This window comes from Malania oleifera, chromosome 5 (genome assembly GCF_029873635.1).
Source record: "Malania oleifera isolate guangnan ecotype guangnan chromosome 5, ASM2987363v1, whole genome shotgun sequence".
Classification (NCBI taxonomy): Eukaryota; Viridiplantae; Streptophyta; class Magnoliopsida; order Santalales; family Ximeniaceae; genus Malania; species Malania oleifera.
In genome coordinates this window covers 81,473,371-81,544,830 of record NC_080421.1, presented here as the reverse complement: position 1 = coordinate 81,544,830, position 71,460 = coordinate 81,473,371, and the positions used below count along the sequence as shown (strand labels likewise).

At 36.6% G+C, this 71,460-nt stretch overlaps 2 protein-coding genes across 3 annotated transcripts; one reads left to right on the top strand and one right to left on the bottom strand.

Moving 5' to 3' along the window:
• Positions 1 to 23,995: 23,995 nt before the first annotated feature.
• On the bottom strand, positions 23,996 to 24,901 carry LOC131156021 (uncharacterized). The gene is made up of 2 exons (XM_058109474.1): positions 24,732 to 24,901; positions 23,996 to 24,581 (listed from the first exon to the last, which is right to left on the bottom strand). Exons 1-2 carry the CDS (start codon positions 24,899 to 24,901, stop codon positions 23,996 to 23,998), a joined length of 756 nt encoding a protein of 251 aa, XP_057965457.1.
• Positions 24,902 to 30,700: 5,799 nt separating this feature from the next.
• LOC131155419 (uncharacterized) lies at positions 30,701 to 44,971 on the top strand. Of its 2 annotated transcripts, none has more exons than XM_058108542.1 (9): positions 30,701 to 31,332; positions 32,032 to 32,181; positions 39,122 to 39,280; positions 39,651 to 39,776; positions 39,898 to 39,975; positions 41,746 to 41,862; positions 42,773 to 43,054; positions 43,235 to 43,737; positions 44,182 to 44,971. In XM_058108542.1, exons 1-9 carry the CDS (start codon positions 30,813 to 30,815, stop codon positions 44,785 to 44,787), a joined length of 2,541 nt encoding a protein of 846 aa, XP_057964525.1. In that variant the 5' UTR covers positions 30,701 to 30,812; the 3' UTR covers positions 44,788 to 44,971. The 2 variants fall into 2 exon arrangements, with proteins under 2 accessions (XP_057964525.1, XP_057964524.1); XM_058108541.1 differs by having other exon boundaries at positions 42,764 to 43,054.
• The last annotated feature ends 26,489 nt before the right edge of the window (positions 44,972 to 71,460 follow it).

The window sequence follows — 71,460 nt, the reverse complement described above, 5'->3', positions numbered from 1 at the left end:
TTAATTAAATAAACTGTCCGTGTTTCGATCGATTGGGATTTTTGGGACATTTCTAATTAAGTTAAATTTCCCTGTATTTGAATCAAATCATTTTGTTTTTTTTTTGGCATATTTTGGAAGGTTAATAAATTGCAAAGGATATGATCATATTCCAGGTTTTTTTCTATAATTATTGGGATTAAATTTTAAAATGAGGACATCTCATACCTGCGTTATAATAAATTTACCAATTATATATTTGAAAATTCTGGCATGCAATTGATGAAACTCTCCTTAATACATAACGTGTGGTATTAGATGTACATTATATTTTACTGCATAATGGAATCTGAGTAATTTGTGGTATGTCTTTGGAAAAAACAAGTGATTTATATTGATTTACTGAAATACTGAAATTGTGGGAATGGTGAAACTTTTGAAAATGACAGTTGAATGCAAGATTGACTTGATGGCTAGTGCGGGTTTTGATTAACAGTTTTTAACCGAAGGTTTGATATGCTGGGCTGAATGCTGGTTCTCGTCCTCGTCCGAATCGGTCAGTACTGGTTACTAACAGGGAAATTCGACACAGGGAAGAAAAAGAAAACCGGTAGAGGTCGCATGGAAAATATCGTAGAATCTCGGGGAGAGAGGGCGCCTATGAGGAGGAAGCTGAAGACAACAGAGAGCGAAAAGGGACGAAAAGAAGGGGGAAAGAACTCTGCAGATTCAAGGCAGGACCGAGCAGGTCCAAAAGATTGGGTCGAGGAGTATTGAACGATCTAGCATAAGAACACACTGCAACATTGGGAAGAGGACGACAATGGGTCATAAAGGCGTATCTCCAAACAAAAGTTGAAATGGACTCCGTGTAAAGTATCAAAGTAGGAAAACTCCGAGATATTCAAAGTGAAGATCGTGAAGTCGCATCCGATGACCCTTCGTAAAGGAATCCTCCTTGTCTTACCATACCTCGGGGGTCATTAACGGGAGCAACCGTTATCTTTAGGAAATGTTGGGCCGATTCTTCACTGGTTTCGATGATCTGAAAGCCAACACGCTACACTCTGGGAATTTTCTCTTCTTCTGCTGAAGTTCTCTCCCATTTTGTTCGTAGGCCCCCTTGACACCATCTCCCCCCCCCCAAATTTCAGGGTAAGTGGTTATCTTAGAATTTTAATATTTGGTATTTTTGGAGTTTTAGAAAAGTAATATTTGGAGAAATATTGAATTTCTGTTAGGGGAAATATCATTTTTAGGGTGTTGAGTTAAGAACCCTGCGAGTGCAGGACTAGTTATTTTTGGGACTTTCCAGTAGTCAGGTAAGAGAATAAACTAAAGCGGTAATTTTTCCATGAAAATTATTATTATTTAATAGCAGATTAATTTTCAGTAAACGTGTACTATGTATGAGTATATTTAGGAAAATTGCTATTGAACAGGAATATGTTTTAATGTATGATGTTAGAAAATGAAATGTTATAAGAGATTTCATGATTTTATTCAGTTTCTGTGGCATGAATATTATTTCACGAATATTGTATTATGTTAAGTCAGATTTACAGTAAAGGCATGTTTATAGTTATTTTCAAAAAAATCACAGATATTATAGGAAATTATGATTTTAGCACTTATGATAAACAGTACACATATTCAATTCAATATTAATGTAATGCTCGGCGCAAGGCTGTGATTGATAGCCAGCGCAAGGCTGTAATTATGCATGTTATCTGGCACAAGGTCGTGATTATTACGATATGTCAGAACTTAGAAAAATGCTATCAATCTAGTTTCACATTAAACTGGTATATGTATATGTTCTAAATGTTATCAAAACCTGGATGGTATTTTAGATCAGTATTCAGGGCTCGGTACCGTAGCTATTTAGTTCAGTTTAGACTTGTGCTACCGCCCCTGCCAGTAGAGGGGGGTGGGAGATGGATAGTCAATGTTGCTTCAGTGTAGAGTTATAGACGTTCCCCTGGTAGTCTGGACCAGGGTGGGGCGGGCCCATCGTACTTATAGACATATTTGACTTGGCAGAGGTTGGTCAGCTATTGTGAGGTCCCACCTTCGGGCTGTACAACCCGTCATGGGGGGGTAATATATGACATCAGCTAGCTATCCATCCTGACTATATTTCAATACTATCAGTTATAGTAGATGATTTTATAATAATAGAAAATCAGTATGATTTAATATGTTTATGATTATACATTTATTTCTTAGTTATTATATTACCAATTTTTACTAGGCATGTATCACGTACTGTTTATTTGCTATAATACGGAAATATTAATGTTGTCACACAACTGTATTTAATTTATTTCCTTTACTGAGAGGTGTCGCACCCAAGTTTAAAATATTTTAGGAAACCCAGACAGACAGGCGGACTGAGCTCCGCACCATTAGGGGCAATTTATGCTACCCTACTAGGAGGGTGAGTTTTGAACTAGGATCGAGTGGTTTTTGATGTATGATCCTAGTTTTATCTTTTAGTGTCTATAGGGTTTGTATATATATTTACATAAATATTGTGGTTTGTGAATAGCTCTGGTATTGTAGTTATGGATGAATTTTATATTTTCCACTGCTTAGGCATCCGCTGTGTATGACAAGTGTGTCCCTTATACCCAAGGGTTCAGATTGACTTCACTATATCTTCAGTTAATGGTATGAGAGTGTTTAATGTGATTAATTATGTAGTAAATTAAGCAGGGCATTATAGTTTGGTATCAGAGCCTAGGTTGCTAGGTTCTGTAGACTCTAGAATGCAGCGGAAACAATACGAAAGTATAGAATAAAGGAATTGTGGTCTCGTTTTTTTGTCTAGATACAAGACTTCCGTGATGATTTATGTGTCTTTTCTAGAGTGACGATTTCAAGAAAGCCATGGTGAAGTACTATCAGGTTGGGTATCTAGGTTGCAAGATTGAACCTTGAATTAAGATCAAGAATGATAAACTAGCTAAGGATAGGAATACTAGTTAGATGATTTATGTCAGGTATGCTGTGGTAATAGGGTCCTAAGTTATGTTTATTATCTTTTCAAGATGGACCCTGGGAGTGGTAGCACCCATGGTGGTGGTAATGTTGGGCCCTTAGGTGTAGCTAGCGGCGACTTAGACATAGTACTGCCCAGCATGGCTCAACAAGTCATGGTTGAAATTGTTAGGAATTCTAGGGAGTAGGGAGGTCCATCTGCAAGCCACAGTAGTTTGATTGAGAAGTTTATCAAGATGAATCCTTCAACTTTCTCAAGAGGAACTGATCCTGCGGTCGTTGAGAACTAGGTGCAGGAAATTGAAAAGGTGTTGGTGGTACTCCAGTGTATGGAGTAGCAGAGGGTGTTGTTTGCTACATCTAAAATGACAGGAGAGGGCAAAAGATGGTTGACGATAGTGAAGCTCCAGGAGCAGTAGAGGACAGTGCCTATAGAGATGACAAGGGATCGATTTAAGGAGGTATTTTTCGACATATACTTTCTAGCCTCGTCCAGAGAAGCTAAGATATAGGAGTTTTTGAACCTAAAGCAGGGACAACAGATAGTGCAGTAGTACGCAGTAAGGTTTATTGAATTATCTTGCTTTTCCCCGTACATTATTTCGAATGAGACGAAGAAGGTTAGATAGTTTGAAAGAGGCCTGAGGCGGGAATTACATAAGCAAGTATCAATACTGAAATTGCAAGATTTTGCCAAGCTGGTAGACAGAGCAGCTATGGTAGAAGCCATAGAGCGGTTGAAGGCTGAAGAGCAGAAATAGAGAAAGAGATTCATGTCTTCTGGTTCCCAGTCGGCATTCGTGGAAGAGAGGTGGTGATTACAGGGATTGGAGGCGGGAGTCAGAGAGTCATGGGTTTCAAGGTATGTAGTCATTCCCAACTTGTCATACTTGTGGGAAGAGGCACCTGAGGGAGTGTCATGCTGGGTGAGGTATCTACTACCGATGTGGGGAGCCAAGGAACATGATGAGAAATTGTTAAGCTTGGATTGGACCTACTCCTGAAAATTAGGAATAGCTTCCTAAGAGGGGGGGTGAATTGGGTTTTTAAAACTTTCTCTTTAGTTCTTTTAAAATCCTTAACTTCTTTTGTGATTTAACCAATTCTTTGACTTGTTTATTTATTTTGTCAATCAATCAAGAACAATCAATCAACAACACAATTAAACACCTATAAACATTCAATCTTCAACCACAATTTGAAAGTAAAAACAATCAAACAATTAATCACAATTTCCAAACCAATACAACGAATTTGATCGCCAAATATAAATTTACTTCAGCACTATAATATTGATGGAAACATTCAAGATTAGTATATGTAACTTTCAGCTTTTATGTTGTGTTCAGCCCTGTAGTAAATATGAGTTTGAACAAAGCCCTGTATACATGGAATTTCTTCTTCAATATAAAAACCAATTACTCTTTCCAAACTTCATAATTCAAATAAACTCTTAAGTTAATTTATCTTTGGGATGTTTAGCCAAGTAACGTACTCCCATATGGTTTCTGCAAAGAATGGTTCAACCAACGTACTCCCTTTCGGTTTCCGCAACCCAAATAAAAATCAAACTTTAAGGTTTGCTTGATTTCCAAATATACGTAGTTTATATGATTTTCAATTTAAACCATCCACGCAATTTAAATAGTTACTAAAAACAAAGAATAGGGAAAGAGAGAGTGAGACCGGGATTTTTACGAGGTACAGCTTCAACACAGCCTATGTCCTCGCCCTTGGCAAAATCACCAAAGGATTCATTAAACTTGTTCCTTTAACGGGTGGAACAAACCTTTACAACACTCCATTAGTAAGGCTAGAGCCTGCCTTCTCCAAATGATGTTCCCACGTCCGATCACTCCTTACATAGGCTAGGGCCTGCCGAGCCCGCCTCTCTAAGCAATATCCCCTTGCTTAGCCAACGACCCAAACAACCATTAGAATCATCAATCTACAAGAAATAATTCAAATAGATGTGTACACATAATGCTCACACAAAGAGCTGATTAGTACACTTTAAAAACTAATACACTTCAAAATCAAAATATCAAAAGATTGAAGTAAGAAGCTCTATGTAAATATCACCGGATTACTTCTCTTTGATGAGGATCAAAAACTTAAATCAGATTCTTCAAAGAAGTTGTAAAAGCTCAAAGATTTCTCAGAAATTTTGCAGCAATTCAGAGCTTTTAAAACAAATAGCAAGAGCTTTAAGTAAAAGAGATCTTGAAAGAATTTTCAATGCTTGGTTGATTTGTTTCTCATAAACCATGTATATGTAGGCTTCAAAAACACTTTCATTCGTGCTTCCCAAGTTTACTTGGCGTGCCCCCAAAGTTTCCAAAAATATTAGGGCACAAGTCAATTAGATTTGAAAAAGAGAAGTTTAGAAAATCTGCCCGTTGCCGTACTTCGGTTGCCTGAAGTGCAACCTTGGTAGACTGAGGCACGTTCAGTAGCCTGAAGACACAAGGTCAGGTGCCTGAAGGTACACTGTCTTGTTTATTTGCTTCAATAAAATATTTGGTTGCCGGAGGATTTATCCTTAGTCGCCTGGACAGTATAAAAACACTTTCCTTCTTTCTTTTTCAAAGATATTTATTTTCTTTGCTTTCTTACTTTTGAAAAATATTTTCTAGGGTATTAAAATAAAGTTTCTAAGTCCATATTTATCCCCTAATGAGTTTCATTTCATTCACAATGACATTTTTAACTTTGAAGTACTTATATGAAGATTTCTTAATAATATGAACATTTCTTGTTCTTTGAAACTTCATGATCATCTTGAAGCTTTAGGTTCATTTCATCTTCAGATGTCTTCGTGCTTCCAGGTTTGATCACTTCTTGACACACCATACATCTTTAAGCTTGATAGTGATCTTTTGAAGCTTTGTTGAGTTTGGCTTTTTCAGATTCCTGAAAACATCATTACTTGAACACATAATGTCATTAACCTTTTCTTCATTTGTTATCATCAAAACAAGAGGTGAAAGCCTTATTAGGCTAACAGTCCCCCCCTTTTTGATGATGACAAATAAGGAGCATAAATTTATAAAAACTTGTAAAACGCTCCCCTTTACAATAAGCATAGATTCAAGTAATATATCCCAACTTGTATTTGCATAGTTTATTTATGTAGTCAATTTTCATATTACATTTTTCAACATTCAGCTCAATATTTCATTCAACTCAAATATTCAATTCATATTCAATATTTCATTCAGGTCAAGTATTCAATTTAGCTCAAATATTTTTGCTCTCTCTAAACTATCTCTCCCCTTTTGACATTATACAAAAAAGGGTACACAATTTTAATACAAAGAACAAAGAACTATATAGATATGCATCTAGAGAACCAAGTGATAAATCATAACACCCCCCCCCCCCCGGCGACAATTAGCATACTCAAGAATTTCTTTTAAGTCATAAGTTCAGGAGTTTCAAAGTTTGCAGATCTATCTTTAACAGTTGAACTTATAATACATCAGACTGATAACAAAGCATTTCTAAGATTCAGGGTTGCAGAGCTAGAAACAAATACATAGAAAGACTCATAGTCTTTTCTTACACATACTTCCCTTTTACATCAACAAAAAACAAAGTACATTCAGAATTTAAGCATGTGTAGCATACAAAGTAGCAAAAATGCCATCAAAAGTCTATGTATCAGAGTTAGTGTCACTATCTTTAGCAATTCCTTTTCCTTTGGCTTGTTGTGAGCCTTCTTCTTCTTTTTCTTCATCGTCTTCCTTTTCCTCATCATTACCAGCTTCCTCTTCTTCATATTCTTCAGCTGATGAATCATCACTACGGGGTATGGAGCTAGTGTCCATAGGATCACCATGTGAGGAGCTACCTCGAATCATCTCAATGTGCATAAGACGCTGATCTAAAGAGGAATAGTTATCCTGTAGATTTTTAAGACCTTCGCACATATCTTGGCTAAAAGAGGTGAATTCATTATAGAACGGTGTGAACCATGAGGGAGCTTTAGAGGCTAAACTCTCTGGCTGGCCCTGAGGTGAAGGAGGAGGTGCAGCAGCTGCTCTCCGTTATCTCCCTCCTTTTAAGAACCACTCATTATTTCGTTTCTCATATCCCATTTGTTTGAGAGTGGTTAAGGTGAAGAGTTAATATCTGGTCCTTTTTATGAAAAAGTCCGATGAAGATGTGATATTCTAATTTGCAAAGATCATATTAAGCGCTCCCCCATATGGAAGAGTTACTCGTTTTGCATCCATCTTTGCCCACATCCACTTCATAATGAGACTAGCCAAGTCAAGCTTCTTCCCTTTTAATAGACACCACAACACAAAACAATCGATATATGAGAGATGATCATAAGATCCAGCTTGTGGCAAAATATTATTTGTGATGATCTTCTGAAGGATTTGGGCTTTCAAATTTAGCTGCTTATAAAGTGGAGGATGTCCAAAGTAGAGAGGTTCATTTTCCATAATTAGTGGTAAAAACTCTTCTGGTGTAAACCCTTGTTGAAGAATCCAAGATTGAGCAAATGCAAGACATTCCAACTCTCCTGGAGTAATTTGAAGAATGAAAGCCAACGATTGAGGGGTGAGGATTATTTTCCTACCCTTGACTTCAGTTGATAAGCTATCCTCTCCTTAAACTAAATTAGCATAAAATATTTTGAAAAAATTTGGAAAAAATCCTTTAGCTTGGTAAACTTTGAAGTTCTTCCATCCTATGTTCTGAAACAACGACAGAATATCCGAAAATTCTGAGTTGAAGAATTGAACATCAAGGACCTTACCGAATATGGGATTTATGGATTGAATATGAGTTCGATAAACATGCTTTGCATAAGAGGAAACCAGCCATCGATCGATATTAGGATCATCTTTACCAGAAGATAAGCCACGATTTTCCTTTTGCTTAGTTCGTTGCATTGTGAGGTTTCTTTTAGCAGCAGATGGTTTCTTTCAAACCCTAGAGTATGTATGATCGAACTTAGGAGCTTGAAATCTAAGGTTTTAGCGCTGGGAATTGAAGGGAGTTTGGTGTTGGGTGAGTGATAGGCCTTGGTTCAGGAGCCTAGAGTTTAGAAGAAATAGGGTTTCGTGCGTTTAAAATATGAGGACTCCGCGACTTCAGGTGCCTAAGGAATAAGTATAGGTGCCTGAAGAATTTTTTGGGCGAAATTTCAATAGGCAGTAGTTGTTCGGTCGCCTGAGGTCTGGAGCTCAGGCGCCTAAGGTACATGTAGGAGCTTGAGGTTATCTACTCAGTCAACCAAAGTGCTTCAACTTCTGAATTTTTCTTATTTCTTTGTTTTGAACCTTTCTAAATTATTTCCCTTATTGTATAATGGTTTAAGTTTCTCTTTTTATTGATGTATACCTATCTTTTATCAGCACTTATGTTATAAGATTTTAGAGTTTCCTTTTTGTTTCATTTAATCATCCAACCTTTATGGATCCTTCTTTCTCTCTATTTTATTTTTGGTACCCATATCTTCTTGGTTCCTTTTGATTTGTCAAGGGCCGTTTCTTTTATTTTCCACACCTATTTAGTCTTCACACTCTTTCTCTTAAATGGGCATTCAAACTTGATATGCCCCTTTTTCTTACATTGATAGCAAATTGTATTCGTGTAGGCTTTGTAAGATGTGGTAGCATAGTCTTTGGATTCTTTTGAAAAAAATCCCATATACATATTCTTTTTCCTTTTATTTTCAACTCCACTGAACCCAATGCCTTCTTTGTTCAATGACATTCTTTATGAGCCAATCATCTTATCAAGGTTTTCTTTCCCTTTTGTAAAGTTGTAAATAATTTTATCCTTATCTTTGATTTGATTCTTGAGATCTTTTAACTCTATGTCTTTCTTGTTATCAACCTTCTTTAATGATTTCTCTAATTCTAAAGATAATTTTCTGATTCTATCCTCTAATTCAGAAATATACATATCTTTCTCATATACCGTTGAGGATAAGGATCGAAGGTCTTCTATCATTCTTTCATTCTTGCTTTCTAATTCTTTGATTTTCAAGTCTTTTTCCTTTTCAGCATGATATTTGGATTCCTTTTCACTGCTTGAGTTGTATTTTAAGGCATTGAAGGCTATTGAATCTTGGGTTTTGGCTTTTACATTCTTTTCATTCATAGCCATTTCATATGTAAGTAGAGAACCTATAAGCTCATCTAAGGAAGTGGTTTTCAGATTTCTTCCCTCAGTTACGGTAGTGGCTTTCGGTTCCCATTTTGGTGATAGCCTTCTAAAATTTTTTCTTATCATCTCATGAGTAGTGTAAGTTTTTCCTAAGGCATTTAGAGAATTGATTATGTGGGTAAACCTGGTATACATGCTAGATATGGATTCATCCGAGTTCATTCTAAATGCTTCATATTCACTTGTAAGCATATCAACCCTATTATCCCTAACATCCATAGTTCCTTCATATGTTACTTCTAGCTTATCCCATATTTCCTTAGCTAATTTACAAGCCATTACTCTATTAAATTCATTGGCATCTAAAGCACAATATAAAGCATTCATAGCACTGGAGTTTATTTGCAACATTTTATAATCTCTTTCAGTCATGTCTTTCTTTTCCTTAGGTATTTGTTTTCCATCTACTAATGTGGCAGGAATTAGATCACCATTCGTGAAAACCTTCCAAGCTTTCCAATCCATGGTTTGAAGGTATATTTGCATTCTCTTTTTCCAAAATGTATAGTTTTGTCCACAAAAGATTGGTGGCCTAATTCAAGATTGTCCCTCTCCAAAGGGAGCTACGCCTAAGTTAGCCATTTAGATCTTTTTATAGCTTCTAGTTAAGAGTTTCTATAGCCCCTATCTGATACCAATTGAAAATTAGGAATAACTTCCCAAGAGGGGGGAGGGTGAATCGGGTTTTTAAAACTTTTTCTTTAGTTCTTTTAAAATCCTTAACTTCTTTTGTGATTTAACCAATTCTTTGACTTGTTTATTTATTTCATCAATCAATCAAGAACAATCAATCAACAACACAATTAAACACAATTAAACATTTAATCTTCAACCACACTTTGAAAGTAAAAACAATCAAATAATTAATCACAATTTCCAAACCAACACAACCAATTTGATCGCTAAATATAAATTCACTTCAGCACTATAAGATTGATGGAAGCATTCAAGATTAGTATATGTTACTTTCAGCTTTTATGTTGTGTTCAGCCCTATAGTAAATATGAGTTTGAACAAAGCCCTGTATACATGAAATTTCTTCTTCAATATAAAAACCAATTACTCTTTCCAAACTTCATAATTCAAATAAACTCTTAAGTTAATTTATCTTTGGGATGTTTAGTTAAGTAACGTACTCCCATATGGTTTCCGCAAAGAATGGCTCAACCAATGTACTCCCTTTCGGTTTCCGCAAACCAAATCAAAATCAAACTTTAAAGTTTGCTTGATTTCTAAATATACGTAGTTTATATGATTTTAAATTTAAACCATCCACACAATTTAAATAGGTACTAAAAACAAAGAATAGGGAAAGAAAGAGTGAGATCAGGATTTTTACGAGGTTTGACTTCAACATAGCCTACGTCCTAGCCCTTGGAAAAACCACCAAAGGATTCACTAAACTTGTTCCTTTAAAGAGCGGAACAAACATTTACAACACTCCTTGAGTAAGTCTAGAGCCCGCCTTCTCCAAACGATATTCCCTCGTCCGGTCACTCCTTACATAGGCTAGAGCCCACCTCTTTAAGCAATATCCCCTTACTTAGCCAACGATCCAAACAACCCTTGGAATCATCAATCTATAAGAAATAATTCAAATAGATGCGTACAAATAATGCTCACACAAAGAGCTGATTAGTACACTTTAGAAACTAATATACTTCAAAATCAAAATATCAAAATAATGAAGTAAGAAGCTCTATGTAAATATCACCGAGTTACTTCTCTTTGATGAGGATCAAAAACTTAAATCAGATTCTTCAGAGAAGTTGTAAAAGCTCAGAGATTTCTCAGAAATTTCGCACCAATTCAGAGCTTTTAAAACAAATAGCAAGAGTTTTGAGTAAAAGAGATCTTGAAAGAATTTTCAATGCTTGGTTGATTTGTTTCTCATAAACCATGTATATGTAGGCTTCAAAAACACTTTCATGCGTGCTCCCCAAGTTTACTTGGAGTGCCCCCAAAGTTTCCAAAAATATTAGGGCGCAAGTCAATTAGATTTGAAAAAGAGAAGTTTAAAAAATCTGCCCGTTGCCGTACTTCGGTTGCTTGAAGTGCAACCTCAGTAGACTAAGGTACGTTTAGTAGCCTGAAGACACAGGGTCAGGCGCCTGAAGGTACACTGTCTTGTTTATTTTCTTCAATAAAATCTTCAGTTGCCAGAAGATTTATCCTCAGTCGCCTGGACAGTATAAAAATACTTTCCTTCTTTCTTTTTCAAAGATATTTAGTTTCTTTGCTTTCTTACTTTTGAAAAACATTTTCCAGGGTATTAAAATAAAGTCTCTAAGTCCATATTTATCCCCTAATGAGCTTCATTTCATTCACAATGACATTTTTAACTTTGAAGTACTTACATGAAGATTTCCTAACAATATGAACATTTCCTGTTCTTTGAAACTTCATGATTATCTTGAAGCTTTAGGTTCATTTCTTCTTCAGATGTCTTCGTGCTTCCCGGTTTGATCACTTCTTAACACACCATACACCTTTTAAGCTTGATAGTGATCTTTTGAAGCTTCGTTGAGTTTGGCTTTTTCAGATTTGTGAAAACATCATTACTTGAACACATAATGTCATTAACCTTTTCTTCATTTGTCATCATCAAAACAAGAGGTGAAAGACTTATTAGGCTAATAGCTCCCACTCCTAGAGCTACTCAAGGATGTTATCAGGTGCCTCGTGGAGGTTAGTAAAGGAATACGACTCCAGCCAGAGTTTACGCCTTGACGCTGAGTGATGCTGAGATAGCCAGCGACATGGTGACAGGTATGGTTAGCATGCTTTCATTTAAAGTTATTGTATTATTTGATTCAGGGGCCACACACTCTTTCGTTTCTATGGAGTGTATTAAATTATGTGGGGTAGAAATGCAGTTATTAGACACTGAACTGTTAGTAATTACACTGATCGAGTCAGTAGTGAGGTGTAGTAGGGTGCTCCGAGGCTGTCCAGTTGATATTCAGGGGAATGTTTTGTTTGCTGATTTGATAATGCTAGACGTGCATGGGTTTGATGTAATATTTGGCATGGATTGATTAGTAGCTAACTTTGCCAGTATGGATTGTTGGTTGAAATAAGTGATTTTCATACCTCCAGAAAGACCAGAATTCAGGTTCATAGGGTCGAAAGTGCAATCCCCGCCTCAGTTAGTATTAGCCATCCAAGCAAGGAAACTGCTTCTGAGCGGTTGTCGGGGATTTGTGGCCTTTATTAAAGAAATGTTAGGGAATGAATTGAAACTTGCTAATACACCAGTGGTGAAGGAGATTTTAGATGTCTTTCCAGACGAGTTACCTGGTTTGTCTCTTGATCGTGAGGTGGATTTCCCTATCGATCTACTGCAGGGACAACGCCGATCTCTAAAGCTCCTTATAGAATGGTGCTAGCAAAATTGGGAGGACTTAAATATCAGTTGCTAGATTTGTTGGATAAGGGATTTATACGACCTAGTGTATCTCCATGGGGAGCTCTAGTATTATATGTAAAGAAGAAATACGAGACCATGAGGATGTGTATAGATTATAGGGAAGTTAATAAGGTAACAATCAAGAATAAGTATCCTCTACCCCGTATAGATGATTTATTTGACCAACTCCAGGGTACATGGATTTACTCCAAGATTGAACTCAGATTAAATTATCATCAAGTAAAGATAAGGGCAAAGGATGTATCGAAGACAGCCTTTCGAACTAGGTATGTGCATTATGAGTTTCTTGTTATACCTTTTGGTTTAATGAATGCTCCCGCAATATTCATGGATTTGATGAATGAAATCTTCCACTAATATTTAGACCAATTTGTTGTGGTTTTCATTGATGATATATTGGTCCATTCGAGGAGTTATGGGGAGCATGAGGCATATTTGAGATAGGTTCTTCAGATGCTTAGGGAGAAGAAGTTATATGCCAAGCTTAGAAAGTGTGAGTTATGGCTCGAGAAGGTTGCTTTTTTGGGGCTTATTATCTCAGGGGATGGAATTTTTGTGAAATCCCAAAAAATTTGAGGCAAAGGTGAATTAGGCTAGACCGAGGTACGTCTAGGAAATCAAGAATTTCTTAAGGCTGGTTGGTTATTACCTTCATTTTTTTAGGGATTCTCAGCGTTATTAGGGCCTCTGATGTGGTTAACTAGGAAGAATGTCAGGTTTGAATGGGATGACAGTTATGAGCAGAGCTTTCAGGAACTGAAGTAAAGGCTTGTCACGACATTGGTGTTGATCATACCATCAAGGAATAAGGGTTATGTTATCTAAGGTGATGCGTCCTTGAAAGGGCTCGATTGTGTATTGATACAACATGGTAGGGTTGTAGCTTATGCTTCTAGGCAATTGAAAGAATATGAAAAGAATTACCCTACCCATGATCTAGAATTGGCTACAGTAGTACATGCATAAAAGATTTGGAGGCATCACCTGTATGGTGAGAGGTGCGAGATATTCTCCGACCACAAAATTTTAAAGTACTCTTTCACTTAGAAAGAACTGAATATGAGACAGAGAAGATGGTTGGAGCTCATTAAGGATTTTTATTGTACTATTAGTTACCACCCAAGGAAAGCAAACGTGGTAGCTGATGTGCTGAGCAAAAAATCTGTGCAACCAGTATTGGTAAATATGGAGGTTCAGCACCCGATCTTGATGGATCTGGAGAGACTTGGTATAGAATTGATAGGTAGTGATCCTCAGGTATTCATTGTCAACTTAGTTGTGCAACTTACGTTACAGGAAAGGATAAAAGTTGCTCAGGAAGAGGATCCAGAATTAGTAGAAGTAATAGCCAGAGTACAGGATGGTCAGGAAGAGGAGTTTAGTATTTGAAATGACGCAGTTTTATGGTTCTATTCTAGATTATACGTTCCTACAAATGCTGATATTAGGAGGACAATTCTAGAGGAGGCTCATAGATCTTTATACACAGTTCATCCTGGTAGCACGAAAATGTATAGAGATCTGCGAGAGTTTTACTAGTGGTGTGGCATGAAGAAGGAGATTGCCGAATATGTAGCTCAGTGTTTGACGTGTCAGCAGGTTAAGGCTGAGTGGCAGTGGAAGTGGGATCACATATCTATGGATTTTGTTTCAGGTTTGCCATCAGCATTACATGGTCAGAATGCAATCTGGGTGATCGTGGATCATTTGACAAAGACTGTCCATTTCCTTCCCATTAAGATCAACTACTCCATGGAAAGATTGACGGAGATTTATATTCAAGAGATAGTCCACTCTCATGGTGTGCTAGTGTCTATAGTGTTAGATCAAGACCCGCATTTTACGTCACGATTTTGGAGGAGCTTGTAGGAAGCTCTGGGGTCTCAGTTATCTTTTTGCATGACATTCCATCCTCAGACGGATGGACAAACTGAGAGGACAATCCAGATATTGGAAGATATGCTTTGAGTGTGCATGCTAGATTTTGGGGGTAGTTGGACTCAATTTATGCCACTGGTGGAATTTGCATATAACAATAGCTATCAGGTCAGTATTGCATGACACCATTTGAGGCGCTCTATGGAAGAAGATGTCATTCTCCTTTATATTGGGACGAGATGGGTGAATGGCGAGTTGTGGGGCCAGAGTTAGTACAATAGGTGTATGATAAGATTTAGCTCATTAGAGATAGGATCAGTGCAACTTAGAGCCTGAAGAAGAGTGACTCACTCTAAAAATGAGCAAATTGGAAACTATCCCAAGTATAGGAGTTACGTCGTGTAATATTCAGCCCAAGGGCTAGATCGTCTCCTCAGGGAATGCGTTTTAATCTCAAGTTTTACATGTTTCCAATCGAAATTTAAAAGTTACTAAACTCAGTTTAGATTTGAGATTTTCAAGATTGTTTGAGATTCTTTTGACAAATTGAACGAACACACAAATTAAACCCTAATCCTAGCATGCACTGAATTAAATAACAAGAGCAGAAACCATATGTTAACAACCAAACAAGAATTGGAACATGCGTTAAACTTCGAAATAGAAACTAAAGACGGTAACTTTAACACATAACTAAAACATGCAATAATGGAGAATCAATCAAACACATACACGAACGATAAAAATTGAACCTTTAACAAAATCAAGAGCTTGAACCAAAATCACAATTTAAGCACAACCAAGAACTCAGACATAAATTAAGATTTAACAACCTAAACTAAATTGAACACAATAAAAATGAAAACTTTAATAAGACTTGACCTTCAATCAAAAATTAAATGCAAATGCGAACTTAATGAAAATTTAAGCTTAGACAACTCAAATGATAACAGAACACGAAAAAAATATGAGCTTTAATAAAATGGACCCTAAACTAAATCGAGCTTCGAAAAAAAAAAAATTTGAAAAGAACAACTATTTTAATTTTCTAAGGACAAATTTTTTTTTCTTTTTGTATTTTATTCTTTTATTCTTATTTTTAGAACCAAACAGGACTTAAGCAAGTAATGAAATACTGAACTACTATTAAATCTACCACTAAAATTACTAGAGAAGATAAATAAATAAATGCTGCAATGATAATAAAATACTCTAAGTAACATTTAAAATTTAAACTTTTAAATAACTTTAATAAATTAAAAAAATAATACTATCCAACTTAACAATAAAAGAAAAAAAAGAAAAGAAAAGAGAGAGAGAGAGAGAGAGAGAGAGAGAGCCATCGGATGGCTGCTGTGGAGCAGAAGTTGCTCTAGTGTCTGTTGCTATTAGATGGCTCACGGCAGCAGCTGGGGTGGTTGCAGTGCCCTGGAGGATGGCTGGTGTGTGGTCGGATCAGCTGAAGCAGGTGGTGGCGGTTGGCAGCAGGGGTGATTGCTATGTTGTAGTAGTTGGAGTGTTCGGGGAATACTAGCAGCAGCAGCAGGAACTAGGAGATGAATAGGTGTGGCAGTTTGGTCTTGGGGTGGAGCTAGTCTCGGGTTTATGGGCTAGCAGCAGAGAGAAATAACAACAGCTTTTGGAGGGAGAGAAGAGAAGCAGCGGAGGAACAGGAAACTGAGAGAGGAGGGGAAGATAGGGGAGAACAAGAGGGAAAATGAGAAATTGAGGGTAGGGAAGAGAGCAGAAAATTAAGGGAGACAAGGGAAAGAGAGGTAAAGCCGAAAGAGAGACTGAAATAGGGGGAGAGAAAAGGAGAGAAAGAGAGAGAGAGAGAGAGAGAGAGAGAGAGAGAGAGAGAGAGAGAGAGAGAGAGAGAGAGAAAGAGAGAGAGAGAGAGAGAGAGAGAGACCAGGGAGAAGGGTGCTCGGGGGTGCGCTATGGCCGACAAGGAAAAAAAAAAGAAAGAAAGTAAGCTTCCAACTAGACTCTTGAAGTAATTGGGGTCAACATCTCCTTGCTCATTCTTTCTCAATTCCAATCCCGTTTCAATTGGAGTTGTCTCAAGATTGCATTTGTCCATCCCAAACTTCTCCAATACTTCTTTTGTATAATGGCTCTGGGAGATGAAGATTTTCTTCTTGCTTTGCATGACTTCTATGCTAAGAAAATGAGCTATCGAGCCAATATCCGTCATTTCAAATTCTTTGACCATGTTCCTCTTAAAATCGGCAAACATCTCTGGATTGTTTCCAGTGAACATCATATCATCAACATATAGGCAGGCTATCAGCATGTTTTCATCTGTCTCCATCTTCACATATAGCGCATGCTCGTAGGGACACTTCTTAAATCCATTCTTTTAGAAATAGTCATCAATCCCCATGTTCCATGCACGAGGTGCCTGCTTCAAGCCATAAAGTGCTTTGTTCAGTTTGTACACTTTATCTTCTTTGCCCTTTTCACATATCCAGGTGGCTGATCAATATAGATCTCTTCTTCCAAAAACCCATGCAAAAATGTTAATTTCACATCCATCTAGTAAATCTTCCATCCATTTTGTACTAATAGTGAAATTAGTAATCTGATAGTTTCAAGCCTGGCAACCGGAGTAAAGATTTCTCCATAATCAATCCCTTCTTTCTGCCTGTCGTCCTTGGCAACAAGTCTTGTTTTTTATCTCCAGACTTCTCCTTGAGCATTCTTCTTGGTCTTGTAGACTCATTTCACACCACTAGTTTTGTAGCCCTTCAAGAGATTTGTTAGCCCCCAAGTCTTATTCTTCTCAATGGATTGAATCTCCTTATCCATCTCTTTTCCCCTAATTCTTCTTTGTTAGCCTCCTCAAAGCTAACCAGGTTGCTAGTCAACAATAGACAATATAGAGTAACATACTCTTCTATAGGTTCTATAGCTTCACACAGATCAGCTAGATTATGGGCTCTTCTAGGCCTCATGTCTGAGATTTCACACTCAATTGGTGATGGAGCTTCATTCCTTTGTGGTGAACCATGTGGAGGTGTCTGCAACTCGAGAACTTGTGACTCAATAACCACTTCTCTTGTCTATGTGGGTTCTTCTCCTTCAAGTGTCAATTCCGCATCTTTGGAAGATTCACCTTGCTCCCACTTTTAGGATTCATTTTCTTCAAAAATGACATCCCTATTAGCTTTCTTGTTGATGGGAATTTATAGTCGATATCCCATGGTTCTATCGCCATATCCAACAAGGATATATTTTTCTCTTTTATCTTCCAACTTTGTCTTTCTTGCCTCTGGGATCTTGGCATAGGCTGTGGAGCCAAATACTCCAAGATGACTCACGCTAGGCTTGTGAATACTCCAGGCTTCATGTGGTGTCTTTGTATCAAGACTCTTTGTAGGACACCAGTTAAGTAGATAGACTGCACATGATACTGCTTCTATCCAAAAACCCTTGAGCACATTCTTATCCATTAACATGCTCCTGGCTATGTTGAGGATCGTGCGGTTCTTCCACTCAGCAACACCGTTCAATTGAGGAGTGTAGGTCGGTGTGAATTGTTCATAAATCCCTTATTGCCTGAGGAATTCTAGGAAAGTTTCATCCTTATACTCTCCTCCTTGGTCTGATTGAAGTGACTTGATGCAATAGCCACTTTGTTTCTCGATAAGAGCTTTGAACTGTTTGAACTTATCAAACACCTCTGACTTCCTTTTCAAGAAGTAGACCCAAGTCTTCCTACTCTAATCGTTAATGAAGGTGAGGAAGTATTGGTTTTGTCCATTTGAAAATGGCCTCAATGGACCACACACATCTGTGTGAACTAGCTAAAGCGACATAGTAGATCTCCAGTCAGCATGCTTTCTAAAGTTATTTTGATGTTGTTTGCTCTGAACACAGCTTCCACATATCACATTTGTGTGGTCGATGTTGTGTATGTAATGACCTGCTTAATTTCTATACAATTTTTTTCCATAATATAATAAAACCAACATAACAAATTCAGCAGATCATAATCGACCTATACCCATGGGTATCAGGGATACAATAGAACACAATACAGAAGCCTAAGCAGCAGGAAAACATATAATCAAATACATCCCGTAATATAATTAAATACAAAAACCAGAGTTTACTATATCCATAATTCAAATCCCAAAGCATCCACAAACCAGTCATAGGGTCGTTTCCTATGAAATCTAATCGACCCTACCAAAAAGACTTACCCTTTGAAAAGGGCATATCAAGTGAAACTATCTTAGCGGAGCTTTATCCACTCTCCTATTTGGGGCTCCTGAAATGTTAAGATAATTTTAGGCGAGGCACCTCTCGGTAAGGGAAATAAACTAATACCAGTGTGTGGCAACATGAGTATTTCCGTGTTATATGTAAAATCATACATAAATATATTTAGTAAAACTAACTGTATCATAACTGGAAAACATGCATAATCATAACATAGAAGAATATACTGAGTTTCCATAACATAATCCATCTTTTACAATGATAATAATATGAAAACAACCCTGGTAGGTTAGCTAGCTAATGTCATGTATAACCCCCACATGGCTGGGTTGTGTGGCCCGAATGCAGGACCTGACAATGGCTGGCCGACCACTGCCAAGTAAAAGTAAATGTCTGTAAGTATGATGGGTCTATCAGACTAGTCCGTACACCAAGGCGCCAACACTTTAATAACCACATCGATTATCCATCCTCACCTTGCCCCGTACGACAACGATAACACAAATATCATGACAATCGTGACCACATAACTACGGTACCGTGTCTAGTGTAAGCCTAAACCAAGCCAACCAGGTTCTGAAAACATATATCATATTCCAAAATGTGATACATCATTATTCCATAGTAAGAATTATCGCCTCACTATCATCATATCACATTTTTATACAAAGTGAAAAATCATCGGCCTGTACGTCAACATTTCATATTTTATCAATCACGGCTCGTACGTCGCATCACATAACAAATAAGAGGCTCAGCCCGTACGCTGGCTCAATCACATCAATAGCTCGGACCATACACTGAAATATCATATCAATAACTCGGCCTGTACGCCGGCATATCATATAGAAATATTCTCGGCCCGTACGTCGGTTTTTCCATTGTAAAACTCTACATTTTCTAAAAAAAAAGAGCATTTCACAATAAATCTTACTCATGCCACATAGAATGGGCATTAGGTATATTTAAACATATCATCATTTATCATAGTATTTCCCAACATAAAATATACATTTATATTCATTTTCCTAAAACCAAATATTGTAAAATTATACATACGTTTTCATAAAATTACTAGCTTAGTTTATCCCCTTACCTGATTCCTGAAAAAACCCCTTAAATGATCCACTCAGCATCCTCTGCGTTCCCTGGTCAACACCCTAAAAAAAGCATCTCCCAGAACTAAACTTCAGTATTTCTACGCGTACTATGCTTTCTACAACTCTCGAAAATTCAAATACTGAGTAGAAAGCCTTACCCTAGATTTGGGATGGTTTCCAACTCAGCCCCACCGATGATCTACCCCGGCAGATATGCAAAGAACTTTCCCAGGAGTGTCGTGATAGCTTCGGATCGTCGAACTGATGAGAATCCAGCTCGAGATCTTAGAGAGAAGGAATGAGGGATGAAAATATAGAGAGAGAAGGAGTTTCTCGCATAATTTCTGCTGAAAAATCCGATTTTAGCATACTTATAATCTAGACCCAAAAATTCCTGCTATCCCCCTTTAAATTTCCATTTTATTTTTCCCTCTTTATTATTTAAATACTTAAATTCATTGGCTCACTACATTCTCCACTCTTTATAAAAATTTCATCCTCGAAATTTACTATTCATGTAATTCATTATCCCTTGAAACAAAAAGGTCTACTTATTTTATTACTTACCCTCACTTATGACGAAGGAATATCGTGGTTACATTCCAAGTCCTGGGAGATTACATATACAAAATAAAATTTCCCTCAAAACTAAAATACCACTTACTAATTAAACTATTACATGTACTTGCAAAAAGAAATATTACCTAACTACTTACATTTTACCCGGTTAAACCTCTTGAAATAATTGTGGATACTTCTGCTTCATTTGCTCCTCAGACTCCCAACAAGCTTTCTCTATTGCATGATTTCTCCACAAAACTTTTACCAAAGGAATCTTCTTATTACGTAGTTCTTGCTCTTTCCTATCCAGAATTTGTACTAGCACCTCCTCATAAACTAGTGAATCATTGAACTCTAATTCACCATAACTGATCACGTGAAAAGGGTCTGGGACGTATTTCCTCAACATGGAAACGTGGAATACGTCGTGAATCCTGGATAACACAAGTGGCAAAGCTAGCCTGTAGGCAACCGGCCCCACTTTCTTTAGTATCTCAAATGGACCGACGAACCTAGGGCTAAGTTTACCTTTCTTTACAAATCACATAACCCCTTTTAGCGGAGCTATTTTCAAGAACACATGATCACTAGCATCAAATTCCAATTTTCTGCGATTGGTATCAGCATGACTCTTCTGTCGATTCTGAGCTGCATTAATTCTATCTCTGATGAGTCGGACCTTATCATACGTTTGCTGAACTAATTTCGGCCCTACAACTCGCCACTCACCCATCTCATCCCAATATAAAGGAGAATGACATCTCCTATTATACAGTGCCTCAAATGGTGTCGTGCCAGTGCTGCTCTTATAACTGTTATTCTATGCAAATTCTACCAGCAGCATAAATTGAGTCCAACTACCTCCAAAATCCAACACATATGCTCAAAACATATCTTCTAATATCTGAATCATCCTCTCAGTCTACCCGTCTGACTTAGGATGAAATGTTGTGCTAAAGGATAACTAAGACCTCAAGGCTGCCTACAACTTCTTCCAAAAATGTGACGTAAAACGTAGGACTTGGTCTGATACAATAAACACTGGCACACCATGAGAACAGACTATCTCTTGAATATATATCTCTGCCAGTATGTCCATGGAGTAGCTGATCTTGATAGGTAATAAATGGGCGGTCTTGGTCAAACGATCTACAATCACCCAAATTGCATTTTGACCATGTAAAGCATATGACAGCCCTGAAACAAAATCCATGGATATATGATCCCACTTCCATTCTGGGATAAAAAGTGGCTGCAATTGATCTTCCAACCTCTGGTGCTCAACTTTTATCTGGTGACACGTCAGACACTGTGCTACATATTCAGCATTATCCTTTTTCATACCACTCCACCAAAAAGACTCACGGAGATCCCCATACATTTTTGTGCGGCCAGGATGGACTGTGTACAAAGATCGATGAGCCTCCTCTAAGATAGTCTTCCTGATGTTAGCATTAGCAGGAACACATAATCTGGAACAGAACCGTAAAGCCCCGTCATCTGTAATACTAAACTCTTCCCCCTGACCATTTTGTACCCTAACCATCACCTCTGCCAATTCTGGATCATCTTTCTTAGCAGCTTTAATCTTTTCCAGTAGAGTAGGCTACACCACTAAACTAGTGATACCTGCCTGAGAACCATTCTCAACCATTTCTATGCCAAGTTTCTCAAAATCCATCATAATCGGATACTGAATCTCTATAACTTCTAATGTTGGTCCCACAGACTTCCTGCTCAAAGCATTAGTTACCACGTTCGCCTTCCCTAGGTGGTAACTGATAGTGCAGTCAAAATCTTTAATAAGTTCCCACCACCTTCTTTGCCTCATATTCAGTTCCTTCTGAGTGAAAAAAGTACTTTAAGATCTTGTGATCGGAGAAGATTTCACACTGTTCTCCATACAGGCAATGCCTCCAAATTTTCAATGCGTGTACTACTGCAGCCAATTCAAGATCATGGGTAGGGTAGTTCTTCTCATATTCTTTCAACTACCTAAATGCATATGCTACCACCTTACCATGTTGCATCAATACACACTCAAGTCCTTTCAAGGATGCATCACTATAGATAACAGAACCCTTACCCCCAGATGGGATTGTCAACACTAGAGCCGCGATGAGTCTCTGTTTTAACTCCTGCAAACTCTGCTCACAGCTATCATCCCACTCAAATCTGACATTTTTCCTAGTCAGTCGTGTCAGAGGCCCTGATAACGCTGAGAACCCCTCAACAAAACGACAGTAATAACTGGCTAGTCCCAAGACTCTCCTGATCTCCTGGACGTTCTTTAGTCTAATCCAATTCACTACTGCATCAATCTTAATGGGATCCATAGAAATACCATCTCCTGAAATAACATGCCCTAAAAACACAACTTTATTGAGTCAGAATGCACATTTATTAAATTTTGCGTGCAACTTCTTTTCCTGGAGTATCTGTAGAACCAGCCTTAAATGTGTCTTATGCTCCTTATAGCTCATCGAATAAACCAGTACATCATCAATAAAAAAAACCACAAACTGATCTAAATATTGGTGAAAGATCCTATTCATAAAATCCATAAATACCGCAGGAACATTCGTCAAACCAAACGGCATAACAAGGAACTCATAAGGCCGATACCTGGTCCTGAAAGCTGTCTTTGAAATGTCTTCTACTTTCACTTTCACCTAATGATAGCCTGGTCTGAGGTCAATCTTGGAATAAACTCGTGTACCCTGGAGCTGGTTGAATAAATCATTTATACGAGGTAAAGGATACTTGTTCTTGATGGTCACCTTATTAAGCTCTCTATAATCTATACACATCCTCATTAACCCGTCTTTCTTCTTCACAAATAGTACTAGAGCTCCTCAGGGAGATACACTGCATCGTATGAAGCCATTATCAGGCAAATCCTAGAACTAAGTGTTCAATTCAGCCAACTCTACTGGCGTCATTCGATAAGATGCATTAGAAATCAGCATTGTACCTAGAAGTAGATCTATAGGGAAATCTATCTCCCGATCGGGTGGCAAGCCCGGTAACTCATCTAGAAAAATATTTGTAAATTCCTTTACTACTGGCATACTAGCAAGCTTTAAATCATTTTCTTACATTTCCTTCACAAAGGCCACGAATCCCTGGCAATCACTCAGTAGTAGTCTCCTCGCCTGAATAGCTAAAACTAACTGAGGTAGGGATTGAACTCGCGACCCTACAAACTTAAATTTTGGTTTTCCTAGAGGTCTAATTATTACTTCTCGTGAATGGCAATCAATACTTACAAAATTACCTACTATCCAGTCCATGCCGAATATGACATCAAACCAGTGCATGTCCAGTACTATCAAATCAGCATACAAAATCTTCCCTTGGATATCAATTAGAAAGTTTCGGAGCACCCTATTACACCTTACCACTGACCCGGTCAGTGTAGATACCAACAACCTCGTATCTAATAATTGTGTTTCTGCCCCACATAATCTAATGCACTCCAAGGATACAAACGAATGCGTACCCCCAGAATCAAATAATGCAATAACTTTAAAGGAAAGCATGCTAACCATACTTGTCACCATGTCACCGGCTGTCTCAGTATCACCCGACGTCAAAGTAAAAACTTTGGCTGAGCTGTATTCCTCTGCTAGCCTCCACGTGGTGCTTGATAGCCTCCTTGATATGATCTAGGAGCTGAAGCAACATATGGTGGTGTAGGGCAATCACACATTAAATGCCCATGTCTACCGCAGCGATAGTAGACAGCTCGTCCCAGTCGACACTCTCCCCAATGCCTCCTCCCACAAGTCTGACAGACATGAGGATTCTGCATCGCCTGCACCTTATAATCCCCAACCACCTGCCTCTGTCCTCTACCGTAGTTTCCTCTCCTCCACAAACCCTGCCTAAAACCCTGCTGAAAGCCAGATGACACAGATCTCTTCTTCTGTTCTTGCTCCTCTGCGTCCATACGCTCTCTAATCTCAACCAAAGCTCCTCTATCGACCAACTCAGCAAAGTCCTGTATCTTCAGCACTACAACCTGCTTGAATATACCTTGCCTCAAACATCTCTCAATCTGTCTCGCCTTCTTAATTTCATTAGGAACAATATACGGAGAAAATCGTGAGAGCTCTATAAACCGTGCCGCATACTGTTGTACTGACAGCAAATTCTGTTTCAGGTTTAGGAACCTTTTCACTTTAACTTCCCTAACAGTGGCTGGGAAATACCTGTCAAAGAATAAATCTTTAAATTGGTCCCAAGTTATAGCTATCGACATCGTCCTCTGCTGCTCCAGAAGCCTCACAGCAGTCCACCTTCTCTCGGCCTCCCCCGTCAGTTTATAGGTGGCAAAGAAGACCATCTGTTCCTCCACACACTGTAGCACTTCCAAATCTTTCTCAGTCTCTTGCATCCAATTTTCAGCAACTGCAGGATCGACTCCCCCTGAAAATGCTAGAGGATTCATCTTATTAAACTTCTCAATTGTGCAACTATGCCCTGCAAACAGACCTCCCTGCTCTCTAGAGCTCCTAGCGATCTCAGTCATAACCTACTAAGCCACACTACGTAAAACTGTGTCAGAATTAGCCCCGCCTACAGTCGAGGGCCCTGCTCCATCACTACCACGCGCATGGGCACTACCTTCTCCAGGGTCCATCCTAAAAAACAATAAACATGATTTAGATACCTATTCCCATATTTCACTCACCTAACATAGTCCCTTATCTTAATAACCCCATCCTATTTCTAAATCCACTTCTACATTCTAGGAACACAACCCGACTATAGCTTATTGTAGTTTTCCTGAAATCATCACCCTAGGAAAAACACAGAAACTATCACGGAAGTCCTGCCTCTAGACTGTAGAACAACCTTTAAATAATTTTCCTATACTCTGGTAGCGTATCCTGCTGCACTCTAAAGTCTATAGAACCTAGCAACCTAGGCTTTGATACCAAACTATAATGACCTGCTTAATTTCCATACATTTTTTCGATAATATAATAAAACCAACATGACAAATTCAACAGATCATAATTGACCTATACCTGTGGGTAGCAGGGATACAACATAACACAATAGGGAAGCCTAAGCAACACGAAAACATATAATCAAATACATCCTGTAATATCATTAAATACAAAAATCAAAGTTTTCTATATCCATAATACAAATCCCAAAGCATCCACAAACCGGTCATAGGGTCGTTTCCCATAAAATCTAGCTAACCCTATAAACAAGACTTACCCTTTGAAAAGGCCAGATCAGGTGAAACTATCTCAATGGAGCTTTATCCGCTCTCCTATCTAGGGCTCTTGAAATGTTCAGATAATTTAGGGTGAGAAACCTCTCAGTAAGGAAAATAAACTAATACCAGTGTGTGGTAATATGAATATTTCTGTGTTATATGTAAAATGATACATAAATATATTTAGTAAAACTGACTGTATCATAACTGAAAAACATGCATAATCAAAACATAGTAGAATATACTGAGTTTCCATAACATAATCCATCTCTTATAATGATAATAACACGAAAACAACCCTGATTGGTTAGCTGGCTAATGTCATGTATTACCCCCATATGACTGGGTTGTATGGCCTGAAGGCGAGACCTGACAATGGCTAACCGATCACTACCAAGTCAAAGTAAATGTCTGTAAGTACGATGGGTTTGTCATACTGGTCCGTACACCTGGGCGCCAACACTTCAATAACCACATTGACTATCCATCCTCACGCTGCCCCATACGACAGCGATAATACAAATATCACAATAATCGTGACCACATAGCTACGGTACTATGTCTAGTGTAAGCCTAAACCAAGTCAACCAGGTTCTGATAACATATATCATATTCTAAACTGTGATACATTATTATTCCATAGTAATAATTATCAACTCACTATCATCATATCACATTTCATATACAAAGTGAAAAATCATCGGTCCGTCCGCCAAAATTTCATATTTTATCAATCACGGCCCGTACGCTGCATCACATAACAAATAAGAGGCTCGGCCCGTACGCTGGCTTAATAACATTAATAGCTCGGCCCATACACCGGCATATCATATCAATAGCTCGGCCCGTACACTGGCATACCATATGGAAATATTCTCAGCTCGTATGCCCGTTTTTCCATTGTAAAACTCTACATTTTATCAGAAAATAGTATTTCATAATAAATCTTTTTCATGCCATACAGAATGGGTATTAGGTATATTTAAACACATCATCATTTATCACAGTATTTCCCAAGATAAAATATACATATATATTCAGTTTCTTGAAACCAAATATTGTAAAATTATACATACATTTTCATAAAATTACTAGCTTAGTTTATCCCCTTACTTGATTCTTGAAAAAGCCCCTTAAACGATCCACTCAACACCCGCTGGGTTCCCCGGTCAACACCTTGAAAACAACATCTCCCAGAACTAAACATTAGTATTTCTACGCGTACTATGCATTCTACAAGTGTCAAAAAGTCAAATACTGAGTAGAAAGTCTTACCCTGGATTTGGGATGGTTTCCAACTCAGCCCCACTGACTATCTACTTCGGTAGATATGCAGAGAACTTCTCCAGGAGTGTCGTGGTGGCTTCGGATCATCGAACCGCTGAGAATTTCACCCGAGATTTTAGAGAGAAGGAAGGAAGGATGAAAATCTAGAGAGAAGGAGTTTCTCGCGTAATTTCTGCTGAAAAATCTGTTTTTAGCATACTTATACACTAGCCTTCGTCGACAAGCCACATCACCTCGTCGACGAGGTCATGAACACAACTCATCGACAAACTCTCTCCTCGTCGACGAAATTCAGAATCACCAAAATCCTCTCGATATCTTCTTGTCAACGAAGCGCACCTTTGTCAACGAGCCTTATACGCGACGTTGTCGACGAACATGAAGTATGCTCTCCCCCTTTAAATTTCCATTTTCTTTTTCCCTCTTTATTATTTAAATACTTAAATTCTTCGGATCACTACCGGGTAAGCCTGTCACCATCTTCTTGCTTCCCAACTGTTTCAAACTTTCAAAATTCATATGTCCGTACCTAAGATGCCATAGCCAATCTTTGATGATAGCGCTTAAAAAATCTTGGCGTATCATGTTGAATGGCGAGTGGAAACATTCAATTCTTTTCCATTAGTACTCCAGTAACGAGTTTACCTCGAGCGTCTGTTATCACCATCTACTTATCTTTAAGGCTAATTCGGTAGCCCTTCTCCACAACGTGTCTGAGATTAAGTATATTAGTCTTAATGACTGGCACATAGTATAGGTTGGAGATAAAAGCATGGTCTCCATCCTTCCTCTTGATTAAGACATGTCCCCTTCCTGAAATTGGGACTTTAGAAAGATCAAACAAATGATATCTCTCCCTGAACTTTCTCATTAAGTTCATTAAATAGGTTCTTTCTACCAGTCATGATATTGTTGGTTCCAGAATCATGGTACCAAACATTTTAGTTCTGGTGGGTTGAATTGTGTGCCATCAGCATCAACAATTCTCCTTTGGCTTTCTCCTTTTTGCAAAGTTAGCATTTTCATTTACTTCATGATTTTTGGGATTACCTCTGCACTCATTACTGTAGTGTTCATACTTGTGGTTGTTGTAGCACTAAATGTTTCTCATGTCTACATTCGGGAGGTTATTGTATGCCCCTCTTCTTCCTTGTCATGTGCCTCATAGGACATAGTTTTGATAATTGCATCCTTCTCTAGTGGGACCTATTCATCCTCTACCGCCTTCTCTAGATTCAAAATTTTCAAAATTTTTTTCACGAGATCCTCAACCTCGTCCTTTTCCTCGTTATGACGTCCCCCCTTTGTCGTATCTATCTGTAGTGAGAGACAACTTCGTTTGAAGGGCTTGTTCTAGTACTTTATCTTCACTCCTTCTACTGACCTTTTGCTCATGGTCTTGGAGTTAGCCCATAAGTTGTTCTACGGACAAGGTTTCTAGATTTTTTGTTTCTTCCATGATCACAACTATATAATTAAAACTTGGATCCAAAAATCACAACATTTTCTCACAAATTCTCTCGTTGTTAAGAGTCTCTCCATTTCTTCTCAATTGATTGGATACTACCATAACTCATGTATTACAGCGATAGTTTCAGTAGATTTCATTATTGAAGATTCGAAATCACCTCACAATGTTTGAAAATGAATTTTCTTCACTTTATTGCACCTTTGTGTGTTCGATGGAGAGGGTCCCAAACTTCTTTGGATGTTTTGGAGAGGCAATGATTTCCAACGTGGCCTCATCAAGGCCTTGGTAGATTATGGATTTCGCCTTACAATCCTTCTTTTGATCAGCTCGCAAGGTCATTCTTTGACCATCGGACATAGCTGCATCGGCTTCTTTTGATAGGCTTTCTCTATACCCATGTTCAATGATGTCCATGACATCCTGAGCACCAAGAAGGGCTCTCATTTAAATAGACTAGTGGTCATAGTTCTCTCGTGTCAACTTTGGAATAACAGCTTGTGTAGTACCGTTAGCCATTAAATTTAATATATATATATATATATATTGAAAAAAAATCCAGAGTGATAGAGATAGATTTTGGAAAATCTAAAGCCACCAATGTGTTGAGAAGGTCGAAAAACTTTAGGAACCAATTTTGGATTGCAAAGAACTAGTCAAAATAGTATTGAACCAACTAAAAAACAATTTTTGACCGGTTTGACTTAGATCGATTTTTCTTAATGGAGATAAAGTGCGTTAGATATTACCGTTAAAACATGTGGCGGATTCTGCGCGTGTCGCATGTCGGCGACTAGACACAGGTCGGTCAGCCGAGTCGGGTCATCCAAGCGAGCCCGGTTCCGGGTTGTTGGTTGTTGGGCCGGATCGCGGATCGGGTGTTTGGGTCAAATCTCACTAAATGGGTGAAGAAGATGCATGTGGGTGCGTGAGGGGTGTGGCGTCGGTGGTTAGTATCCTCGCTAGTGCATGTGGCATGTATGGAGGACGTTGCTTCGTCTGTGGGCACGTGAGAGCACATGTGGGGGCTCTCGGGCTCTATTTGAAGCGTGGTTTTCACCTCTGGACTCATCTCAATGCGAATTTCACAATGGTATACTCAATTTTGAATTTTAAGCAACTTCAAATCTGGGAGAAAATTTTAATTTCTCTTTGTTCGCTTCTATTTGGCGAATTTTAGCAAACCCGTGCGCTCTGATACCACTAATGGGTGGAGGGGACTCACTCAATCACTAATTGTGATTGAAAGTTAGTGAGAATTACACACAAACACACTCAATTGATTTCAATCTGAAAATATATATATATATATATTATAAAGGAATTCTAAATACACAAACTCTCTTCTCACTGATTATTCACCCTTTCTACACCACAGATTACATTACACACACACGCACACACACACATCTATTTATAGCAATTGCTATATTAGTATAATCAACAATGGTGGGCTGGTTGGTGAAATTGGTGGCCGACTCTCCACTGTAATTCAACAACAGTGGGCTGGCGTTGGTGGAGCTACCGCTGTCAAATTTTGCTGTCATTGTCAAGTTTAGTTTTAATCTTCAACATTTCTTATGTCTTAAATCAATGCCCTTATAGGTTGCTAGCCGTGTAACACCCCAGGCAATCAATTGTCCCCTAATAAACACAAATTGACATTTGAAAACTGTCTGTTAAATTTTAAAAGCAAAAATTTTAATTTAATTTAATTTAAAAACATTATTAAAATTTTTTTAATATATATATATATATATATATATATATATATATATTTGACTATTCAAAATCCTGGTTTTTGCGGGTGCACGTATGCAAATTATGAGTTAGTACAGACCATACTCAAGCCCACTGCTAGAAAGATGCTCATTATAATTTGTAAGTGTGTATATATAAATGAGAGAAGTATCTTTTCCTATTCAATTCCCTTGTTGCAGAAGACCTTCACTAAAGAAATACCTACCAACTCAGTCGAAGCTAAGAAACTAACTTATCAGTTCACTGTCCTTGTAGTACCAGATCTGTATGATTACTTCAATTTCTAATAGGTTCATTCATTCAATCGGAACTAATCCACGCAAAAGGCTGAAGGAAGCTAAATTTATAACACAAGACGAAGCTGACCAGACAAGCGAGCATAGCATCTTCCACTTTTCCCACTCCATACGCAAATTAATGTTCGCCTTTCATAATTAAAAACTGCAAAATTCATATACGAATCAAAAAAAGTGTAAATAAATATTTGAGTATGCAGACAAGAATCAAAAAAGTGTAAAACAGCAATACTGTTCGCGCGGCCGGCTGCCTATAAATTGCATTGGCTGATATAGATTAAGATCCATCAGGAATTGGGATACTTACAGTCTCAAAACCTTCAATACTAAATATTAGTTATCATTTTGTTTATTCTTTGTGACAATTTTTAAATAGTCACTAATAGTCCGCAAGTTGATGGATCCGGCATCCACCTCTTCCGACATGGAGATCACTAAGAAAGAGCTGTTCAAAACCGCCATGGAAGGGAAATGGGATGAAGTGGAGGATATATACAGTAAAAAGCCGACGGCTCGCGGGGAAAAGATCACCCGCACCGGCGACACCGCCCTCCACATAGCGGTGTCGGACGGCCGAGAAGAAATCGTGCAGAAACTGGTGAATTATTCCTCGCCGGATGCCTTGAGTGTGAAGAACAACCTAGGGAACACCGCACTACACTTGGCGGCCACCATGGGCAACGTCGCCATGTGTTTCGGCATCGCAAAGAAAAACCTCAAGCTGGTGGGCGAGCGGAACATCGACAATGAAACGCCGTTCTTCCTGGCAGCCCTCCATGGTAAGAAAGATGCTTTCCTCTGCCTCCATTCCTTAATTGGAGGCGGCGACGAAGGCAAGCGCAGTAGTGGACTCGAGTATTCCAGGAAGGGTGACGGTGATAACATTCTCCACTGCGCCATCGCTGGAGAATACTTTGGTACGTGAAGTTGGGTTAATTACTGCTTTTAGTTCTACTCCCCATTAATTAATTATTAACAGAACTCTAAAAGAGTAATGCTAATATACGTAGGCCGCCCTTACTATCACCAATCCATGAGATAGCAGCAAACTTTGTTTGACAATAGAAATGCTATATCACACGGGCCCCGCACTACACCTTTTGCAATGCTTCAACGTCCCCATTGAATTTAACTTGCATAGATTAAACTATTGCACATACACTTATAAAAAAAAAAAAGAAGAAGAACCATTATATGAATTTTAAATATAAAGAAAATAAATATATCTATTAAAAAATATAATAAAACACATTTAAAAAAATTTTCTATCATTTTTAATTGCTAGACAATAGAATTGTTCTTAGATCACTGAAAAGTTCGTTTAAAAATATATAATAAAAAATTACAGTAATTATTTTGTTTGCTAGAATATTAACCTTATAAATTGCTAATTTTAAAATTTTTATTTTAAATTATTTTTTATTTTCAATCGGATAATATTTTAGGGCGATACCAAATTAATGACCCTATGATTTATGATTTCTCAAAATAGAAAACATGTTTTCTTTTAACAAATATTTTTAATCTGTCTGCATTCATAAGCATGCGTTTTTCAATATTCAACTGATAAGAAGATAACCTATAATATTTTTATTAACAATATGCATGGTTGACAGATTTGGCATTTCAAATAATTCATCTGTATCCGGAGCTTGCTAATTATAACAATGAGCTAGGACTTTCTCCTCTTCATATCTTGGCTTGTAAGCCTTCTGCTTTTAGAAGTGGCAGTCACCTCAGCCGGAGTGACAAAATCATCTATCACTGTAAGAATCTTTCTCTTTAATTAATGATTGAGTTTAAGTTAAGTTTACTATTAGAGCCACAAATACAATTCATTCACACAACTAGCTAGTATGGCATGTGACATGGAATATTAGCAATGTAATTTAGTTTTTTTTTTTTTTTTTTCTTTTTTGTAAAAAAGTTCTTTAATTTCTTGCTTGTGTTCTACCTTAATTTTCTTGTTTTTTTTTTTTTTTTTTTGTCTCATTTCTCTTTTCAAGTATTTGCTTAGTAAAACAAGAAATAAAACCCAATCTTGCAGGACTTGTGACAAAACTCAAATGCATTTTTATAAAAAAGAAAAGCATACAAGAAAAGAGTTCAATTTGTGTTGTCCTAACAAAACGACACAATTGCATTCAATCTACATATGGAACATGTTTTTAGTTCTTTTGATTTGGATTGAGTTTTGTCCAATTTTTAAAAAATTTAAATACCATTTGTCTGCATTTCCAACAAATTTTAATTCAACTGTTTTTTCAAGACAAACTTACAATTTATTTTGTATGAAGCAATGCAATAAAATGAAATAGAATGTGTCATTATAATTTTTTAAATTCACCATATGATTTTTTATTCTATTATACTCCGATCTCATTTCATTCCACTTTATTCCAGCATACTAAATATTAAGTTAGGCTATATATATAGATACACACCCATGATAAATCTTCTATATCCAAAATTTGTGATAGGAATGCTTTCTATTTCTATATATTTAGAAATAATGTTCATATTAACTATTGGTATGTGAGAATGGAATGAAATGGAGGAGAATGCATTTGATTTTCTTCATACTTTCCAATCAATTTTTTATTTCATTCATTTTCTAAAATTAACATAAAGTGTTTGCACATATAATTAGTTGTTATGTTACCATATTAATGTGGAATTTGCTTGCACATGTAGCTGCTTGTTGCTTGCAAGTTAATTTTAGTTCTTAATTTTTATTTTTTTTAAAGTGGCTACATATATCAAACAATTTTGATACCGGCTGTCTTGACACACAATTCAAGCTTCGCACGAGGCACCACCTTTGTCATTATATTAGCAGCATTCTTATCAGTGTGGATCTTCTCAAGTTCAAGTAACTTAGAATCCAAAACATCTCGAATCCAATGATATCTCACATCAATATGCTTTGATTTGCCATGAAAGATTGAATTTTTATTGAGATGAATAGCACTTTGGTTATCACAAAATAACACATACCTCTTCTAAGTGAATCCAAGTTCACGAACCAATTTCTTCATCCACAATAACTCTTTACATGCCTTAGTAGCTGCAATAAACTCAACTTCTATAGTGGACAAAGCATCACATTTCTGCAACCTGGATTGCCAAAACACAGCCCCCCCTGCAAAGGTAATCAAATAACTTGAAGTAGATTTCCTCGAGTCTAAATCTCCAGCTATATCTGAATCTGTATAGCTAATCAGATAGGTTTTTCATAACCAAAATAGAGTTTCAAATCAGTTGTACCACGGAGATACCTCATAATCCATTTCACAACATTTCAATGCTCTCTACCTAGATTATAGAAAAATCTACTAACTACACCAACTACATGAGCTAAATCTGTCCTTATGCAAACCATGACATACATTAAGCTACCAACTACAGATGCATATGGAACACTTTCCATGCCTCTCTTTTCTTCATCATTAGAAGGAGACTGTTTATTACTTAACTTGAAATATGTAGCAAGAGGAGTACTTACCACTTTGGCTTTCTCTATGTGAAACCATTGAAGTACCTTCTCAATATACTTTTCCTGAGATAACCATAACTTCTTAGCACTTCTGTCACGTGAGATCCTTATGCCAAGAATCTGTTTCCATGGTCTCAAGTCTTTCATGAAAAAAGACTTGCTCAACACGTGTTTTAACCTGTCAATTCTAGAAGCATTGTGACCAATAATGAGCATGTCATCAACATAAAGCACAAAATAATGAAATCATCATTAGAGAATTTTTGAACAAATACACAATGGTCTAAAGTCGTCTTCCTGTAGCCGTGTTGTACCATGATAGACTCAAACTTTTTTTACCACTGTCTAGGAGCTTGTTTCAATACAAGCTCTTCTTTAATCTAAAAACATAATTCTCCTTACCTTTCACCACAAAACCCTCAGGTTGGTTTATATAAATTTATTCCTTGAGATTGCCATAGAGGAAAGTAGTTTTCACATCCATCTTCTCAACCTCCCAATCAAGACTAGAAGCTAAGCCCAAAACAACACGGATTGACGACATTTCACTACTGGTGAGAAAATATCCTCAAAATCAATCTCCTTTTTTTGACTGAAGCCTTTGACAACTAATCTATTTTTGTACCGTGGGAGTGAAGAATTCTCTTCCTGTTTTAATCTATAGACCCACTGATTTTTCAAAACTCTCTTACCTTTAGGTAATTTTACCAGCTCAAAAGAGTGGTTGTTATGTAGAGATTTCATTTCATATTCCATTGCACTAAATCATTATTTCTTCTGCTCACTTTCAATGGCTTCTTCATAAAACTCTAGTTCTTCCTCATCTGTTAGAAGAACATACTCATCCATAGGATATCTCATGCAGGGCTGTTGATCTTTGGTAGACATTCTGAGTGACGTTGTAGGTGGTTCAATAGTCGAAGTATCTTCCTCATCAATAGTTTCGTGATCTTCCACCACCTGATCATTCTAAATATCTGTGTTGATTGCCAATCTCAACAGTATCAAGAAAATTTTCAAAATGAATAGGATCCAAGTCAACTGAGCCATCACTATCCTGAAATTGAGATTTTTCTGTCTTGTCAATGTCTTCAATGGTTTGATCCTCTATGAAGACTACATCACAACTTCTCACAAGTTTTTTTTCCATTGGATCATAAAACTTGTAGCCAAACTCATCCTGACCATACCCAATAAAAATTTTATGTCTTACCTTGTCATCTAACTTAGACCTTTCATCTTTAGGCACATGAACAAAGGTTTTGTAGCCAAACACATGTAGATGGTCATAGGAAACATCCTTCCCATACCAGATTCTATTAGGGACATTAGTCTGCAGTGCAATAATAGGAGACAAGTTAATTACATGAACAACAGTATATAATGCCTTATCCCCAAAATGATCTAGGTATTTTTGTTTTTGAAAGCAAACATCTGACTCTCGCTACTAGTGTTATGTTCATCCTTTCTGCCAAACCATTCAACTGAGGACTCTTAGGATGTGTTTTCTGATGTCGGATGCCCTGCTGTCTATAGTACACATCAAATGGACCACAATACTCGCCACTATTATCAGTGTGAATACATTTTATCTTCTTTCTTGTTTTTGTCTCAACGAGAGCCTGGAAATATTTAAACATATAAGCACCTGATCTTTGGATTTCAAAACATAAACGCAAAGTTTTCTTGCATGATCATCAATAAAAGTAACAAAATAAAGTACACCACGAAGTGTCCTTACCTTCATTAGGCAACAAATATATGAATGAATCAACTAAAGTAACTCTGTTTTTATAGAAAGAGGATGACTCTTAAATGAAACCCTTTTTTGCTTCCTAACCAAACTGTGAACACATCTTTTTAGTTTTGCAGCATTTAAGTCTGATAGAAAATTCTTCTTGGCCTAACAGACGAGTCCTTTATTCTTACTTATGTGACTAAGTTGCTTGTGCCATAACTCTAATGTGATATTGTTATCAACTGCATTCACAGAATTCAAGTAAATAGAAGCATTCATAAAATATAAATTAGAAAATTTGTTACCTTAGGCGACAATTAAATTTCCTCTGGTTAGTCTCCATTGTCCATTACCATAGAAGTTACAATATCCATCATCATGAAGTCTTCCAGTAGAGATCAAAAGCATACGAACACTAGGAACATGCCTGACATTATTAAGTACCAATTCTGCTTCATTATTGGTCTTTAAGCAAACAATTCCAATGCCAATTATCAATACCACAACATCGTTTCTCATCTTCAAAACTCCAAAGTCAACAGAAGTATATGAACTGAAGAAATCCTTCCTTAATGTCACAAGAAAAGACCACCCAACTAATTTCATTACAGGCAATACTAATTACATTATCATCATAAGTAAGAACCAAATCATCTCCAACAGTTGTGGCAACAAGATTATTATTGTCCTTATCCTTCTTTTCTTACTTGTCACTGTTACTTTTATTTTCTCTCATCGACTTGTAACAGTACTTCTTGATATGACCATTTTTACCACAATAATGACACTCAAAAATTTTAAATCTTGACCTTGACTTACTTCTATTTTTACTTCTACCCCTTTCATTTTTGTATTTGCTTCTCCCTCAATCTTCTGTAACAAGTACCTAGGTATTATCTGTACCTATTTCCTTCCTTCTGGTCTCTTCATTAAACAAGCTATCTTTAACAAACGATGGGATCAACACACCGTTTGGGGCTAAGTTGCTAAGAGATACTACAAGAGTCTCCCAACTATCTGATAAAAAACTTAATAACAACAAAGTTTGTAGTTCATCATCTAAAATTATCTTCATGTTGGTTAATTAGTTTACCAAATTCTAGAAATTGCTCAAATGCTCAGTAACATATTTTCCTTCTCTAAGCTTCAAATTTACAAGCTTTCTAATTGCAAAAAGCTTTGTTGTGAGTAGTCTTTCTCTCATAAAGACTCTCCAACTTCTTCTAAAGTATTTAGGCATCTGTCTCTTGAGCCACATGATGAAAAACACTATTATCCACCCACTATCTGATTTTTCGAAATGCTTTCCTATGCATTTTCTTTCAGTCAACTTTAGTTTGTTTTTTCGGCTTATTGCTACCCAAGTCAATCAGATCAAATAAATCCTTACAATAAAGAATATCCTCCATCTTTGGTTTCCAAATTGAATAATTTGATGTTATGTAAGCTTGCACAAAGTACCTACGTTGTCTTCCATATTTTATATGAACCAAACTCTGATACCACTTGTTAGGAAAGTAACAAGACAACTAGCACAGCGGATAAATCTTTCCCAAAAATTAAATCTGTAACAAGAAAAAATAACCAACTAACAATAATAAGAAATCACACACCACAATAGGAACACCACAATTTTTAACATGAAAAATCGCTCCAATGTGAAGGGTAAAAACCACGGGGCCTATGAGATCAAATAAAATATCCACTATAATAGAGGCAAAATTTAGAACAGTACAATCACCAAAAAATGCTCACAAACTTAGAGCAAAAAAGATTCTCAAAATAATCGTGATAAAATAAGAATGAGCGAAAGAAGTCACCCGAACGCAGTTACAGTTAGTATTCTAAGGTTGACAAATCCTGAATGTGTTCTCCAAATTTTAGTAAAATTAGATTACAAAAGACCTTCCGATCGTCTAGTTAATGAAGATAATCGTGAGTGTTCTTTCCAACACACACAGCATCAACAATTGTTCCCCCCCTCTCCCCTTTTTTTTTCTTTTGTGGCGCAGCTCACCAAAGGAGAACACACGACTGCCTCCTTTAATCTGCCCTAATGGGCTTTTAGACACATGGGCTTCCTCTTTTTTTTTTTTCTCTTATGTGGGCCCAACAACTAGGTAGAAAGGAATCGAATTTGTCACTTGATTTTTTTCTCTTTCTTCATATTAAAATTTTCATTCCATTTCATTTCTACCTCATTCCATTCTACAAATCATTTGTAAGATTGGTGGATTGTATTTTAACTTAAAATACCACTTTATAATTTAATTCTTTTGTTTACTTAATGATCAATTAATAAGTTTTTTTACACCTAAAAAATATGATTAACTAGTGCTTTAGGAATTTTACGAAAGAAAAATATATTCACTCTCTCAAAGGAATATTTTTGTGTAGTATGCTCATCAAACTGGGAATATAAGATAACATTATTTAAAATAACACAGATATTCTAATTTCTTTGAGCTTTTTATTGGCCCATTAGGCCTAGATTCGACAATAAGAGACAGTCCATTTCTCATACCCTTTCACACTTGCTCCAAAATTAAATCCAAAACCTCTAATATGGATATTTTCAATTACAACCGTTTGGATTTTTTGAAAGGGAAAAAAAAATGGGAGCCCCTAAAAATTTTTTTTAAAAAATTAAGATGTGTTCAATATTGTTTTTTTTTTTTTTTTAAAAAAAAATTACAAATGCATGTAATATTAGAAATCTAGAAGTGCTGGCAATTCTCTGGTACAAGTGTTGCAATATTTTATGTGGGTTCATTAGTGTAATTGGTTGGATGTTATATACATATATGAAAGCAAATAAAAACACATCTACTCACAAATTAATTATATTTGCATTTAACTAGTGCCGAAACTCCCTTGTTCCCGCCGTTGGGGCTTCGAAAAGTGTACAAATTGTTTAGACTCATCATGAGGACCCATTTTGGACCCAAAGAGAAGCTTTTTAAGTTTGACAAACTCTTGTCTTTGAAAAGTTTATCAATGGGTAGGTGACTTTCACCCCTGGATTTGGTATTGCACCATAGTGTCCAAAGTGGCGCACCAATTATCAAATAAATAAATAAATAAATAAACTAGTAACATGCACTATTGTCAAATGTGTTCATTCCTCTACTTGGTCCTCCTTTAAAGGAAAAAAAAAAACCACTTTTTTAACGACAGTATACTAATGTTAAAACACTTAAAAAGAGTTTGATTTATATATATACTTTAAAAAGTCTGACAATATCGTCACACAAAGTTTGTTTACAATTGGCCATTAAAGAAATTGGATTTTCACTTTTTCAAGTAGTATATATATATTACTTCTAGTTGCTTTATTCTTTTATTATATATATATATATATATATATATATGTATATATATATATAGCAAAAAGAGTATAGCAACTAGAAGTAAGTCACTTTCATTATTATAATATTAATTATAATTATATCTACCCATTTTTAATTTTCAGGTATATTAGTTGAAGATCTCAAGGAAACGCCTCCCCCGAATCTGAAAGCTTTGGAAAAGCTAACAAAACCGCCAAAGCCCAGCGGCCCCAGCCTTCCAGATAATTATGAAACGTGCTTTAGCTTTAGTAAATTGCTTTGGCATATAATTAAATATTCAGGTTGGTCAACCGAATATTTTTTTTTACATTATAACACATTGTCCAAATATGCATCAAACAAATCTTATAGAGTTCTCAAATGTCTTAATGCTTCCAATAATGAAGACCATTTAGCCCTTAAATTTTGAATTTTAGTAGATTTAGATGAAATTCAACACAAATTTGCATTACATTTTGTTCACATTTACACAAATCTAAATCTAAGGTCTCTCCCAAACATAATAAGGTAAACGAAATTTTAATTTACTTATTGAAACATTAATTAGTTAATATACGATGTTGAGTCTTTGACCCAACAATTTCATCTTACAAAACCTACTCACATTTGCAAAATTTGATGAAATCATTTACCTGATTGCCAATTTCTTAGGTAAAATTTGCACGGCTGGTGCCCAAAAAAGTGGTGAAGAGCCAAAGAACCCCAAGAGTCAAAAGAACTACTCAACATGGAACAACTGCATCCAACTATTACAAAATGCCATTAGAGTATCATCTGGTAAGTGAAAGAAACCATTTCTTCATCTTATTGCATGAGTTAAACTGACAAACCTTCCTTCCCATAAATGGAAAAATAATTTTATTCCATGCTTTGACCCTCATACTTTGAAAAACATTAGATTCTAGTGGGCATGTGGATATGGAGGATCCTAGAGAAAGACAAAAGGAAGGACAAGAAAATCCTGGTCAACATGAAGGTAAATTTTCTATCCACTTTTATCTAAATTTTGTAATCATCTTTATATTTGAAAAATAAAACTATATTTTGCCAATAACAAACCCTAATTTTTCTTCTACAATGATAATTTATATATCAAGTTAGGATCTTCAATTGGTATAATAACCAACTCTTATCAGGTTTATTAGTCATAGCGATAAATACATCAATTTGATATTTGAAACTATTGTAAATTTGATATGTTATTTGCGCATGGTTTATAAATGAACAAGTTGAATTAATTATATCATAAAAATGAAGTATAAAGTAAAAAAAAAAAATTAAAAATAAAATATAGATCAAATAATTCTAATAATATTTTTTTTTTCTTTTTTGGCTATGCATAGAAATGCAATTTGTATTTCTAGTCGCGTAATGTTTGTATATAATGCTTAATGGAACCAACAAAAAAATTATTTACAAATTAGATATATATATATATATATATATATATAATTTTTAAGAAATTAAATAGACACACACACGCACACACACTCACTTTCACACAAATGAGGAGGGTTTAAGTGATATAATGTAACTTAAGAAATAATGATCTATTCCTCTTTGTCACCATTTTTTATAGTTTCTAAAATCAATTTATTTCAAGAGCTAACAAGTTTATTAAACATATTCATGTGGAGAAGCATGTCCTCTATATTTTGTAAGCAAATTTGCTGCTTTGTGCTTTGTTGAGAGAGAGAGAGAGAGAGAGAGAGAGAGAGAGAGAGAGAGAGAGAGAGAGAGAGAGAGAGAGAGAGAGAGAGAGGAGAATATTGAGATTTTGATGCCTAATTGAAAGCAAGAAATGCCTAGTAATTGATTGCTTATTGAAGAGTTCTATGAGAGGAAGATCTTTTAAACCTTATTGCAACACACATCATATCATTTAACATTACAAAGAGGTCTTCCTCTCAAAATAACGCTTGAAATTTTTAAATGCCTATATTATTATATTGTACTATATATGTTGGCGAACTTGAATTTTTGTTAAAATAATATCTAAAGATCATAAGATACTATAAATCAAATGCCTAAGTTGTAACTAGAAAAGTGGAAATATCCTCCTAGTCTTAGTTATTTGAGATCTGTACACGCATTGCCTCAGAGAAAGAATTCTATGTAGAGAAGCATATCACGCTTCTATATATATAATCAAAAGGATATTTAAAATTTTATCTGTAAAACACCCCTCATTAAAATGGTTAGGGTGTTCATGTTTCAAGAGTCATAAAGCATTTATATGTATTAGTGCATCAAGTGTGTGGATTGCATAACTCAATCCCATCTCAAATTCTTCTTACTTTCTAAGGTTAGAACTGAAAATTTTCAAAATAGAGCTTCTATACTTCAAAATCGATGGAAACAATAAAGAAGATGCATTTGAAAACTTTGATATGCTATAAAATTATAAATTGTAAACCAAGGCTGACTCACATTTGATTTAATTGCATCTATTAAATTTAACATAGGTATAAAATCTTTAAATTTAAAAAGAAAAAAATTAAGCAAAAACATAGACAGTAAAATCCTTTTTAGTGCAAAAACTAGACGTATTTAATCATTCGAATTATTATCGTGGGAGTCGGGTTTCGAATGCATGATATAAATTTAATAATTAATTTTGATATGAATAAGATGAAATTATGTCTAGTTTGCATGTAATTTGATAATATTGATTAATCGATGTCTGTTAAAGTTTATTTTATTTGAAATTAAATTGTTATACCTGATCCGAATTCCTCTTGCTTAGGAAACCGACCGAGTAATGGAGCCAAAAAATATAGTGGTCCACTTCCACCCAACTATGAGATTTGCTTTGAGTTCATCAAGATTATATACAAGTCAATGCTCGTTATACTTGGACTAGGTAAGGCAGCATGGGATAAATATATCAAGCTCTGATCTATTTTTTTATATATATCTCTAGGGTTATGCAAGCATGGATTTTAGGCACTTCATTTATATTTTTACACATATTCAAATTTAAGGTCTTAACGACAAGAAAAGTATATTAGATTATGCACCTGACTAAAGTCTTCCCTCTGCTAGGTAAAAGTATTCTCTTAAATTTAGACTTTTAATTTCCTTCAATTTAATTATATTAATTTTCAACTAAGCCACCAATTTTCATAAACTATATCAATTTTTCCTTAACACAATCAAATGGTAAATAACGCCAAACTTTTGCATATCTTCTTCCACTAAGAAACAAACACATAATATGTTTCGAAGTAAAAGAGTATCACCCATAAGGGACATCATATTGCTTAAAGCTTGTGACTTCTAGAAAGAGTAAAAAGAGATATGAGTGGGAGATGGCTACCTCCCATTGTGTAACGTAGGACCAATGGGGATCTCTAATTAACTAAAATACAACGCACACTAATATAAAAAGTTTATATTGTGCTCACTCTCCTAAGTAGGTACAAGAGTAGACTCTACATGTGAGAGCCACATGGTCACTCATGTGTCTATTGGGGTTGCAAATCCCTAAAATACTGAGTGTTGCCTCGTAAAAAATGCTTTCATAGTAGAAGAGGATGTGTTGTTGTAAGTAATTTCACATCATGATGTCCCTACTCCACATTGTTGTTATGTTCGACTTTATCATGTCAATTGAGTTGATTGAAAAAAAATATTGAAAAAAAATTAAAAAATCAAATTCAAATATGTGTTGTCACTTGTCTTAAATTCTTGTGGTGATTTTTTTTTTTTTTTTGTCGTTGTAATGAATTTAATGAATTGATAAAATAAAATATTTTCTTAAGGATCTAAAGGAATAAGGAAGCTTAGAGTGAAAAAGGAGAAGCACATATGGTCTATTCAAGTATTGGACAAACTGCTTTTTCACACTTCACTATATGAGTATGACGATGCTGGTTCAAATCCTGGTCTATCATTTCCATCCAAGTTTAATGAAATTAGTGCTTTTGATGAAATGAGAGAAAAGGTGACGAAATTCGGCAACATGAGGCAATTTCCCGGTCAAGAAAGTTCTGTCGAAAACAGCGCTAGAAAGGAAGGAACTGGTGACAAGAAAGATGGAAAGAATGAAGAAGGTAAGTCTCTATCTTGTCTATAAAAGAAAATATACTCATCACAAACGAAATAACAATACAAATTTTTTTTTTTTTATTCATAACATGAAATAGACAATGAATTATATTTCCTAAATTTCACCATTTAATATCTCTATGTATTTTTCTTGTAAAAATTGAATATTTTCCTTGCTTGTGTAGTGGAGAATACGAAAACTAGCCAAGAGAAGAAAAAGGAAAAGAACATACTAATTGCAACAAAGGATGTTTCCGGCAATATGGTGGAGAAAATTCAAGAAATATTTCCGGTGGCCATCCATGATATCAATAACTCAAAAAACAGCATAGTCCTCTTAGCCCAAGAGAAAGAAATCCAAGAGATGTCAAAAAAGGAGACACCTATTTTGGTTGCAGCAAAGAATGGAATAACAGAAATAGTGGAGGGAATTCTTAAGCAATTCCCAGTGGCAATCCACGACATAAATAGCGACAAGAAGAATATGGTGCACTTGGCAGTTGAGCATAGACAACCTCACGTGTATGTTCTTCTGATGAACAAAAATATCCCAAAAGATACAATATTTGCTCAGGTAGATAATGAAGGGAATAGCGCTTTGCATCTTGCAGCAATTCTTAGGGACTATCAACCTTGGAACATTCCTGGAGTAGCCTTACAGTTGCAATGGGAAATCAAGTGGTTCAAGGTATACCTATGAGATCTTTTCTCTATCTATTTGGTGTAATTTGGTTATGTGGCCTCTGCCCTTGTGTTCATCTAAATAAGCACCATACATACCGTAAGATGTTTATCTACTAGTACTAACTAGAGCCAATGTTTAGCATTCTAAATAGGCACATGGGTGGACCCCACATCCATACGAGTCTAGGTGAGATTCACTAGACCTATACCACCCCTTAGCCGTATTTGGTGTATAGTAATCATTTTTTGCATGCTTGAGCTATTGAGACGTGATATTAAAATAACCCCACATTGTTTAATACGTATTAGTGTTGTGAATTACGTATAAAACTATTTGAGCATCCAAAGTAGTACGCAATAGAGCATTTGGAGTTATTATTAGTGTTTGGAAAAAAAAACATAGCTATAAAAAAGGCACATGAAATGTACCTCATAATCTTCTGTGCAGTATGTTAAAGACTCTATGCCCCTACACTTCTTTGCTCGCTACAACAAGCGCGGGAAGACCCCAAAGGACATCTTCATAGAGTCGCACAAAGACCTTGTCCAAAAGGGCGGTGAGTGGCTAAACAGCACCTCCGAGTCGTGCTCTGTCGTGTCGGCTCTCATAGCCACTGTTGCCTTTGCGACATCAGCGACTGTACCAGGTGGCAACTCAGACAATGGCAAACCAACGCTGGAACACCAGCCTGCATTCAATGTCTTTGCAATCTCTTCTCTGATCGCTCTCTCCTTTTCGGTGACCTCAGTGATCATGTTCCTTGCCATTCTAACATCTCGGCACCAGGAGAAAGATTTTGGTAGAAACTTGCCCATAAAGCTTTTGTTGGGCTTGACGTCGCTTTTCATATCCATCGGTGCCATTTTGCTGTGTTTCTGCGCCGGCCATTTCTTTGTGCTCAGAGATGAGCTTCGGTATGCTGCAATTCCAATCTATGGAGTGACTTGCTTACCAATTACATTTTTTGCCATGGCACAGTTTCCTTTGTACTTCGATCTATTATGGGCTATCCTTAAACCAGTCCCACAACGAAGCTACAAAACTATCCTTTAGCCTTGTAGCTTCTTAATACATTTTTCTTTTTTGCTTTTTTTTGGGGTGTGTTTGTTATGTCTTTTGTGATGTCGTTTCATTATATTAATTAAAGTTGAGGGATAAGAATTTCTCTTATTTTCACCATGCACTTTTGATGTAGCATCATCAAATTAATCCCTTAATTATCTATATTCATGTTTGTTCATATTTGTGCATTTATTTTGACCAATGAGAATATGAAACTAAATGTGTATCATGGCCAAATCGTATCTAAAATAAGTAATTAATGATGGAGGAATGGTTTGTCCAAGGAAGCTAGCAATTCGCCAAATATGTCATTAGTGAGAGTTCGTTAATGTACATCTTTAAGAAATCATCTCTATTAATGCATCTCAAACCGTTGTTAGCCCAACTCGCCTCAAGTTGAAATGCGTTTGACCAAGTATGACATGAGATTATGAGTTTGGAGTATTCAATTAAGTCACCACTAATTTGTTATAATCATAAGGGTGACTAGATCACTTGACTTTTACTAGTTTTTTAATCCCCAAGCTAACCTTAGGTTTAAGAACCAGTAGTCTTGATATATGTAACCAAGGTGGAGTTTGTGAGTACAGTTATGGGAAGGCAAATATTGGCCCTCCTACAAGCCTATTTTGCATATAGTAGTGGCGGAAATTGCAACATATACCCATACCGCACCCATATCCACTATTAATAAATGGTTTAGAATATGCCCATGTAATTATATGGATTATAAATGGGTGACCCATTTAGACCCCAAAATTAAATGAGTAGAAATGTGTTTACTCGCTTAACTCTTCAATTCATTTTAATTTTTAACCTAATTAATTATAATATTAATATTAAATGTGTTGTATTTAAACCATACTATGATTATGTATATCTATGTATATATGTATTGTAATTATGGACTTGCTTTGAATATTTATGTAATTACGTAATTGATTTGGTTCGTCCAAACCAATTAATATGCATGTGTGTATGTAATTACGTAATTATTTCAATTTAACTATGTTTGTAATTATGTAGGTATGCAATTATACCATCAGCTACACCTATCAATTGAAATTAAACTACATAATCACTTAATCTATTGTTATTCAAAAATTAATGTACATAATATTGTAATTATAGACATCTTGATCCGAAAATATATATGTGATTGCACAATTATGAATGTGCGTAATTGGTTTGATCTGGTTATACCAGGCAACTAGTATGCACACATGCATCTGCATAATTTTCGATTTGAATATGTAGGTATTATGCAATTATATGAGTGTACACAGTTGTTTGATTTAGTTCAGTTATGCAAACAAATTAATATGCATGCATGCATGTGTGCTATAAATTATAAATTACACAGTTACGTAACTACATAATTAATTTGGTTAAGATATTTTCATAATTATATAGAAATATAAATATATTGAAACTAAACTATATAATTAATTACGTAATCAGTACTATAATTCAAAAATTTATATATAATTTTGTAATTATGGACACCTCGATTTAAATATGTATGTAATTATGCAAGTATGAGTGTACACAATTAGTTCAATTTGATTACACAAATTAGTTAATATGCATGCATGCATGTACGTAATTAGTAATGATTTTGATCACCATCACTAATACTGCACTTTTAGTGACGAAATTCAAAGAGTCACTAATATTTTCGTCACTAAAACCCAGTTTTTCCGCTCAATCTATTGCGAGAAACCACTTTTTCACCCCAAACTGTGATGACCTGAAAATTCATAGCATTTTTTTTTAATATACTGCAAAATAATATACTTTGTTACCCCTATAATATCTGCTATAACATCTCAGGCCCAAGGTGGGCACTAATAAAATTCTTGTTCACAAAATAACATACATATGCAGTGGAAAACATAAAGTTATACATCTATATTTACAATACAAGAATCCAGTATTCCCACAAAACATACATACATGATTTTGTCATTCCAGCATCGTTTACCCAAAAACTCCTAAATGCTACTCAAAATACAATCCCCTGATAACACTTACCCTATAGACAGGGTAGTATAAACGTCCTTTCTACCTATGAGTCTGATCTACTCGCCTAACTAGATCACCTGAAAAATGTTAAGTTATTAGGATGAGACAACGCTCAGTAAGACGAAATATGCTATTACTAGTGTGTGGCAACTAAGTTTATATAAATAATTTACTTATAAATAATTGAACTAAGATATCATATAAAATATAATACTGTGTAACTCACACTTATGTGACTTAAAATACATCTATAGTATTTTAATATTCTATTTAATTATACTGCCAGTATTATAATATATCTGTTGTGATCCTGTAAATCTATACATATATAAATAACTGTGAAAACTACCCTAGAAATTCGTATGTCATGATTTAACCCCTCATGACAGGATTGTGCAGCCCATAGGCGGGACTTAACTCTGGTTGGCCCACTAGGATAAGTCAATTGATACTCTATTAATTCTCAGTATGACCTTACTGCAATCACTCCAAAGGCTTGGTACTGGCATCCACCTCGTCAAATCGGCCACCTCTACCTAGAATTTTGGGGAGTTTGCAATCCCTCCAAGGCATGGTTGACGGAAATCCACACACTATCTGAGATATGTGGTTGCACTCTAATATGAAATAGCTACGATACCGTGCTTTGCTGACTAAATCTTACTGAAATAATTAATCTGATTGAAATATTTCATCAGGGTCTAATACTATATAATACTAATATATAATTATCTTACTGTTTCATTATGATTCCAAAATAACCACAACACTATATATTTACTCTCAAAATATTGTAATATCTGACTGAAATAATTAATGTGACTAAAATATTTGTATATCTGATCTGTATTATCTGACTGAATAAACTGTAATATCTGAGTGTTATGGTTTTGTAATTCTAGAAATCATGGTATCATATAAATACTATAAAATATTTGTCTATAAAGTATCTATGTGGTGACCCAAAGAATAATAGTATTTAAATAATAATGAGGGAGAGAGACAGAAACAGTAACAGAAGGAGGCAGCCGACTTCATCGACGAACGCTTTGCGTTTATCGACGACATTACATTTTGGAGGTAAAATTTTCAAGAAAATTTTCCAAACCCCGTTGACAAACACAGGGATTTCGTCGACGAGAAGATATTGAGAAGGATTTCTGATAAGTCTGAAATTCGTTGACGAAGGTGCAGGTTCGTCGACGAACTTTCTACAGGACTCGTTGACGAGGTGACGTGGCTCGTCGACAAAGTCCGCAGTATAAATAGTGCAAAACTTCGAATTAATTCATAAATGCAGCGTCGCTCTCTTTCCTCTCTCTCTCTCCTACAACCCCTCTTCTATCTCTCTTCGATTTCGGTCTTGTCAGTCGCCAAATCGACAATCTAAGGCCACCGCGATGCTCTTGGCAAAGTTCTCTCCAAGTCTGCCAGAGCAGATCGTTGGTGGAACGAAGTTGGAGTTTATCCCAAATCTAAGGTAAGGTCTTTTATTTGGAATTTGGGTTTCCAACAGTTATAAGAAATGTAATAGATGTAGAAATAGTAATGTTTTGTTCTGAGAGTTATGGTTTTCAGGATGTTGAGTGGAGAACCCTGCGAGTGTAGGATCCGTTACATTATGAGGGTTTTAGTAGAAATCAGGTAAGGGAAATATGCTATGTTAGGTTATTTGAGAATGATTTCAGTATAAAATTATATATATTCTACCAGAGTATTATTCAAAATAGAGATTTATATAGTTTATGAAGTATAATTAATATGTTTTAAAATTACTGTGTGGCTTAAGAATATAGATATAGAATAGAAACATGCTTTACAGTATTTTTTAGAGATGTGTTTTATAGAATATACAAACAGTGAATGCATTTTACAACAATTACAGAAATACCATGATTATACAGTTTTACAGTACCATGACATATAGATTTACACTTAATTACGGAAACACAGTTGATATAGATACAGTTTTTTGCAGCGTTATGGTTTATACAGTTATTACAAAATCATGGTAAAACAAGTAGTTGTATATAAAGATGTATTATATAGTATCAAATCCTGTTGGACCATACAGTTACAGAGCATGGTACCGTAGCTACATACAATATATAGAGTGCAACCACCTATTCAGATAATACGTGGTATAAAGGTCGATCGCATAGAACCCACGAGTGGATAGGCTCCCCATCAGATATAGGTAGAGGAGGGCTGATCAGACCCATGGAGTATAATGATCTATTCCTGGTTGGCCATCCAGGGTAGATCCCACCTACGGGCTGCACAACCCTATCATGAGGGGTTAAATCATGACACACAGTTATCCACAGGGAAGATTTCAGTTATTACTATGTTTATACAGATTTATAGAGACATAAAATATATATATATATATATATATATATATATTTTTTAGAAGTATTTTGAGTAGAAGCCTAAAGTATAGAAATGTTGAACAACATATAAAAATGATGATTTATATTACTCCTATTGTACTTTACATATTCAGTGATACATGATTATATAGTAATAGATTTTCACAGTACTGTAACTCATTTGCCACACACTAAAAATAACATATTTTGTCTTACTGAGCTTTGGCTCATCCCAATTACTTTAACATTTTTCAGGTGATCCGGGTAAGTGAGTAGATTAAGCTCGTGGATAGAGGGGCATCAGTATTGCCCTGACATTAGAGTGAGTATTTTTGAGAGTATTTTTATATAGTCATAGCCAGTTGAGGATATTTCTAGGGAACAATCATATATGTATATTTTGGGAAACAATGTAGCACTCTAGTAGTGTATATAATTACATATGGTTATGTTTATTTGATTTCTGCTTCTCGCTACTTAGGTTGATGATTATGTTTAATCCAGTGTGGTATCAGAGCATTTTAAATGTTATAGTATAAAAAACAAAAAAAAAAACAAGTTAAATAGCAGGTCGTTACAATTTGATATCAGAGCCTAGGTTGTTAGGTTCTGTAGACTTTAGAGTGCAGCAGAAGCAATACCAGAGCATAGGAAGAGGACTTGAGGTATGTTTGGTTGTCTGGATATGGGATTTTCGTGGTGATTTCTATTCTTTTCCTAGGGTGACAATTTTAAGAAAATCATAGTAAACTATTGTCGAGTCGTGTATCTAGGTGACAGAACTGGATATTGAGTTAAGGTCAGGGAAGGCAGTTAATTTTGAATTGGTATAGGATATGTAGATTTAGGACATGGGGTACTTAAGTGTGTTTCTTGTTTTCAGGATGGACCCGGGAAGCAGTGGCATGAATGCTGGGGAGGATCGGCCAGGGTCTTCCAGCATAGGTGGAGGAGATACAGATGATGTATTGCATAGCATCACTCAACAGGTGACGGCTAAGATGATTAGGAGCTCTAGGGAGCATGGCTATTCGATCAAGCAGTTTACGCAGATGAAGCCCCCATCCTTTGCTGGAGGAGATGACACGAACGTAGCTGAAAATTGCGTCCAGGATATCAAAGAGACACTAGCTGTGCTTCCTTGTACAGATAAGCAGAAGATAGTGTTTGCAACATTTAAGTTGACAGGAGAGGTGAAGCGCTGGTGGAGATCAATGCGACTGATGGAAGAGCAGAGGTCGGTTCCAGTACCAGTGACATGGGACCAATTCGAGGAGCTATTCTTTGAGCGGTATTTCCTTGCTATCGTTCGGAGCATGAAGGCAGTATAGTTTATGCATCTGGTACAAGGACAGATGACCGTATCCCAGTACACGGCTCGATTTATCAAGTTGTCGCGTTTTGCTCCACATCTAGCACCTGATGAAGAGAAAAAGGCAAGCAAGTTTGAGGAGGGACTGAGGCAGAATTTTTTTGAGCAGGTGATTGGCTTTAGAGCTCAGACATTTACGGAGGTTGTAGATAGAGTTGTAGTCATTGAGAGTGGTATTCAAAGGGGTGTAGTAGCTCAGAACCAGAGGAAGAGACCTGCACCTCAGGGTTTTCAGACTGGCTCTAGTAGGGGTCCATGGAAAGGAGGTCGCAATAGGGGATGTTAGAGGAAAATGGCAGGACCTCGGGGGAATCAAGGTGCGCCAATCGTCCAGGTATGTCAGACGTGCGGAAGAGGTCATCCGGGGGAGTGTCGAGTAGGGAGTGATGTATACTATCATTATGGGAGACCCAGTCACATGGCACGTGCATGCCCAGGTCCGCCAGACTAGGTCCCAGCTCCCAGGCCCTATCAGGGAGGATGTCAGGCACCTCGTGGAGGACAGTAGAGGAATATTGCCTCGGCGAGGGTTTAAGCATTGACACCGGGTGATGGTGAGGCTGTCGCGGATGTGGTGACAGGTACTTTTACTATTTTATCAAATTCTATTATTGTTTTATTTGATTCAGGTGCATCGTACGTTACATTATCTGGAAGTGAGACTCAGATATTAGATAGAGAATTTTCAGTAGCTACACCGTCAGGGTCAGTGTTAAGATGTAAAAGGGTGCTGAGAGGTTATCCTATAGAAATTCAGGGGAGAGTGCTACCAACAGACCTGATTGTGTTTGAGATGTGCGGGTTTCATATAATATTGGGTATGGATTGGTTGGCTGCCAATCACGCCAGCATTGATTGTTGTCAGAAAGAGGTAATTTTCAGATCCCATGGTACGCAAGAATTCAGATTCGTTGGTTCACGGGTACGTGCTCCAACGCAGTTGGTGTCAACCGTGCAGGCGAGTAGATTACTCCTGGACGGAAGCCAGGGGTTTATAGCGTTTGTGAAAGAAGTATCCGAAAATGAATTGAAGATTGAAAGCACCCCAGTGGTACGAGAATTTCTAGATGTTTTTCTAGAGGAGTTACCTGGGTTACCTCCTGTGCGCAGGGTGGATTTTCCTATAGATTTACCTCCAAGGACCACTCCGATTTCTAAGGTTCCTTACCATATGGCTCTAACCAAATTGGGAGAATTAAAGGAACAGTTGCAAGGCTTGCCTGACAAGGGATTTATACGACCCAGTATATCGCCGTAGGGAGCTCCAGTGTTGTTCGTAAAGAAGAAAGATGGGTTTTTGAGGATGTGTATTGATTATAGAGAAATCAACAAGTTTACTATTAAGAATAAATATCTTCTACCTCATATAGACGACTTTTTTTTATCAGCTCTAGGGTACACGGGTATATTCCAATATCGACCTCAGATCTCGGTATCATCAAGTGAGAGTAAAAGCAGAGGACGTCGTGAAGACAGCCTTCAGGACTATGTATAGGCACTACGAGTTCCTCGTTATGCCTTTCGGTTTGACAAATGCCCCAACCATGTTCATGGACTTGATGAATAGAGTTTTTCACCAGTATTTAGATCAGTTTGTAGTAGTTTTCACTGATGATATACTCGTGTACTCGAGAAGTTTTGAGGATTATGAGGTGCATTTGAGGCAGGTGCTGCAGACACTCAGGGAGGAGAAGCTTTACGCCAAGTTTAGCAAGTGTGAGTTCTGGCTTGAGAAGGTTGCATTTTTAGGCCATGTGATCTCAGGAGACGGTATAGCAGTGGATCCCAGCAAGATTGACGCAGTGGTAAATTGGGCCAGGCCAAGGAATGTGCAGGAAGTCAAGAGTTTCTTGGGACTAGTAGGTTATTACCGATGATTCATTGAGGGGTTTTCAACTTTATCATTACCTCTCTCGCTTTTGACCAGGAAGAATGCCAGATTTGTGTGGGATGAAGAGTGCGAGCAGAGCTTCCAGGAATTAAAGCAGCGGCTCGTCACTACACCAGTTTTTACGATTCCATTAGGAGGCGATGGGTATGTGATTTACAGTGACGCGTCTTTGAAAGGGTTTGGTTGTGTACTGATGGAGCATGGTAGGGTGATAGCATATGCGTCTAGGTAGTTGAAAGAATATGAAAAGAACTACCCCACTCACGATCTAGAATTGGCTGCGGTTGTACATGCACTAAAGATCTGGAGACATTACTATATGGTGAGAGGTGTGAGATATTCTCTGATCATAAGAGTCTAAAGTATTTCTTCACACAAAAAGAGTTGAACATGTGGCAGAGGAGGTGGTTGGAACTTATCAAGGATTACGACTGTACCATCAGTTACCACCCAGATAAAGCAAATGTGGTGACTGATGCTTTGAGCCATAAATCAGGAGACATAGCACAGCTAGCAGCGGTAGTTTAGCATCCAATTCAAATGGACTTGGAAAGACTCGGTGTGGAGTTAGTGGAAGATGATCCTCAGATGCTTATTGTCAGTTTGGTTGTACAGCCTACACTTTATAAGAGAGTTAAAGCTGCTCAGAGGGATGATCCGAAATTGGCAGAAGTGATAGCCAGAATACAAGATGGTCAAGGGGAAGAATTCAGTATGTCTGACGATGGGGCTCTGAGATTTTGCACCAAATTATGTGTGCCTGTAGATGACAGTATTAAGAGGACGATTCTAGAAGAGGCACATAGATCTCTATACACTGCCCATCCTGGTAGCATAAAAATGTATAGGGGTCTATGGGAGTATTTCTCGTGAAGTGGTATGAAGAGGGAGATAGCAGAGTTTGTGCAGTAGTGTTTGATGTGCCAGTAGGTTAAAGTTGAGCACCAGAGGCCGACAGGATAGTTACAGCCACTTTTCATTCCTGAATGAAAGTAGGACCACATATCCATAGATTTTGTTACGGGGCTACCACCGGCGCTGCATAGTCAGAATTCCATCTAGGTAATAGTTGATATGTTGACGAAGACAGCACATTTTCTGCCTATTAAGGTTAGCTACCCTATGAACAGGTTAGTAGAGATTTACATACAGGAAATTGTTCGATCCCATGGAGTGCCAGTATCCATAGTCTCGGACCGTGATCCATGTTTCACATCGCGGTTCTGGAGGAGTTTACAAGAGGCACTAGGGACTCAGCTAGCATTTAGCACCACTTTCCATCCTCAGACTGACGGTCAGACAAAGAGGACCATTCAGGTACTCGAAGATATGTTACAAGTGTGTGTTTTGGATTTTTAGGATAGCTGGACTTAGTATATGCCATTGGTGAAATTTGCTTACAACAACAGCTATTAGGCAAGCATAGGTATGGCTCCTTGTGTGGCACTTTATGGTAGGAAGTGTCGTTCCCCTTTATACAGGAGTGAGCTGGGTGAGAGAGGAGTTGTGGGGCTAGAAATAGTACAGCACATGTACGATAAAGTCTGACTTATTCAAGACAAGATCAATGCAATGCAGAGTCGGCAAAAAAGCTACACGGATACTCATCGCCAAGAACGGAAATTTGAAGTGGGTGATTATGTATTTCTGAGAATAACCCCACTGAAGGGGATCTTGAGATTTGGGAAGAAGGGTAAGTTGAGCTCTAGGTTTATTGGCCCATTTGAGATACTTGAGAAGATTGGGTCAGTAGCCTATCGGCTAGCTTTACCGCCATCTCTATTTCGAGTTCATGACGTATTTCATGTTTCTATGCTAAAGAAATACATCCCAGATCCTTCCTATATCATCATACATGCGGAACTGGAAGTCGGTGAGGCTTTAGCATATGAAGAAGCTCCAATGCACATCCTAGATAGGAAAGAACAAGAATTGTGCAATAAGAAGATACAGTTGGTAAAAGTCCCGTGGAGGAATCACGTAATAGAAGAAGCTTCATAGGAGCTTGAAAGCGAGATTAGACAGAAATGTCCCAACTTGTTTAGTGGGTCATAGCAATGATGTATAATTAAAGTAATAGTAATTTTATTTTGTTTAGCATAGTGGAATTGTAATTTAGAGTATAAGATAGGTAGTATTTAGATTTTGGGAGAATTTTCTTTTATATTTATGATCTCCCAGAACTACCCATGTAACCACGATATTCCTCCGCCATAAGTGAGGGCAGGTAATAAAATAAGTAGACCATTTTGTCCTTAAGGGATGATGAGCTATATGAATAGTAAATTTCGAGGACGAAATTTTATAAAGAGGGGAGAATATAGTGACCCAAAGAATAACAGTATTTAAATAATAATGAGGAAGAGAAATGGAAATAGTAACAGAAGGAGGCAGTCGACTTCGTCGACGAACGCAAAGCGTTCGTCGCAGACATTGCATTTTGGAGGTAAAATTTCCAAGAAAATTTCCCAGGCCTCGTCGTTGAACACAGGGATTTCGTCGACGAGGGTACTTTAGGATCTCGTCGATGAGGTCTCGTCTCGTCGACGAGAAGATATCGAGAAGGATTTCTAAGAAGTCTGAAATTCATCGATGCAGGTGCAGGTTTGTCAACGAACTTTCTACAGGACTCATCGACGAGGTGACATGGCTCGTCGATGAAATCTGTAGTATAAATAATGCAAATCTTCAGATTAATTCATAAATGCAGCGCCGCTCTCTCTCCTCTCTCTCTCTCTCCTACGGCCTCTCTTCTATCTCTCTTCGATTTCGGTCCCGTCAGTCGCCGGATCGATGATCTGAGGCGACCACAACACTCTTGGTGGAGTTCTCTTCAAGTCTGCCGGAGCGGATCGTTGGTGGAACGAAGTCAAAATTCATCCCAAATCTAGGATAAGGTCTTTTATTTGGAATTTGGGTTACCAACAGTTGTAAGAAATGTAATAGACGTAGAAATAGTAATGTTTTGTTCTGGGATTTATGGTTTTGTGGGTGTTGTGTGGAGAACCTTGCGAGTGTAGGACCCGTTACAATAGGAGGGTTTTAGTAGAAATCCGGTAAGAGAAATATGCTACGCTAGGTTATTCAAGTATGATTTCAGTATAAAATTATATATATTCTACCAGAGTATTATTCACAATAGAGTTTTATACAGTTTATCAAGTCTGATTAATATGTTTTAAAATTACTGTGTGGCTTGAGAATATAGATATAGTATAGAAACATGCTTTACAGTATTTTTCAGAGATGCGTTTTATAGAATATACAGACATTGAATGTATTTTACAGCAATTACAGAAATACCATGATTATACAATTTTACAGTACCATGACATACAGATTTACAGTTAATTACAGAAACACAGTTAATATAGATACAGTTTCTAAGAAGTCTGAAATTCGTCGATGCAGGTGCAGGTTTGTCGACGAACTTTCTACAGGACTCGTCGACGAGGTGACATGGCTCGTCGATGAAATCTGCAGTATAAATAATGCAAATCTTCGGATTAATTCATAAATGCAGTGCCGCTCTCTCTCCTCTCTCTCTCTCTCTCCTATGGCCTCTCTTCTATCTCTCTTCGATTTCGGTCCCGTCAGTCGCAGGATCGATGATTTGAGGTGACCACAACACTCTTGGTGGAGTTCTCTTCAAGTCTTTCGGAGCGGATCGTTGGTGGAACGAAGTCGAAATTCATCCCAAATCTAGGATAAGGTCTTTTATTTGGAATTTGGGTTACCAACAGTTGTAAGAAATGTAAGAGACGTAGAAATAGTAATGTTTTGTTCTGGGATTTATGGTTTTTAGGGTGTTGTGTGGAGAACCTTGCGAGTGTAGGACCCGTTACAATAGGAGGGTTTTAGTAGAAATCAGGTAAGAGGAATATGCTACGCTAGGTTAATCAAGAATGATTTCAGTATAAAATTATATATATTCTACCAGAGTATTATTCACAACAGAGTTTTATACAGTTTATCAAGTCTGATTAATATGTTTTAAAATTACTGTGTGGCTTGAGAATATAGATATAGTATAGAAACATGCTTTATAGTATTTTTCAGAGATGTGTTTTATAGAATATACAGAAATTGAATGTATTTTACAGCAATTACAGAAATACCATGATTATACAATTTTACAGTACCGTGACATACAGATTTACAGTTAATTACAGAAACACAGTTAATATAGATACAGTTTTCTACAGCGTCATGATTTATACGGTTATTACAGAATCATGGTAAAACAAATAGTTGTATATAGAGATGTATTATATAGTATCAGACCCTATTGGACCATACAGTTACAGAGCACTGTACCGTAGCTACATATAGTATATAGAGTGCAACCATCTATTCAAATAATACGTGGTATTAAAGTCGATCGCATAGAGCCCACGAGTGGACAAGCTCCCCATCAAATATGGGTTGAGGAGGGCTGATCAGACTTATGGAGTATAGTGATCTATTCCTGGTTGGCCAGCCAGGGTAGATCCCGCCTACGGGCCGCACAACCCTGTCATGAGGGTTAAATCATGACACACAATTATCCACAGGGAAGATTTCAGTTATTACTATGTTTATACAAATTTACAGAGACAGAATATATATATTTATTAGAAGTATTTTGAGTAGAAGCCTAAAGTATAGAAATGTTAAGCAACAGATAAAAGATGATGATTTATATTACTGGTATTGTACTTTACATATTCAGTGATACATGATTATATAGTAATAGATTTTCACAGTATTGTAACTCATTTGCCACACACTAGCAATAGCATATTTTGTCTTACTGAGCGTTGGCTCATCTCAATTACTTTAACATTTTTTAGGTGATCCAGGTAGGCGAGCAGATCAGGCTTGCAGATATAGGGGCCTCAGTAATGCCCTGATATTAGAGTGAGTATTTTAGGAGTATTTTTGTATAGCCTTAGCCAGTTGAGGATATTTCTGGGGAACAGTCATATATGTATATTTTGGGATACAATTTAGCACTATGGTATTGTATATAATTACATATGGTTATGTTTATTTGATTTCTGCTTCTCGCTACTTAGGTTGATGATTGGGTTTAATCCAATGTGGTATCAGAGCATTTTAAATGTTATAGTATAAAAAAAACCCAGTTAAATAGCAGGTCGTTACAATCCGTCTGTAAATTATCTGTCTTAAAAATATTTGCTTGTATAATGTCTGTTAATTTATAATTTTGTAATATCCCGTAAAACATATTTCTATGCCATAAATACTATAAATCATGGTTTTTTGTAAAAATGTATAAACTCTGTACTAAACAAGTTTCTACTCAAGCCAGACAATTAATAAAACTTATGTTTTAAATCTATAAAATTGTATAATTTATACCCTACATCTAAATAAACAAAAACAATAATTTACTGATAAAATTTCTAAATTTACTCGCATAGCATATTTCTCTTACCTGACAAAATAGGCTCATCTAATAATCCTAACGCACGCCCGCAGCGTTCATAATTCCATAATCCTAAGAGTACACACACACACACACACACACAGAGATATATATATATATATATATATATATATATATATATATATATATATATATTCCTATCAAATAACTGAATTCCCCCGAATAAATTTTCGTACTCATATTTCCTGAATTATAAACTATTCATTATCTTACCTGGGTTCTTGGGAACACCCTTTAGGTTCCCTAACTTTCCTACAGTAAAAAGCCCCAAAATCCTGAATTCACAACACTCGCATAAATCATCCCAAACACCAGTATGGCAACATCTACTACTAAATCTGGGTTAAAAAAAAACCTACAAACCAAATAACCCATAAATAAACTACTTACCTTGATTTTGGGATGATTCCTAAACTTTTCAAGTCGAACTTCTGCTCTTTCTAAGTTGCAGAGAATTTCCCCACGATCATTGTGGTAGCTTCTGATCATCAAATCGGGGAGAAACGGGGCCGAAAATATAGAGAGAATGCAGTGGAAACCGAGGGTAGAGATTGAAATTAAAAGAGAGGAAGATTTTTCATGCTAAATCACCAATTTCTGCGTATTTATATGTGATTGGACACATGGCTTCGTCGACGAGACATGTGGCGTCATCGACGAGACGAAGAAGGGAGTTCGTTGACGAAGGTAAGGATTTCATTGATGAACCAATGCGTACGAAACACTCCCCCTTGGTATCTCTTCATCGACGAACACTGAACTTCGTCCACAAATCCTTCAGGGAGTTCATCGACAAAACCAAGGCATTCGTTGACGAACCTTGTTTTGCCCCTTTAAATTTCTCCTTCTTCTCTATTATTTAATTATTATAATTTCTGGGTCTTCACATTCTCCCCTCCTTATAAAATTTTGTCCTTGAAATTTACTATCTATATTATACATCATCCTTTAAGAAAAATTATCTATTTATTTTATTACTTACCCTCACTTATGGCATAGGAATACCGTGGTTACACTCAAAGGTCTGGGAGATTACAATATATATACATAAAATAAAACTTTACCAAAACAAAAAGCACTATCTATCCTATAATCTAACATACAATTCACACCATAACTATTCTGCACTAAATTCAACATTACTGATTCTGTCTAATTTATTAATTCTAACTACGGTTGATCCCACCAAACAAGTGCGGGCATTTTTGTTGTATTTCCTCCACCAACTCCCACGAGGCCTCTTCTATTGCATAATTCCTCCACAAGACTTTTACTAATGGAATTCTTTTAGTATGCAATTTCTGTTCCTTTTCTAGAATCTGCACTAGTGTTTCCTTGTATGCTAGTGTGTCTTTAAGCTCTATCTCCTCGTAACTGATTATGTGGGAGGGATCTGGGACGTATTTCCTCAATATAGAAACATGAAATATGTCATGTGTTCTAGATAAAGCTGGTGGTAGAGCTAGCCTATAGGCGATTGGACCCACTCTCTCGAGTATCTTGAATGGGCCAATAAACCTAGAGCTCAACTTACCATTCCTCTCAAATCTCACAGCCCCTCTCAGCGGTTCTACCTTCAAAAATACCTGATCTTCTACATCAAACTCCAATTCTCGACGGCGAGTATCTGCGTAGCATTTCTGTCGACTTTGAGCTGCACTAATTTTATTTTTAATTAGTTGGAATTTATCGTACGCTTACTACACCAATTCTAGTCCCAGAACTCACCTCTCACCCAATTCATCCCAATATAATGGAGAACGACACCTCCTACTATACAACACCTCGTAAGGTGCCATGCCAATGATGGCCTGATAGCTATTATTATACGCGAACTCAACCAGCGGCATATACTGGGTCTAACTACCCTTAAAATCCAGCACACACGCTCGAAGCATATCCTCAAGTATCTGTATCATCCTTCTATTGGTCCATCAGTCTGAGGATGATATGTCATGCTAGATGATAACTGAGATCCCAAAGCCTCCTACAAGTTTCTCCAAAATCGTGATGTGAAACGTGGGTCACAATCAGAGACTATAGATACTAGCACTCCATGGGGTCGAACTATCTCCTGAATGTAGATTTCTGCCAGTTTGTTCATAGGGTAGCTGACTTTAATAGGGAGGAAGTGGGCCGTCTTTGTCAATCGATCTACAATCACCCAGATAGTGTTCTGACCATGCATCACTAGCGGCAAACCTGTGACAAAATCCATAGATATATGGTCCCACTTCCACTCAGGGACGTGGAGGGGCTGCAACTGTCCTACTAGCCTCTAGTGCTCAGTCTTTACCCGCTGGCACATCAAACACTGCTACACGAATTTAACTATCTCCTTCTTCACACCACTCCACCAAAAAGACTCTTGAAGATCCCAATATATTTTAGTACTGTCAGGATCAACTGTGTATAAGAATCTATGAACTTCCTCCAAGATAGTCTTCCTAATCTCAATATCCACAGCAACGCACAGTCTGATACAGAACTGTAGGGCTCCATCATCTGATATAGTAAACTCCTCCCCCTGACCGTCATGCACTTTCTCTATTAACTCTACCAACTTTGTGTCATTTCTCTGAGCAGCTTTTATTCTCTCTTGCAACGTTGACTGCATCACTAGGTTGGCAATGAATGTTGAGTGACCTTCCTCTACCAGCTCCGCACCTAACCTCTCCAGGTCCATTTGTATCGAATGTTGAATCTCGATTCCTAACATCACCATTCCCACTGTTTTTCGGCTTAGTGCATCAGCCACCACATTTACTTTTCTTGGGTGGTAGCTAATGGTGCAATCATAATCCTTAATGAGCTTTAGCCATCTCCTTTGCCTCATATTCAAATCTTTCTAGGTGAAGAAATACTTTAAACTTTTATGATCAATGAAAATCTCGCACTTCCCACCATAAAGATAGTGCCTTTATATCTTCAGAGTGTACACCACTATCGCTAACTCTAGATCATGCACAGGATAGTTCTTTTCATACTCCTTAAGCTGTCGAGATGCATAGGCAATAACTCTTCCATGCTGCATCAACATGCACCCGAGTCCCTTCTAGGGCGCGTCATTGTATATGAAAAATTCATCCTCCCCTAATGGAATAGACAGTACCAGTGCAGTAACCAACCGCCACTTTAACTCTTGGAAATTCTGCTCACAATTATCAGTCCATTCAAACCTCACATTTTTTCTCATAAGTCATGTTTGTGGACCCGATAATCTAGAAAAACTATCCACAAAGCATCGGTAGTAGCCTGCCAGACCCAGAAAACTTCTGACCTCCTAGACATTTTTCAGTCTTACCCAATTCACTACTGCCTCTATTTTACTCGGATCAACTGATATTTCATTCCTGGAGATCACATGCCCGAGGAAAGTAAGATGCCTCAACCAGAATTCACATTTCTTGAATTTAGCGTATAACCGCTTCTCCCTTAAAACTTGTAAAACCAGCCTCAGATGATCTTCATGTTCCTCATAACTCTTCGAGTATACCAGTATATCATCAATAAATACCACAACAAACTGGTCCAAATACTTGTGAAACACCCAATTCATTAGGTCTATAAACACTACCGGTGCATTAGTCAATCCGAACGGCATTACTAAGAACTAGTAGTGCCCATATTTGATTTGGAAAGCTATCTTCGAGACGTCCTCTTCTATAAATTTCACTCAGTGGTAACCCGACTGAATGTCAATCTTAGAATAGACCTAGATCCCTTGGTTCTGACAAAAAAAAATCATCGATTTTGGGAAGAGGATATTTATTCTTGATTATCAGTTTGTTTATTTCTCTATAATCTATGCACATCCTCGTAGTCCCATCTTTCTTCTTCACAAACAAGAATGGTGCTCCCAAGGTGACACACTAGGCCTGATAAATCATTTATCCATCAACTCCTGTAACTGGTCTTTCAATTTTTTCAGTTCAGCTGGAGCCATTCTGTACAACATTTTAGATATTGGTGCGACCCTAGTAGTAGATCCACAGTAAATTCAATCTCTCGATCTAGTGGTAGGCCATGTAATTCTTCTGGAAAGACATCTAGAATTTCTTTGACTACTGGAATATCAGCCTATTTCAATTCTTATTTTGACATCTCCTTTATATATGCAATATAACCCTAGCAAACCACCCTAAAGTAGTTTTCGCACTTGAATTGTCGATACTAATTTTGGCCAGGCGTGCACCCATAAACCCATAAATCTGAATTCTTGCTCACTTGGGGGTATGAAAATCACTTCTTTTCGATGACAAACTATGCTGGCATGATTAGCTACCAGCCAGTCCATACCCAATATCACATCAAACCCCTACATGTCTAGTACCACAAGATTGGCTAGTAGTACTTTCTCCTGAATGTCCACTTGAAAATTTTTAAGTACCCCCCTACATCTCATTACTGATCTAGTCGGCGTGGCTACTAATAATTAAACGTCTTACTGTTGTGCCTCAATCCCAGATAACTTAGCATACCCTGATGACACAAAAGAATGAGTGGCACCTGTGTCAAGAAAAAGAACAACTTTATATAGTAAACCAGTAATAATACCTGTCACAACATCTCCAGCAGCATCAACATCACTCGGCATCAATGCATAGACTCTCATTGGTGCTGTTTTCCTCTACTGGCCTTCACAGGGTGCCTAGTAACCACCCCGAAATGGTCTATGAACTGGTGCCTGGGCCGGCGGTCCCTGACATAACCAAGACCTATGATCGGGTCTCCCACAACGATAGCAGACATTCTCTCCAATCCTACACTAAAGCCTACTCACCCTAAAACCCTCAATGTCCTGTCATCTATCTCTCGCCTCCTCTGTACCGATCTCCTCTCTATGGACCCCGACTAGAACCTGCCTAAAAACCTGGAGGCATGTGCCTCTCCCTTTGGCTAGGTACTCCCACATCTTTCAACTTACTCTCCTTTGCTACTATGGCTTTGTCAAAGAGTTCAGTAAAGTCTTGCATTTTAGAACTTCCACCTGCTTGTATATGTCTTGCCACAAACCCCTCTCGAACATCCTGGCCTTCTTAACTTCATCTGGTACTACATATGGAGCAAATTGTGACAGCTCAATAAATTTTTCCGCATACTGCTAAATTGTCAACGGTCCCTGGGTCAAATTCAAAAACTCTTGTACTTTAGCCTCTTTGACTGTGGCATAGAAGTATCTATTGAAAAATATATCTTTGAATCAATCCCAGGTCATAGGCATTGGTATGGGCCTCTGCTCCTCCAATAATCTGGCAGCCGTCCACCATCTCTCGGCCTCTCTTGTCAACTTATACATGGCATAGAGGACCCTCTGCTCATCGATGCAATGAAGCACCAGCAATACTTTCTCCATCTCTTGCATCTAATTCTTAGCAATTGCATGATTAGCTACTCCTGAAAATGATGGAGGATTCATTTTCATGAACTTCTCTATCGTACACCCCTACAGACAGGATAGTATAAACGTCCTTTCTACCTGCAAGCCTGATCAGCTCACCTAGTTGGATCACCTAAAAAATGTTAAGTTACTGGGATGAGACAACGCTCAGTAAGACGAAATATGTTATTACTAGTGTGTGGCAACTGAGTTTATATAAATAATTTACTGATAAATAACTGAATTGAGGTATCATATAAAATATAATACTATGTAACTCACACCTATCCGGCTTAAAATACATCTATAATATCTTAGTATTCTATTTAATTATACTGCTAGTATTATAATATATCTGTCGTGATCCTATAAATCTGTACATATATAAATAACTGTGAAAACTACCCTAGAAATATGTATGTCATGATTTAACCACTCATGACAAGGTTGTGCGATCTGTAGGTGGGACTTAACTCTAGTTGGCCTACCAAGATAAGTCATCTAATACTCTATCAATCCTCAGTCCAGCCTTGCTACAATCACTCCAAAGGCTCGATACTGGCATCCACCTTGTCAAATTGGCCACCTTTACCCAAAATTCTAGGGAGCCTGTAATCCCTCTAAGGCACGGTTGACGAAATTCCACACATTATTTGAGATATGTGGTTGCACTCTAATATGAAATAGCTACGATATCATGCTCTGCAGACTGAATCTTATTGAAATAATTAATATGACTAAAATATTTCATCAGGATCTGATATTACATAATACTAATGTATAGTTATCTTGTTGTTTCATCATGATTCCAAAATAACCATAACACTATAAATCTGATATAAAAATACAGTAATATCTGACTGAAATATCTGTAATTATGATTTGTATTATCTGACTAAATAAAATGTAATATCTGAGTGTTATGGTTTTGTAATTCTAGAAATCATGGTATTCCATAAATACTGTAAAATATTTGTCGGTAAAATATCTATCTGTAAAATATATGTTTGTAAATTATCTGTCTGAAAAATATGTCTGTATAATGTCTGTCTGTATATACACTGTAATTTATAATTTTGTAAAATCGAGTAAAACATATTTATGTGCCAAAAATACTGTAAGTCATGGTTTTCTGTAAAACTGTATAAACTCTATGCTGAACAAGTTTCTACTCAGGACACAATTAATAAAACTTGTTAGTTTTACTGTAATCCCAAGAAGGGGGGTGAATTGGTATTTTAAAATTTAATCCCCAAGGTCAATCCCTTAACAGAAGTATTACACAAGCCTAAGGTCAATCTAATGCATATAAAATAAATTAATATGGATATTCAGCAAAAATTAAATTGCACAAGTAATTTAAATAGGCATATACAATAAAGCAATAAATGGATACGACACCAAAAATGTTATTGAGGTTCAACAAACTGCCTACGTCCTTCCTTTGCTAACAAGCACAAGGATTACGCTATAAGCTCACTTAATGGGTGGAACGACACCTAATACAATCAGGTCAATTAGCACAGGACTGACCTCAACCTTTACATACAATCCTTCTCAAGCTGGATTACTATCCCCTCAGGCCACGCCTGGAATACAATAGTATTTCATAATACAAATTGGGTTCAATGATTATGCTTCTCAATCAAGCAGACATGTACCAATGATAGTCAATCAACCACACATCAATAGTATAGGAATTGTAAGCTCGGTGATGTGATTTTGTGAAAACAACACTCAATAATGTATAATCTCAAATATGCTCAAAAGTGTACAAACAAGCTATTACTTTGAAACAAGATATAACAAATCTCAATATTCATATTAGGGTTCAAAGATGCTGGTAAAAAATATTCAAACAAACTTAAAAGATTTTCCTCAATGAAATAAGCACAAGAGTTGTTTGAAATATAGCTTGTAAAATAATTTGCACACAAAAATTATTGCTTTAGGAAATCTTGCGATGACAATGCTAAGATCCTCAAGCTAATGGGCTTTCCCAACACATGATTTATCAAATTAAATTTGTGGGTAAACTCTTACTTAACTCTCCAAAATCAATAACAATCAACACACCACAAATGAGAGTTTTTAAGCAATCAACAATGGAGTAATAGCACAATAAGAACTCTTACAATACTTTGAATGATCAAAGGAAGGAGTGTATGAGAGTAAATGAAGTAGAATAGGCAAAATAGGCTTTGTAAATTTGAGAAGATTTTTCACTGATGATTTTTCTAATTTCATACTAATTTTCACAAATGAGACCCTATTTATAGAAGTAGGTCAAATTATAACCGTTAAGGACATGGGGGTAATTATTAATATTGTTTTAAAACATTAAGAAATATTAACCCCATTTTAACCGTGCTTAACCACGGTAAAAATAAAACAACACAAGAGTTTTCGGGTGCCCAATCGACAGTTCGGTTGCTCGAACAGACTTAGTAGAAAAAGTTATTTTTAAACGTTCAAGTGTCCAAATCTGGACTCAGTTTGCTGAACCAAGGTGATGTCCATTCTGTCCACGTTTTGGTCACCTAATCAAGAGTTTGGTTAACCAAACTCATGTGTTCGGTTGTCCGAGGCTATTTTGAACTTGAAGTTCGAGCTGCTGAGTTGGTGGGGAAAGGTCAGAGTTATGGTTCGGTCGCCTGAGGACGATGTAGTTATTTAAGTTCAGTAGTCCGAAACCAAGTCAACATTCTAACCGATCAATGGTTTGGTCACCCGAAGTGTTTTGAACAATAAGGGTTCAGTCACTCGACCTCTCACAATTTTTGTCTATTAAGTCCTATTCATTTTAATTGATTCCCTTGATAATGCAAATGATTATGGGGACTATTTTATGTGTTTGTGTGTGGACCTAAGGACTTTCTAAGGTCTATAAGCTTACAATTTACTTGCATGTATGGCATGCAGAGATTATTACAAACCTTTTCCTATATTTACTATTACAGACCCAAATTGAACAATAATATAAATTATAACAAAAGAAAACTTGAGGGTCTTTATACTTTGAGTCTTTATGTGCCATCAATTGATCTTCTAATATATACCTGCACACAAACTTTGTAACCATCAAATACTTGAGTATTGTCATTATCAAAACCAAGTATAACCTATGAGGTAAAAAAAAAAAAACTCATGTTTTGAAATCTATAAAACTGTATAATTTATACCCTGCATCTAAATAAACAAATACTATAATTTACTAATAAAATTTTTAAATTTACTAGCATAGCATATTTCTCTTACCTAACAAAATAGGCTCATCTACTAATCCTAACGCACGCCCACGGCGTTCATAATTCCATAATCCTGAAATTACACACACACACACATATATTCCTGTCGAATAACTGAATTCCCCATAAATAAATTTTTATACTCATATTTCCTGAATTATAAACTATTCATTAGCTTACCTAGGTTCCTGGGAACACCCTCTAGGTTCTCTAACTTGCCAGCAGTAAAAAGTCCCAAAACCCTGAATTCACAACACACACATAAATCATCCCAAACACGACTATAACAACATCTACAACTAAATCTGAGTTGAGAAAAACCTACAAACCAAATAACCCTTAAATAATCTACTTACGCTGATTTTGGGATGGTTCTCAAACTTCTTAAATTGACCTTCTGCTCCAGTTAAATTGTAGAGAATCTCCCCAGGATTATCATGATAGCTTCTAACCGTCGAATTGAGGAGAAATAGGGCCAGAAATCTAGAGAGAAGGCAGAGGAAACCGAGGGTAGAGAGAGAAATTAAGAGACAGGAAGATTTTTCACGCTTAATCCTGATTTCTGCTTATTTATAGGTGACTTGACACGTGGCTTCATCGATGAGGCGAAGAAGGGAGTTTGTCGACGAAGGTAAGGATTTCGTCGACGAACCAAAGGGTTCGAAACACCCCCCATCGGTATCTCTTCGTCAATGAACACTGAACTTTGTCCACGAATCCTTCAAGGAGTTCATCGACGAAACCAGGGCACTCGTCAACGAACCCTGTTTTGTCCCTTTAAATTTCTCTTTCTTCTCTATTATTTAATTATTATAATTTCTGGGTCTTTACACAAACTATCGTGGGAAAATATTAGCGATGTTTCTTGGGGTATTAGTGATGATTTCGAAGTGTCACCAATAGGCATTTATTAGTAGCTTTTTAGAATAACCATCACTAATAGTCTTGTATTAGTAACAGTTTATAAAACCTGAAATTAGGATGTATTCCCAAGAGGGGGTGAATTAGGTTATTTAAAATTTATTCATGGGATTCCCATTTACTATAACCCTTAATTATTTTAAACTTCAACAATTACATACACAATATATCTATGCAATGACCGTATTATACCAATCAGGAGTCCTAAATATGGATATGAATGAGTATATGAAATCCAAACTTAAAATACAAGATCAAACTTTAAGAGATTCAGTTAATCAATTTGGTAGAGATTGATTTTCAACAATTCTCAATGATGTATTCAAGAGACAAATTTAGTGGTTCAACTTATGCTTCAATAGTATAATCAATACCAATATCATATTTTTAGCAATGGATAGTGTTTTCCTTCAAAAACAATTTCTGTAAAACCACTTGTTTTATTTCATCACTTAAGCTTTAATCTGAAAATTAATTTACAACTAGTTAACCTTATATTATTTACTCACAAATTCAGAGTTGTAAGCTTGTTTGAATTTTCAATTCAACAACCTATTCATGCAACTGATATATATTTAATCACAACAAAAACTATGTCCAGCAAGTTCACAATATTCAGCAAGATTCTTCTTTTCAACAAGTTCTCAGATACTCAGTGAATACTCAATAAAATTAAAACATACACGCAAGTTATATCTTGCAAAAATTTGAAAGAGAAAGGAAAGAAAAGCCAAACACTAGATTTTTACAAGGTTCAGCCGCAGCCTACGTCCTTACCTCAAGCAACCCACTGTTAGAATTTCCTTTCCAACTTCACTACCAAGTGAAGTAAAACCTCTCTCCATTCAAGTTGGAATACGCCTCTCTAACGAGAACAGCCCTCTCACTAGGCAACGATTCAAAATTCCTAAATCATAAAATAATAATAATAATAATAATAATAATAAATAAATAAAATTCAAGAGCAAAGCAAGATTGCTTGTACAAAAGATTACTCCTCAATAGAGCATATTAGTACACGTTAGAATCACAATACTTCAAATAAAATAATATAGTAGTTGAAGCTCGAAAGTGTATCACCATAAATTTGATTTAAGAGTGAGTTTTGTAAAATCAAATCATAATTTTGTGAGTATTCAACAAGAACACAGCAGCCTCTTTAGAAAAGTATAACCAGAGAGTTTTGAAAGAATATGTGTGTGTTGTTATCTCTTCTTGCTCTAATATGCAAGAATATGGTGTATAAATAGTACACTATGGTTTAAAAATTTTCCCTCAAATTTTCTCTCAATTAGGAAACCAATTATGCAAATTTTGGAAACATGATTAGTGCTATTAATCATTTAAACATATGCATCAATTGATTAGACTTGAAGGGTCAATCACTTATGCTCTTTTAAAACTAACGCATTCTAAAAGTCGGAATGGGGTCAATCCATTGGTCATGATAAGTCAGTCACCTATGCCTATTATGTTTGCATATTTTCAAAGTCAATAGCACCTCAGTCGCCTAATGAAATATCATCAGTCACTTGACCTTTCAGCAACACTCTTTTTTCAATGTTTTGGTTCCAAACTTCAATTCATACTTTGGAAAACTTAATTTGGACTTTAAGGAAATATTTTCCATGTATAAAATTAGGTATCTAAGTCTATGATATATCTTAGGAGCTTCCATCATCAATATTGAAATTTGAAGTACTTACATGAGACTTTCATATGATAATTCTATCTAAGTTCCTAAGTCTTCATGTCGTGTCCAAGATTCTTCTAAGCTTTATGCACTGCTGTAATGAATTTCATGTACCACATGACTTGAAGCTTTATATCCTTCATGATTCATAACTTTAAGTGTACATATCATTTAAGTTCTTCAAGTGGGCTCACTTGATTTCATAATAACACTTAAGTCCTAAAATTCAAACTTACATAGACATGTAAAGTAAGATTTGTTATCATCAAAATGAGATTAAGCCTTGTTAGGCCAACAATCTCCCCCTTTCTTATGATGATAAATAAAAAGCAAAAATGAGAAGGCCTTAAAAAGGCTCACCCTTACAATAAGCATATCCTTAAGAAGTCATAACATAAATAGTAGAAGTTTCAACACCATATCAGAATATTTCAAGTGTTCAGAATATCATGCTTTCAACATTCATATTAGAGCAATTTCAAGCATTCAAAATTTTCAATATAAATAGCATGCTTTCAATACTTATATCAGAACAATATATATCATGCTTTCAAAATCATGTTCTAAGAAGGGTAATAAGTATAACTCCCCCTGAATGTATGATCAAAACTCAAACATTCAAACATTTTAATGTATACATGCTCAATATAAACCTGTTAAATATAAACATGCTATTACTTCTCATATTCTTCTTATTTTTCCATACATGCTCAATATCAATTACTCATGCTCGTTGCATTTTTTCAATATGTCTCCCCCTTTTGACATCAACAAAAAGGGTAGAATGAACATGCATTGTAATATAGGACCTTAAATATACCAATCATCATGCAAATGATATACAATATAAACAAATTTAAAATTCTAGCATGAAAAGTGTCATATCTAGGATAAGCAAAGAGAAGATAAGAAAAATAGTGTTAAGAGTTGAAAGCTGCTCAAATATTACAATCCAAAGTTGTTTTAAAAGATCCGTAATAAAACAGAGCTAATCTTCCTTACCATCATTTGATTTAGTGCCTTCCTCATCATCATCATCATCACCATTTCCATAGCTTGTGTCCATTGGTGCTTTCCTACGTGATGAAGATAAGCCTGTCATATAGCTCTCAATGTGTCCAAGGTACCGATCAAAACTAGTAAGACTTGACTGAAGCAAGCAAAAACAGGTACGCACTTCACCATGGAATTCATTCAGCTGCAACTGATAAGATACAAACTAGGATGGAGCTTCATCTACTTGTTGTGCATCTTACTAGGGGTCAGGTGCTTGCTGAGGTTATTTACGTCCCCTTCTACCCTTTGGCAACCAACTATATCCTTTATATTTTACGTACCCCATTTGTTTAACCGTAGTGAAGGAAAACATATCATAATGGGTTTTTTTTATGAATAAGGTAGATGGTGTGGTAACGCCAAGATGGTCAAAAATAAGATTTAAAACTCCCCTATATGGCAGAATTACCCGTCCACCCTCTTCTCTAGTAATCATCCATTTTAATATTAGGCTAGGTAAATCAAGCTTCTTCCCCTTTAACAAACACCACATCGCAAAACAGTCAAGGTAGGAAATATAGTCATGTGATCCTACCCTAAGCAATATATTATAAGTGATGAGTTTCTATAAGATTTGGGTATGCATGTTCATCTGATGATATAGAGGAAGATGACCAAAATATATAGGAGCTTCTATCATAATCAATGGTAACTCCTCAGGGTTAAAATCTTGTGCCATTATCCAAGATGAACCAATCTGTGGACATTCCAACTCCCCGCGTTGGATCCTAAGCCTAACGGCTAATTTTTATGGGGTTACTACAAAATATTTATCCATAACTTGGGTGGAACACATAGTTTCACCCTTCACCATATTTGCATAGAAAAGTTAAACAAGATTTGGACATATACCTCTAGCTTGATAGGTTATGAACCGTTCCCAACCCAAAGCATTTAACATAGGGAAAATATTTGGGAAATCATCTCTAAAAATTCAATATCTAAAACCTTATCGAAGACGGGTTTGATAGATCGAAGATGCTCCCTATAGACTTGTTTGATTTGGGGTGTCATCAACCATCGCTCAATGTCATTTGAATCATCCCTTCTGGAGGTTGGACCTCAGTTCGCCGTATGCTTTGTTCTAGGTATGATTTTGGGAAAATAACCGATTGAATCTGTAGAAACCCGAAACCCAAAAAAAATAAAGGAAATAAATAAGAAAAGAAGTAAGGAAGTTTTTAAAGGGCAAATAGCAGGATTCATCGATGAACTCCCTATTTTTGTCAATGAAGTCCCTTCTTCATGTCGTCG

Coding starts and splice junctions, on each gene's coding strand:
- LOC131155419 (XM_058108541.1), top strand. CDS start 30,813: ATGGATCCGGCATCCACCTCTTCCGACATGGAGATCACTAAGAAAGAG. Junction 39,281..39,650: donor GCATATAATTAAATATTCAG/GTTGGTCAACCG, acceptor CCAATTTCTTAG/GTAAAATTTGCACGGCTGGT. Junction 41,863..42,763: donor GCTCGTTATACTTGGACTAG/GTAAGGCAGCAT, acceptor TATTTTCTTAAG/GATCTAAAGGAATAAGGAAG.
- LOC131156021 (XM_058109474.1), bottom strand. CDS start 24,901: ATGACTGAGATCGCTAGGAGCTCTAGAGAGCAGGGAGGTCTGTTTGCA. Junction 24,582..24,731: donor AAAGATTTGGAAGTGCTACA/GTGTGTGGAGGA, acceptor ATTCTTTGACAG/GTATTTCCCAGCCACTGTTA.